At 35.8% G+C, this 72,089-nt stretch overlaps 3 protein-coding genes across 4 annotated transcripts; all 3 read right to left on the bottom strand.

Moving 5' to 3' along the window:
• Positions 1-632: 632 nt before the first annotated feature.
• Positions 633-890, bottom strand: LOC109148593 (probable non-specific lipid-transfer protein 2). The gene has a single exon (XM_019296327.1). It carries the CDS (start codon positions 888-890, stop codon positions 633-635), a length of 258 nt encoding a protein of 85 aa, XP_019151872.1.
• A 17,434-nt stretch (positions 891-18,324) lies between these two features.
• On the bottom strand, positions 18,325-18,708 carry LOC109148592. Its single transcript, XM_019296326.1, has one exon. It carries the CDS (start codon positions 18,706-18,708, stop codon positions 18,325-18,327), a length of 384 nt encoding a protein of 127 aa, XP_019151871.1.
• Positions 18,709-36,283: 17,575 nt separating this feature from the next.
• LOC109148702 (pentatricopeptide repeat-containing protein At2g36730-like) lies at positions 36,284-48,223 on the bottom strand. Of its 2 annotated transcripts, XM_019296439.1 has the most exons (4): positions 47,682-48,223; positions 46,710-47,590; positions 46,621-46,623; positions 36,284-36,295 (listed from the first exon to the last, which is right to left on the bottom strand). In XM_019296439.1, the coding sequence occupies exons 1-2, from the start codon at positions 48,221-48,223 to the stop codon at positions 46,729-46,731; spliced, it is 1,404 nt and encodes a 467-aa protein (XP_019151984.1). In that variant the 3' UTR covers positions 36,284-36,295; positions 46,621-46,623; positions 46,710-46,728. The 2 variants fall into 2 exon arrangements, with proteins under 2 accessions (XP_019151984.1, XP_019151983.1); XM_019296438.1 differs by lacking the exons at positions 36,284-36,295; positions 46,621-46,623 and having other exon boundaries at positions 46,692-47,590.
• Positions 48,224-72,089: the final 23,866 nt, after the last annotated feature.

Genomic DNA, 72,089 nt, shown 5'->3' with positions numbered 1-72,089 from the left:
TTTAGTGGTGTTGTAATTAAAATTATATTGTGTATAAAATGCAATTGAATAGCATGTCTTATATATATCGAGTGTATTTTGCCCAAAAAAATTATAATTTAATTAGAATGATATAGTGACGTTGTAATGAAACTAACTAGGGTGTGTATAAAATGAAATTGAATAATAATAAAGATTGTTTAGTTTCACCGACCATATATAACGGAATTTACAGTCTACTATTATTAACCGACTGAAAAACTTAAAACGGCATTGTTTTGACCTTGGTTTATGTGGACCAAAGTCCAGGGTAAAATTTGCCCTGGTAGTTTGGGAGCCATATATTATTTTATTAATAATGGATAATTTGTTTTTCATTGATCGATTATTTCCCAATAAAGATGGAGTAACCAGTTTATTGAGAATGAAAATGAAAATAAAAAAGTTGCCATAATATAATTATGATGATATACATAGCTAGTAATAACACCAAGTAATACTTATAGATAGATGCCATGACTGCAATTAAGATGGGTAGGCTTTATATGCCTTTATTTATTTAATAACGTAACTCAAGTAGAATATTATTATATTATATAATGGTGGATAGGATAGGATATGATAGAGCTGATCTGATCTGAGGCATATATATTTTAACAGCGAGGTTCAGGCACACCACAAGCCCTAAAAGCTTTTCTAGCATTAGCAGCATACCCTGGATACTTGCGAAGGTACTCGCAAAGGCACTTGGGGGTCTGCTGCCTCAGGATACGGCAACATTCAGTCGACGGCGCCGTCCCAAACAGGATCGCCGGCCCGCATGGGGTCAGAGCCCTCTCGTTGCATCCCGGTGGTGGAGGCGGCGGCTGAGCCATAGTCAGCTCCAGTTCGCCGATGAGCATGGCCGTCATGATTATTGCAGACGGCAATTAGTGTCGTCGTAGACCCCTTTCTCATCGTCAGCATCTTCAAGCTTCTTTGTTAAGTTGTGTGTTTGTGTGTGCAGTGGTGGTGGAATGCAAGTTTTGGGTGATGATAATAATAGGGATTTTATAGTTGGAGGGGTACGGTAATTTTGACTTTTTTACTTTTTCTTTTATGATTGATATGACATTTTTATTGATTAAGAAATTAATTTACATCTCGATTTCGTGGTGCAGTGGACCACGTTTTCTAAAATCACCAATTAAGAGGCAAATGGAATTCAATTGGCCTCTAAAATCACCCCTTCATAGGCACGTGTAAAGTCAATGACATGAACTAATTAGGAAGTTGTTTAGGCAACTTGCGATTTACCTTATCTATTGATATTGATGAAGTAGACATAAATTAGCTCAAGGGCTTTCTTGTATTTTCATTTCGGTTTTGTTTGGTAGCATAGTTACTTTATCAGTCAATTTTAATTTATTTGTCCATTATTAGTTATTTGACTTGGTTAAACAATCAATATGAGTGTTTGATTAATTAGTTTTTTGTGACAATGAGCTTATTGCTAAGGGTGGCAATAACTGTTTTTTGTTCTAGAGACTCCACTTGCAATAAACCATTTTCCAGTTCTTCCATTATATATGAACTCTCTGCATAGTCATTGTGATGGGTTCTGAGCTTCTGATCCATCAAACACTTGAGTAAGGGTTTTAGGGGTTTAAGATTAAAAAGAAAAAAAGGAAAATGACTGACACAATCTAAATATGTGAAAGAAATTTTATTGATTAACGGTTGAAAGGATACTAATTTGCTTAGGAATAGTGAGCTGAGACCTTTAATTTGTAAGATTTTGATAAACTTCATTTACAACGAAGAGATAGTTTAATTAGTGATGTATACTTGCCAAATGCCATATACAAAATAATTTGGCTACACGTCGCTTAACTTGACTTATAGTTTGAGTGGACGATGCATGGAAAATTTTTGAAAAATAAAAACAACTTTAAATAAATTAAAACTTAATTAAGTACATTTTATTATTAATTTTAAAAATTGTATAGTATATTTACAGATGTGGTAGAATATGCAATCATAAAATTATATATATATATATATATATATATATATATATATATATATATATATATAAAATTTTCATCTAGTAGATTTAACGGTTGAAAAATAATTTTTTTTTTTTTTTTCATTTTAGGATGTGTTGATCCTAAATACCTAGGAGAAATTTGGTGGTAATAAGTTAATTTCACAGTAAAGATGAATCTCACAAAGATGAAATTGTCTCGTTACTTGTTTGTTTAATTTCCATAGTTACTTATGATTGCATACTACTTGTCATAACACTCAATTCGAGATATCAACATATATCAACAATAAAACTCTTTTTATTCATTTGTTATCATGTATTGGCAGGCTCGTTCTAGTCTATGTTAAAAAGAAATCTATTTATATTGCCACATAAAATGGTAAATCATTTTGATGAAAATTTTTAGTTCCTTAGTAGGATCTTTTATATATATATATATATATATATATATATATATATATATATATATATATATATATATATAGGGCGATCAAGTGCAACCATGTTGTTAGGTGTGGTCATATGGTCAATTACAGGTTATTAGATTAGATAGATCCAATGAATCACATTAATCAATATTCTTCCAATATTTTCACGCACGTTCTCCTACCCAACGAATTGCAAGGGTAAACTTGTCATAAGGCACCGGAATAAGGGAAATCACATTGTTGTGTGTTTTATTTGTGTAATTGGTGCATTATTAGCCTTACTCTGGTGTATTTGTGGATTCTATTTGGTGCCAAGTGTTGGTCCCGGTAGGGTCAGAGAGAGTCTAGAGGGGGGGGGGGGTAAATAGACTCTAATCGATTCTTTTTCGATTATTCTTCTTTCGGAGATATATGCAGCGGAAATATTGTTTTTAGTTAAGTTTTCTTTGCACTTTTTCGTGTTTATAAAGATAACACGTTTGGTCGATATGATATGATATGCACATCACGAAAGTAAAAGCGATAAGTAAAAAGAGAGAGACAGAGAGATTTTTATAGTGGTTCGGCCAACTGTGCCTACTCTACTCTTCTTTCACAATTCGTGAAAGGGTTTGCACTATCACTCCTAGTACAAACTACTTCAAGCTGGCTTCCTTGATCACTAAGCCGGACAGCCACTTGAAAGGTTTTTCAACTCCTAGAGTTTACTCCGCCTCTATCAACTACTTCCTGAGTTGAGATGTTGGAAAAGAGATTTGGTGTTTCTCCAACGGGTTGAGGCTTGTCTTGATGTCTGAGTAGATCTTCACATGAGAAAAGAACAAGACAACTTCAGGTTGTGAAGTATGAGGATGGATATGCCTTTGAAAAACTTCACAACACACACTGGTTATGAAAAGCTAAGAAGATGGAACTGCTTTGAAATGCTTTTCTTAGATAGAGAGAGTGAGTTAACCAGCACCTTCTTCAATGGCGAAGAGAGGTATTTATAGGTGGAAAAATCCATCCGCTGGAGGGAGATGAAAATTTCAAACCTATTAACCAGTGTGTATTACTCAATAGGCATTGGGCATTAAATGCGCTTGTACTGCATAGCCGTTGGAGCAGAAAGCATTATGGCTTTTGTCCTTGTTTTCTGACAAAATAGTACAGGTCTTTTAATGCTCCTTGTCTTAAGTGAAAATCATTCCTAGGACATCTTTTGTCCGAATGATTTGCCCAACTGATTGATAGACAACATTCTCATTGTTTCCTTTTAAAGAGAGTTGTCTTTAACAAGTCTGTCCTTGACTTGGTTGTTTAGGGCCGAAAGATTGTCCTAATCTTTCGTCCTTTCTTCTTGAACAAAAGTTCCTTTTTTTCGAAGTAATCCATCTGAGACTTTCTTTAATCCTTCTTTTGTTTTGCAAGCATCTTTCGTTCATCTTCAAATCTTCATGTAGACCTATTCTACTAGTCTCGTGCATGGTTTAACATTTCATGCCTATGTCATACGAGACTTTCTAATAAACGAAAAATAGGGGTCTACATCCTAAGACAGTTTGGTATCATCAAAATCTAAATACACTTGTTCTTAACACCAAGTTCAGGTGCGGCAACGCCTTCTCGTGTGGTTAGTGCGGCCGCACCAGTTGTTATACACCATCCATGTTATGAAATGCACAGCAAAAAACATACACAAATTAGGTATGCATCACTAAAAACGCGCCCATTAGATATGAATAAATACACCAAACAGTGTTCGGGAATACACTATTGGTGTGTTTCACTGTGGTGTATTTTATTACACTATTGGTGCACGTTGTCGACACTGTTGGTGTATTCTGGACCCCAGCCGTTATAAATGGCCACTATAATTACCATAACACCCCCACTTACCAAAACCGCAAAACGCGTGAAAATCCTCAGAATTAGCCACTACTGTTAGATTAAACTGATTCAACGACATAGATATGACCACACTGCCACACCTAATGACATGACCACATATATATATATATATATATATATATATATATATATATATATATATATATATATATATATATATTAGTGCTATCTTAAGCATAAATTTTGCAACACAAACCCCTATTAATTGGCATGATACATGCTTCATCTTGTTGCCACTTCCGCTAGAAATGATTTCTTGATTTGATCTAGTCTCTTGGTGTGCTTCACAGCAATTTTAGTGTCTTTGCGCATTGCACCTTAAAAAATATAACCAAATCCTCCTTTCTCAAAAAGACAGTGATAAACTGATAATAGGCATATTTTCTCACATGGGTTGAGTATATATTGTAAGGTGCATGTACCGTTTCATCAATGTGCAATGCGTGATTCTAATTAATTGACCAAAGTTTTTTTTTGGGTATACCTAGGGTTTTCACCGTAGAACACAAAGACTAATCCCCTTGCTGGATTGTATGCACCTCTTTTGGGTGAGACAGCTGGCCTGGATATTTAAGGCAGCTCAATTCCCAAAGCTAAAGATCGAACCATTGACCTTTGGTTAAGGATGGATGAGTCCCTTCCACTCAACAACACCCTCCAGGTTAAAGCGAACTATTATTGTTAAATTAAATCACGAATACAATGAGGGATATCCACGTCTCACACCTCCCGACCAATATACAAGCAAGAAGCTCTGGCTAAAGAGTGAGCAATCACATTGGTTGTTATATTATATTTTTTAAATACACTCTAACATATTCATAGTATATGTTTAACAATTATGTCAATTTTGATTGGGATGGAGTTCGAATCTAAGACCTTCCATATGAAAAATCAATGAGTAAATTAAGAATAATAAATAGTTAACGAAATATTTCGTTACTAAAGTTTATACTAACGGAATGCATGGTATTTAGAAAAAGTAAATAATATAAAAGAGGGTAAAGTAGTAAAAATAATGAAAAAAATACTAAAATCAAAATAATATGAACCATTCATTTCAATAAACAATTAGACCAACATTTTTAATTCTCATTAGGGGTCTAACTTTATTGGCTCTTATTAGGTTTGTAGATGTAGATTTAATACACTCTAACATATTCTAGTATATGTTTAACAGTTATGTCAATTTTGATTTTGGGATGGGGTTCGAACTTAAGACCTTCCTTATGAAAATCAATGAGTAAGCTAAGAATGATAAATAGTTAACGAAATATTTCGTTACTAAAATTTACACTAACGGAATACAGGGTATTTAAGAAAAGTAAATGATATAATAGAGGATAAAGTAGTATAAATAATAATATAAAAATTACTAAAATCGAAATAATATGAACCATTCATTTCAACAAACAATTAGATTAACATTTTTTAATTTTCATTAGAGATCTAACTTTATTGGTTCTTATTAGACTTGTAGATGTAGATATGGATTGTTTGAATTTAACTTTATAGGGATTTTATTCTACCTTTTTTAATACCTTTAATATATTTGTGATTAATATCAAACAGAAACACTTCTCTTTATTTTAGTTTTTTTTACCCCTTAACAAGTGGGGAGGGGCTTTATTCTAGTTTTTTTAACGTTAATATTTGTGATTGATATTAAATTTTCATGTTTTATCACAGACATATTTTAAGGGACTTCAATTTAGTTTTTATTTTTAACTTTAATTTATTTATGATTTATATCAAAATTTGATATTTTGTCATATAGACATTTTGATTTTATTTAAACTACGCCCTCACTTAAGAAAACTTTCTGAATCTGCGTGCCTCTATTTATAAGTAGGGAGAACATGATAGGTGATATTTGTATATATATATATATATATATATATATATATATAGAAGAGCGCTCATATGCGGCGGGGTCTTACGGTGCGACGGTGCGGTCAAATTTCAGAATACACCAACAGTGTTAACAATATGCACCAACAGTGTAATAAAAACACACCCCAATGAAATGTAATAAATCATCACAAAATACACCACAGACTCAAAAAAACACACCATATAACTCACCACCCCAATGGTGTATTTCTGAACAGTGTATGGTGTTTTTACTCACACCTAATGGTGTGTGTTTGGTGATGCAGGGCTCTGTTTACTCTGTTTTGTGTGGTGTATTTCCTAACGTTGATGGTGCATATTTGGTGAACTATTGGTGTTGCCGCACCGTAAGAAATAACCGCACCGTAAGACACTGCCGCACCTGAACCCGCCTCTATATATATATATATATATATATATATATATATATATATATATATATATATATATATTGTTAGGAACATTGTATTAGGATTTTGATGATACCAATGTAATGTAGAAAAAGTAGACCCCTAACCATTAGCTGTTTTGTTTCACTGCTTTCGTCTTAGACGAAAGTTGCCATAACTCCCTTGTAATTCGTGTTAAGCTAGACAAACACACGAAAATGAGTTATGACTAGATGTCAGGGTCTCCAAGGCGAAAGAAGACACAAGACATGAAGATCAACAACAAGAGTCAAGCAGGAGTTGTCAACAAGCACGAAAGGGCAGTGTTTGTGAAAGACGATCTTTATCAAGCATTACTTCTCTTCAACAACGAGAAGAATGTTTCACCTGTCTGATTTGACAACATCCTAGGACAATAAGGACTTCATCTTATGGGACACACTTTTCAAGGAGCATTAAATGAAGATGTACTATCTCTTGGAGCTAAAGGACAAAACCCTAATGCTTTCCATATCTTCAACGGCTACATGGTACAACTTCATTAATGGAGCATTTAATGCATGAAGCTCCCCGGTCCTTGTCCAATGGTTAAAAGGTTCGAAAATTTCATCTCCCTCCAACGGATGAATTTTCATCACCTATATAAACGCACCTTCATCAACTAAGAAGGTGCTGGTTCATTATCACTCGACTTACTCACGTACAAAAGCTCTTGAAACATCTACAATTTACAAAAAGCTTTTGTGAACCAGTTTTTGAGGTGTTAAGTTATTTGGAGAATCACTTGTCTTATACCTCAAGGAAGTCTTGACATCAGTTTGTAGCTATCATATCTCAGAGTCAAGATCTCTTCGTTGGAGAACTCAAGAAATCTTTTTCTACCAACCTCAACTCATGAGAAGAAGTTGATAGAGGCGGAGTAAACTCAAGGAGTTGAAAAACCTACGAAGGCTGTCAGGCTTAGTGATCAAGGAAGTCTTTGTGTAATTGTACTAAGAAGTGATAGTGCAATCCTTCCAACAATTGTGGAAGAAGAGTGGAGTAGGCAACATTGGCCGAACCACTATAAAATTTCGTGTCCTCTCTATCTCTTTACTTACGTTATTTCTTTTTACTTTCATATCACCTCTTCATTATCCTTACCGAAAGTTTATCTAAGTACGCAAACTCGTGCAAGTATTTAAAACAAATCTATCTTATCCGCTGCGCCAAGACACCGAAAGGTGACGTTTAGGGCCTCTAACGAAGAGAGTCTATTCACCCCCCCCCCTCTAGACTCTCATCTCACTCTATCGGGACCAACATATATATATATATATATATATATATATATATATATATTAGGGTATGTGGAAATCACAAAATGAGACTTTTTTTTCTTTGAGGAGAGGAGGGGGTGGGGTTGGAGTATTAGGACTCTATGTATATGAGTCTGTTTAGAACTTCTTATCCTTGTCACACTGTGACTCTCTACTTCTTATCATTGTCACACTGTGACTCTCTATTCTATATATTCACATCATCTGATCTCATTGTAATTAAGTTCAGAAAATATAATACAATCAGTTCTCATCTGGTATCAGTTAGCTAGGGTTTTGTGATTCATAAAATTAAGAAGATGCAGCGCTGCGATGGCAACCTTAATTACCGTGGAGGTCAGCAACGTGGCTTCGATGATCCGTGTCAAATCTGTAAAGGTTTCGGCCACACAGGAGTCAATTGTTTTTGGCGCTATGATGATCCGTGTCAAATTTGTAAACGTTTTGGTCACACGGGAGCCAATTGTTTTTGGCGCTATGATGATCCGTGTCAAATTTGTAAACGTTTTGGTCACACGGGAGCCAATTGTTTTTGGCGCTATAATGATCCGTGTCAAATTTGCAAAAGTTTCGGTCACACGGGAGTCAACTGTTTTCGGCGATATTCAGGGGCTCCGGGTTCTCAGGCTAATTTGGTGTTTCAGAATGGTTTAGTTGCTAAAACCTCGTCAAATTCTCATACTTGGGTTCCGGACACTGGAGCCACAAATCATGCAACTCCGAACATCGCTGCCCTTTCTACATCGGAGAAGTACACTGGTAATGACACTTTACGTGTCGGTGACGGTATGGGTTTATCTATTAGTCATGTTGGTCATGCCTCTTTTAATACCCCTTCTAGATCATTTACATTGTCTGATATACTTCACGTTCCGCGTTTGTCTAATTCTTTATTATCTGTTCAGAAGTTTGCATCCGATAATAAAGTCTTTTTTGAGTTTCACCCCTCCTTTTTTGTTGTAAAAGATATCAATACCAAGGAAATACTTCTTCGGGGCAATAGTTCGGGGGGACTATACACACTTTCATTACCTAGTTCGTCTCCGTCAGCGTTTATTTCCGCTCGTGCCTCGGCTTCCACTTGGCACAATCGTCTAGGTCATCCTCATAACCGTGTTCTTAGCCATATACTTCGTTCTTGTTTGGTTAGTGGGTCTCGTGATAATATTCGTTGTCATAATTCTTTATGCAATGCGTGTCAATTAGGCAAATCTGCCCGTTTTCCCCTCCCCCGTGTTGCTTCATCTAGTTCTCAAGTCCTAGATCTTATTTACACAGACATTTGGGGTTCTGCGCCCACTTTATCTACTTCTGGCTTCCGTTATTTTGTGATCTTTGTGGATGACTATTCCCGTTATACATGGTTCTTTCCTATGAAATTAAAGTCTGATCTTTATGTCATCTTTGATAAATTTCGTACTCTTGTTGAACGGTCCTTTAATTGCAAAATAAAGGCCATTCAGTCTGACTTAGGTGCTGAGTACAAAAAGTTGCATTCTTTGTTTGTTCAATTAGGAATTCAACATAGACAATCCTGTGCCTATACACATGAACAGAATGGTCGTGTTGAACGAAAACATCGTCACATTGTTGAAACTGGTCTGGCTCTTCTAGCTCATGCCTCTGTTCCTTTGAAATTTTGGGATTTTGCCTTTGAGACTGCTGTCTATTTAATTAACAGAATGCCATCTTCTGTATTAAATAACTCCAGTCCTCATCTCCTGTTACATAAATCCCCTCCTTCCTATCTTTTTCTTCGTGTCTTTGGGTGTTTATGCTACCCTCATCTTCGACCATATAATCGTCATAAGATGTCATACAGGTCTTCTCCGTGTGTCTTCCTAGGTTATCCTGAGTCCTTTAGGGGGTACAGATGCATGGACTTACATACTAATAAGATTTACACATGCAGGCATGTCAGATTTGATGAAGAAGTTTTCCCCTTTGCTACTAAAACTTCTTTGCAGGATCTATCTACTCCGTTTTCTGGACCTTGGGCGGAATCTGTTCTCAGTCACAGCACACCTATTCCTGCCGTGTCCAATGATGAGCTGCCAGAACCGCCGCTACCTGCTTCATTCGAACCAGCCGTGGTTCCTGGACAGGCTGCCTCGTCGGGTGATCCTGTGGAGCCTGTTGCTCGCCGGCGAGGCCGTCCACGTGGGCGGTCCATCAGGCCCAATGTCCGTACTCACTCTATGGTCACTCGCAGCAACGCAGATGCTCCTCTTTTTGCTCTACCAGCTCAAGTGCATCCCACGGAACCCACATGTTACTCTCAAGCTGTCAAATATCCTAAGTGGCGTGAAGCCATGGACCAAGAATTCAATGCTCTCCTGCATAACCACACATGGTCTCTAGTTCCACCCACTGCAGGTATGAATATTATTGGCTGTAAATGGGTGTTTCATACGAAGAGAAAGGCTGATGGTGCTATTGAAAGGCATAAAGCCAGGCTGGTTGCGGAAGGTTTTAATCAGGTTCCAGGTCAGGACTTCTTCGACACTTTTAGTCCAGTGGTAAAGCCTACGACTGTAAGACTCCTTCTATCTCTAGCTTTATCATCTGGGTGGTCTATCAAACAGCTAGATGTTCATAATGCTTTTCTGAATGGTAATCTGGCTGAAACAGTTTATATGAAGCAACCCCCTGGTTATATTGATGCTAACTTCCCGAATCATGTTTGTTTGTTAAAAAGATCTCTGTATGGGTTAAAACAAGCTCCCAGAGCTTGGTTTAATCGACTACATACGTTCTTACTATCGGTTGGCTTTCAAGCATCCAAGACAGATGTCTCTCTGTTCTATTACTCTAAAGACTCTGCTTTGGTTTATCTATTGGTGTACGTGGATGACATTCTTGTAATGGGAAGTGATCAAGGTATTATGTCTCAGCTCTTGTCCAAACTGTCTGCTACATTCAAAATCAGAGATCTTGGTGAACCAAATTTTTTTCTGGGTATTGAAACAGTTAAGAGTGACAATGGGATTATTTTATCTCAACAATGGTATATGAATGATATTTTAAAACGGGCTGGAATGTCTGAATGCAAACCCCTTTCTACACCTATCTCTGTCTCGAAAACTGTCCCCTTCAATTCAGATCTATATGATGATCCCACACAGTACAGGAGTCTAGCTGGAGCACTGCAATATCTCACTGTCACACGACCTGACCTATCATTTGCAGTTAATCAGTTATGCCAGCATATGCATGCCCCCACCATATCACACTGGGAGCAGCTCAAACGGGTACTCAGGTATGTTAAGGGAACAGTTGATCATGGTTTACGCATACGACGGTGCTCATCTAGAGACATTCATGCTTTCTCTGATTCTGATTGGGCTTGTTGTCCTGACGATCGAAAATCCACAAGTGGTTTTGCTGTTTTCTTGGGGAGTAATCTTATATCATGGGTTTGCAAGAAACAGAGAACTGTTGCCAGGTCATCCACTGAGGCTGAATACAAAGCTCTTGCAGATGTTTGTGCTGAGGTTCTATGGATTATGTCATTATTGCGTGAGATACAGATTCCGGGTATTTCCATTCCAAAATTATGGTGTGATAATCTAGGAGCTACATATATGAGTGCCAATCCAATCTTTCATGCGCGCACCAAGCATGTGGAGATTGATTATCATTTTGTTCGTGATCGAGTAGCTTCGGGCGATATCCAAGTCAACTTCATCTCCACAAAGGATCAACTTGCTGATATCTTCACCAAAGCTCTGCCTGGACCTAGATTTTCTTCCTTAAGGGACAAGCTACAGGTTACTAGTATACACTGTGCTTGAGGGGGAGTATTAGGACTCTATGTATATGAGTCTGTTTAGAACTTCTTATCCTTGTCACACTGTGACTCTCTACTTCTTATCATTGTCACACTGTGACTCTCTATTCTATATATTCACATCATCTGATCTCATTGTAATTAAGTTCAGAAAATATAATACAATCAGTTCTTATCCCAGTAAATAAGGTTTGGCAGGCAAATTAAAACATTTGGGAGAGAATGCTTGCTATCTAATTTGAGTATAGTTTGTAATTGTATATTATATTCGGGAATTCTCTATTACCTTAAGAAAGCGTTTGGTTGAAGTCATCTAAGATTACTTAGGTAATGTGAGTATGATAATATAATGCTATATTACATTATTGTTTGATTCAAGTGATTATATTACTTTGGTAATTTTGTGAGGTAATATGATTACCTCCCTCTTCTTAGGTAATCTGATATTACTTTTTAATATTTCAAATTTTTCTTGTAATCTAACTTTATGTAATAACATATATAAAATAAATAAATATATGTTAATATAATAAAATATACATACATATATTTATGTATAATTATACACACACACACACACACACACACACACACACACACACACACATATATATATATATATATATATATATATATATATAGAGAGAGAGAGAGAGAGAGAGAGAGAGAGAGAGGTAATTTTTGTTGCATGGTTTTTTTTTATGTAAACCACGAGATGGTCCGGGTCTTTCATCCCTTGAATCAAAGTAATACGGAGTATAATGTAAACCACCCGACTAATCCTCGTTCGTTCTGGGAGGCACGGGAGCTTGTCCAAGGGGAATCGTCACTTGTGGAAATCAAACCCGAGTTATCCCAGAATTCTCCTTACAAAGAAAGCTCATTTGGTAATTGCTACTTGAGCTACTCCATTTGGGTTATTCTCGTTGCATGTTATTATACATATTACAATGTTTTTTTATTTTTTTTTTTTTTTGTTGCATGTCACATTCTTTCCATGAAGTTCACTAAACTCCGATGCTAAAGTCTAGGCCTTCAACAGGCACTTAGCATCGGTCATAACTTCCGCTAAGTGCCTAGCTTGCATTTATTTCGTTAAAATTAATATATTAAATGTTAATTATTAAATTTTATTAAAAATAAATAAATAAGAGGTTTGACTTTTCCATATTAATTTAATTTATTAAAATCACAACTATTATTTCAATGAAAATGTTATTTGCACTTTTAACATATGTTACTTGCATTTTAAAGTTTGAGTTATTTATAAAAATACCACTATATTTAAAAAATAAAATAAAATATGTTTGATCCGTTAGATCCTTTCAGATAAACGACTGTGATTGGTTCTTATTTCTCTCCCGCGCATCCGTTCTCACCAAAGCGATGTCATATATATATATATATATATATATATATATATATATATATATATATATATATATATATATATATATATATATATATATATAAGGGTTCATGTGCGGTTGAGGGTGTCAGGTGTGGTTGTGCGGTTAAATTTGAGCCATTGATCTTGCTTAAATCAACGTTTAGATTACCAAAATTAAATTAAAAAACGCGGTGACATTTTTGTAATTTTTGCATCTAGGTAAATTTAAGGTGTTTGGGTTTGGACTTAATGTGCGTGAGTTTTGTGGTTAATATGCGTGTGGTTTGTGCTTAAGGTGCATGTGGTTTGTGCTTAAGGTGCGTGGGGTTAGTGATTAATGTCAATAGTTGTTGAAACTTAAGGTGCGTGAGGTTTGTGCTTAAGGTGCGTGGGGTTTGTGCTTAATGTGCGTGGGGTTTGTGCTTAAGGTGCGTGGGGTTAGTGATTAATGTCAGTAATTGTTGAAACTTAAGGTGTGTGAGTTAATACTTAAAGTGTGTCAATTTAATGCTTAATGTGCGTGAGGTTTGTGCTTAATGTGCATGGATTTTATGCTTAATGTGTGTGAGTTTGTGCTTAATGTGAGCCATTTCAAAATCTTAAGTGTGTGGATTTTGTGCTTAATGTGCTTTGTTCTGTGATTAAGGTGCGTGGTTTATGTACTTAATGTGAGTGATTTGTGTTCTCAATGTGCTTTGTTTGTGTGCTTAAGATGTGTGGTAATTTGTATACTTAAAGTGCCATGTTAATGTTTAAGGTGCGTCCAATCGCACGGGAAGCATCACCCGCACCTAAACCCTTCCCTATATATATAAATTAAGTATTACTATAATTAAAAAAAAAAAAAAAAAAAAAAAAAAGGTCTTCAAGAGAGCTCGGAATAATTTAATACCACGTCTCCCTCTGAATAACTATCGCTTCATAAGGGGAATAGCTCATTCTTGATAATATTATCCATAAAATAAAATGGCATACCAAAAATATGGAATAATTAAATAACCAAACTTGCTTTGGGGATTTTAACAAATTAAATAAGCACGAGGGATCCCTTGTCTATACTATGCAGTTTTAGCGAATTGGTTTTCGTAATTTATCCTTTTCCACACTTCTTTGAACCCTTTATTAATTAATATTTTCATTTATAATCAGAAAAGAAAAGAAAATTATATTTTTATATGTAGTCCTTTTTATAATAAATAAATAAATAAATGAGTATTTATTATATATTCTATTCAAAAATATTAAGAAAACTGGAATATTCCATTTATTAAATAAAATTAATGTTCATTTGATAATGAAATACAACATGCAATATATTTGATTAACAATTAATTATTCCAAAATAAACTAATCATAATAAATTTATAGTACTATTTTTTATTTATATAAATTTATTTATATAATATAATGAATTGTATTTATATAGACATGTATGGAAATATTCAAAAAAAGGACATGTACGGAAATACTCTTTGGCAACACTGATGTTATAGATATATTATAGATTATAGATTGTTTGAATTTAACTTTATAGGTAGGGAGAACTCTATGATAGGTGATATTTATATATTATAGATTATAGATTATTTGAATTTAACTTTATAGGTAGGGAGAACTCTGATAGGTGATATTTGTATAGCATGTTTTATGGCATGTGGAAGGTTGAGCATTTAAGGTAATTAGTCGTTCGCAAGTGGAATAATGCTAATCTCTTCTCCTTAATTATGTGGATTATATTTATTGGATATAAATTGGTTAATTTTTTTTTTTTTTTTTTGAAATACTCATGATTTTTTACAAAGTAGTATCTGTTCTATACTATCTCAAATAATTTCAGCTCAAAGAATCTAAATTCCACCACTAGAGTTCGAACCTATAACCACTCATTTAGAATGATAACCGGGATGCTATCACAGTACATGGTAGTTGGTAAAATTGGTTAACTTTAATACAAGTTAAAATATTTTTTTTTTTGAAGGTCAACCAATGAGTTGTATTCATAGATAAGCTGAAATAGCGTCCGGTGGGATAGTATCCCAATACATAGCTGTGTCATACTGGAAAGCTGTAGTAGCTAAACTATGTGCTAAAATATTCTGCGATCTAGGTATGAAGTTAACATAACAATAATTAAAAGTAGATAAATGATTCCTGCATCCATCAATTGCGTAGCCAACATACGATCTTGTCAGCAGCTGTGGTGTCGTTAAGTAAGTCTGCAGTACCTGGCAATCTGTATAAAGCTCCATATTTTGCTCTCCACGCTCGCGTAGCCAAGAAAGAGCCTCCTTAAAAGCATAAGCCTCCGCCATGAGTGGTGAAAAACAATGTGGCAAAGGTGCGGAGTATGCTGAGATAAATTGACCACCCGGTCCCAGTATTACCACTCCAACCGTTGCTGTGTTGTCCGTGTGTCGATATCCAGCATCGACATAGCACTTGGATGGTGGTGGCTGCGTCGGAGTGTGACTGGGTTCGGCATGCTGCGGTGTTCCGGTTTCGGTTCTGCAGGCAGTGGGCTGCGCTGCCGTGGCTGGCATCACGGGACTCGGGTCCGTTCTTGGTGCATAGGCATGACGCCATGCCGTAACTTCGGCCTGGGCTGCGGCGAGCACTCGTCGTGGTCTGGGCAAACATGCATCCCAAACCGCACCATTCCGAGCTCTCCATACATGATAAATAATTGCAGCTGCGTAGGCAATACCATCAGAATCTAGAACATTTAACATTTCACTAAACCATTCATAAAAAATATTTGTCACAATATTTGTAGATGGAAGGTTAGATAGTGCCCAAATGGTCTTTGTATAGTCACACGAAACCAATGTATGCATAATATCTTCATTTACAACTCCACACATGGCACACACCGGATCAATCTCCACTCTCCTTATAAGCAAGTTTTGGGTAGTAGGAAGAATATCACTCAAAGCCCTCCATAGCAAGGTTTTCCATTTGGGTGGTATTTTCTGTTTCCACAATGTGAGCCACTTTGCAAATCCCACATTTGCAATATTTTCATAATTTCCCACCATACACCTATACCCATGTTTAACCGTGTAATTGCCTTTGGGGTCTCCATGCCAATACCACATCTCATCATAGCTTGGGGATACTGGTATTTTTAGAATCCTACTCACATCACCAGGCTCAAAAATATCAGTAAGTAAATCATAATCCCAAGTGCCTGTATCTTGGTTAATTAAGTTGATTACTCTGGCATTACTCAGTTGAGGTGGCATTTCTGTCTGGATCATGGGGTCATCTTTATCTTGCAACCACGGGTGTCCCCACACAAAGGTAGAATCTCCGTTCCCAATTCGTCTTCTCACCCCACTGCAAATTAAACTCTTCGCCGTCATAATGCTCCGCCAACAGTGACTTGGATTGTTTCCTAGAATTGCATCAGTAAAAGACTGGTTAGGATAATATCTGGCCTTATAAACTTTAGAAACCAAAGAGTCTGTATTGGTCAATAGCCTCCAAGCTTGCTTTCCCAACAGTGCCACATTGAACGCTCTTAGGTCTTTAAAACCCAATCCACCATATTTCTTGGGTATACATAACTTATCCCAGGCTTTCCAATGGATTTTCTGGTCAGTCCCTGAGCCCCACCAATATCGATTCATCAACCGCTCAATAGCCATACAGATATTAGTAGGTAACAAGAAAACACTCATTGAGAAGGTAGGCATAGCCTGAGCCACACTTTTCAATAAGATTTCTTTTCCTGCCTGCGATAATAGTTTCTTGTTCCAAGATCCTATTCTCTGTCTGATTTTGTCCTCTATATAAGCAAATGCAGCTTTCTTATTCCTTCCAATGAATGATGGCAATCCAAGGTACTTTCCAAAGTTAGGAGCCTGAACCACACCCAAAACTTGTGCCACATTTTCCTTGATCTCCTCTGTTGTATTCTTACTGTAGCATATACTGGATTTATGGTAATTAACAGCTTGCCCAGACATACTTTCATATAGAGCCAGACATCCTTTAATTTCATTTGCCTCCTGCATAGTTGCTTTAAAAAATAATAAGCTATCATCAGCAAAGAAAAGATGGGAGATAGGCGGAGCACCCCTTGCTACTCTGCATCCATGTATTAAACTCCTTTCTTGTGCCTGTTGTAATAACATAGAGAGACCTTCAGCACAGATTATAAACAAGTAGGGCGATAATGGATCCCCCTGTCTTAAACCCTTGGTTGGTATTAGTGAGTCACTCCGTGTCCCATTTACCAGGAAATTATAGGACACCGTCGTAACACACGTCATAATAAGTTCAATCCACTTGTCATTAAACCCGAGTGCCATCATCATGCCTTTTAAAAATGGCCATTCCATCCGATCATAAGCTTTTGCCATATCTAATTTTAAGGCACGCCAACCAACCACACCACACTGTTTCCTGTTCAAATAATGGCCTACCTCTGAGGCAATCAAAATATTATCCGTTATCAACCTGCCTGGTATAAAAGCACTCTGGGATTCAGATATAATACTATCCATTAGGGGTTTCATCCTCCGGGTTATCATTTTGGCCATAATTCTATAAATGACATTACTAAGCGCTATTGGTCTCAAATCAGTGACCTGTTCAGGGACATCTTTCTTAGGAATTAATACAACATCGGTATTATTCAAACCTGGTGGCAATGAGTTTGTATTCAGACAGTCTACAACAAAAGCCGAGATATCCCCTCCTACAATATCCCAAAAACTTTGATAAAAGCCCGGGTTCATCCCATCCGGCCCAGGCGCCTTATCGGGATACATTTCAAACAGAGCATCTTTCACCTCACCAACCTCAAAGGGTCGCATTAATACCTCATTCTGTGCCCGAGTGACTCGTGGCGTAACATTGTTATAGATCAGATCACCGCTTACAGGATTATTAGTTGTAAAAATGCGTTTAAAATAATCCAGAACTACACCCGCCATATCATCCCCTTCCATCCATTCACCACTATCATTCATAATTTTAACTAGAGTATTCTTATTCCTTCGGTTCGAGGCATACCTGTGATAAAACTTCGTGTTGGCATCCGCATCCTTGAGCCAGTGCTGTTTGGCTCTCTGCTTCCAGTATGCATCCTCCTGCATCTCCACTCGGCATAGATCCGCTTCCAATCGTTTATACTCCTCCAGGGATGCATGATCAATACATCCCTTGAGTTGATCCTGCCTCCTCCGGAGTTGCTCAATCTTTTCCCCGAACTTATGGTACCGGTCCCCCCCATCGGGTTAACCGGTTCCCACAATGTGCAATACAGCCTTGTGCTCCCCTATCTCTTCCCTCCTCCCATGACTCAGCCACTACCGCTCTACATCCCTCATCATAGAGCCATGCCATCTCAAAACGAAACCTTCGGCCCCCAGCCCTCCTACCCCCATATTGTCGAATCCCCATGAAGATAGCTGAGTGGTCAGACCGTCTAGTCCATTGATTTGCAACTGTGGCCCCATTCACAATATCTCTCCAGCGGTTAGTGACTAGTACCTTATCCAATTTTTCCTGAATCCATCCAGGAGTGCCTTTGCCCGTTTGCCATGTGAACTGATTACCACTCATTGGTAACTGTGCCAAACCACACTGATCCATAATCTCTCCAAAGCCACGTAACAGACTGTTCGGGTGTGGATTTCCTCCCCTCTTCTCATACTGGTACAAGAGATCATTAAAGTCGCCAATCACAACCCAGGGTAGCTCAGATTGTGTTGCCAACTGTTTCAATAGATCCCATGACTCAGTCCTCCGTGTTCGTTATGGATAGCCGTAGTAACAAGTCATTCTCCAGTTTGGAAAACCACTGGACAAGTTAAAATATTAATTTATTTGTAACCAAATATTACAAAAATTATGTAATTTGTGACACACACACAAATACATACGTACATACATACATACATACATACATACATACATACATACATACATACATACATATATATATATATATATATATATATATATATATATATAGAGAGAGAGAGAGAGAGAGAGAGAAAAGTTCAAATGTGGCGAGACCCTCCCGTGCGGTCGTGCGACAGGTTTCAGAATACACCAACAGTGTTAACAATATGCACCAATAGTGTAAAAGAAACACACAACAATAAAATGCAAAAATACACAACACACCCAAAAAAAATACATCATATACCTCCCTACCACTAATGGTGTATTTTCGAACACTGTGTGGTGCTTATCGTCATACCTAATGGTGTGTTGTTGGTGATGCGTACCTAATTTGTGTGTGCTTTTGTAGTGCATTTCATAACGTTGATGGTGTATATTTTGCTTAACTATTGGTGTATTCTGAAAGCCGCCACATGACCGCACGGGAGGATCTCGCCGCACCGAAACTCGACTCTCTCTCTCTCTCTCTCTCTCTCTCTATATATATATATATATATATATATATATATATATATATATATATATATATATATATATATAGCTTGGTTTTGGTGTGTCAGGCTTCCTAGATACGGCCGTGTGGATGACTACTGGCCAATGGATGAGCTCAAATCAACTGCATATAACGGGTAAACATGGCGGACGAGTGCACTTGCATATACTTGATCGTACATTTATACTTACGTGGTGGTCACCGCAGACCATCACTTAGTGCATTAAAAACGCATGACAGTGCATTTGGATTCACCTGTTAGTGCAATTCTAAATACTTGGTGGTGCGCCCTATCAAACAACAAGCACACCAAACTCATGTGCATTTTTAAATATAATAGCAAAACCACTATTGTGCACCCAAGAACTGAACTTAATGCACTAACACCCCAACGACAGATCATTAACATGCATTTAATGCATTCAAAAACCCATGACATTGCATTTAGATAAAGAGAAAATTACCAAAATGGTCCCTCAACTATGTCGATTTCACCAATTTGGTCCTACTCATTTTGACTTTGTTAATTGCATCCTTCGACTATCAAAATTTTAACCGTTTTAGTCCTCTGGTGACTTAGACGGCAATTTTTTAGGGGTATTATTGGAAGTTCACCATGCATTCACCATTTTCATCCTTCGACGACGGCGTAGAAGCAAAAGATGATTATACTGCATTCGCAGCTGCCATAGCCGGAGGCGCCAGCGGGAGTGGCTGCACCGGTGTCGCCTAGGGACTTGGAACAGTCTAAGTCGATGCCGGAGAGTTTCGACGTGCCGGCGATTGGGAAGTTCTTTCGGGAGAAGAGTTACAGCTCATCGAAAGCCATCACTAGGCGGATATCGTCATTGAGGGAATCGCCTAAGGACGAGAAGGCGAAGTCCGATTCGGAATTCAACCCCTCCGGCCTCAAAGTGATCGTCAACTTGAAGCCGGAGGATGAATAAGGGACGCGGCTCCTCGGAAGAGTGGCCTTCTCCTCGTGATCCAATTGCCGAGACTGCACTGCTGTCCGGTTGTTCATGCGCGAGAGAAGGCTCAATTTTGCGAAAATCAACGTCGACGTGTATTCTGAGAGAGAGAGAATGAATTAGTATAGAGGGCGGGGAGTGAAACTATACCGCAGATTTTCCTCAACGAGAAGTTGCTGCGAGGACTCGTCGCTTTGAATTCGCTACGGAACAGTGGAATGCTGGAGAAGAAACTGGCTGAAATGTTGTCCGGAATGTGTCCGCATAACCTAATGTAGTCGTGTGTCATAGTTTGTATGTCGTGTGCATAGGTTTGTTAATTAATAGAGCCTGGGTTCGAAACCTTATATTTACATGCATTCTTGTGTGCCATTGTGTATTAAATTGTGTGCATAATACTAATTTGTTGTGTGCCCGTAATCAGTCTGCACAGTCCTCTATATATTGTGGTCCTCATGTGAACTCAACTATATATATATATATATATATATATATATATAGGGTCAGGTTCCTGTGAGAACAGGTCTTCCCGTGCGACATACACCATTAGGTATGCATAAATGCACCACACAGTGTTCGAAAATACACCATTATGTGTGGTGTATTTTTTTTTTGTGGTTCATTTTTTGGCATTTCATTCTGTTGTATTCTCGAACACTGTATGGTGCATTTATGCATACCTAATGGTGTATGTCGCACCGACCACACGGGAAGATCTGTTCTCACAGGAACCAATATATATATATATATATATATATATGTGTGTGTGTGTGTGTGTGTGTGTGTGTGTGTGTGTGTGTGTGTGTGTGTGTGTGTGTGTGTTTAAGTTCCAGTGCAGGTGAATGCTTCCCATGCGGTTGTGCGGGTGATTATGTGCGTGAGTTTTGTACTTAATGTGCATGAGTCTTATGCTTATGGTGTGTGAGGTTTGTGCTTAATGTGCGTGAGTGTGTAGTGCTTAATGTGCGTGAGTTTTGTACTTAAGGTGCATGAGTCTTGTGCATAAGGTGCGTGAGTTGTGTGCTTAATGTGCATGAGTGTGTACTTAATGTGAGTTGTTGTTGAAACTTTAAAGTGCATGAGTTTTGTGCTTAATGGGTGAGTTTTGTGCTTAAGGTGGGTGAGTCTTGTGGTTAAGTTGCGTGAGTTTTGTACTTAATGTGCATGAGTGTGTACTTAATGTGAGTTGTTGTTAAAACTTAATGTGCGTGTGTTTTTGTGCTTAATGTGAGTTGTTGTTAAAACTTAAGGTGCGTGTGTTTTTGTGCTTAATGTGAGTGAGTTTTGTGCTTAAGGTGCGTGAGGGTTGTACTTAAGATGCGTGAGTTTTGTGCTTAAGGTGTGTGAGTTTATGTTCTGGATGTATTTTGTTTGTGTGTTTAATGTGCGTCTGTTGTGTACTTAAAGTGCACCAGTGTAATGTTTAATGTGAATCCGCCCACACAACCGCACGGGAAGCACCACCCGCACCTGATCCCTTCCCTATGTGTGTGTGTGTGTGTGTGTGTTAATCTTTGCTTGAAACCGATGTGCTGGCTTGATAAGAACTAAATATTTTTGGGTTAGGATCAAAATATTTTAGCACGATAACAAATAAGCTTAATAAACTTGAAATCAATAAGCCTGATAGCCTTAATGGTCTTGTCTGAAATTTAGTGGGCTAGTCTGATAGCCTGAACCAATTAACTATTCTTTATTTCAAAAGTGATGTGGTACAAAATATACATGGAGTTTTAATGTAAGATCATATTTAGTATATTTTATTAAATTTGTAAATAAAATTGTAGTCAATATATTAATAAATTTATTTCAAAATAAAATATTTTTTATTAAAATAAATAATGAAAATTTAAAAAAAAAATTATAATTTATCGATTATATTGAGTCGGGTCGTCCTACTCAAATAACACAATAATAAATTATAAATAATAGGAAATAAAGACAAATGTAGTAGTATGAAAAGACAATGAATTGTTGATTACAAAGACAAGATTTGTATTGATGAATTGTGTAATGCTATTACAAAGATTGAAATTTTATGTTCTCACAAGACAAAGTGGGATATTTTTATACTAATCAACCTTTAATCGCTCCGCGAGAAAAGGGCAAGAGGTTTGTAACCACCCAAGACCACAACCCGCGTCGTATGCACCGCACTAGCTGAAGACCAGACACATGGTCGAGTAGGGCTCGGCCAGGCAGCGAACGCTGACCTCGGGTGAGATTAGCTCAACCACGCTTCGAGGTCACCTTCCTACTCCAACCTCCTCTTGAGGTGCGGCAACTCCGGGTTCTCAACCCCGTAACCGTCGCCGACTCCTCCCTCCACCACTGCTTCATCGAGCTCGACCACACCATCCCGCGCACCACGAGCGTCGAGCTCGACGAATTTGACCTCATTCTCGCGCAGTCTCTTGTGGGGCCGACCGCGGAGGTGCAAGCTCCTCTTCGGAACATATTGGAGCCTCCTAGAGTCCTAGTCCAAACTTCTTTGGGGTCCACCTCCTCTTTCTTTCTTTGGGATTCCGTTTTCCTCTCCACCCATTCGTTGTTGAAGTGCTAAACCACTACGATATTGGCCTTGGTAAACTAGTTCCTAACTTTCACCGAATACTTATTTCTTTCATCTTTAGGTGTAGGGAGGTAGGAATAGCCCCTTCCTTAGACCTCTTCAACTTCTTGTTTAATGAGGGTAGTTCTTCGGCTATCAAGAGTAAGGGATTTGTCTCCATCTCAGCTCGAGCTGGGATGAAAATCCTTGATGATATAAGTACTTTCAATAAGTATTGAAGCCCAAGTTTTTCTTTATCTCCTCCGACCCTTCCCTTCTTTCCAAATTGTTTTGGGGTGGGTGTTTTCGCAAGCATAAAGTCCCTAGAAACAAAAAAAAAAAAAAAAAAAAGAGCTCGCGGCCGACTCTCACTTATTTGCGGGCTCAGGTGCACAGTTCAATGATTAGCACCAAAGCCTTGACAACCAAGGAGGCGCTATGCGAGCTCGGATTTATACGGGGACCTCCTCCCTCCGCAGTCCCCACGAGCCACGAGCCATAGTGACCAAGATCTCATCCTGGGAGGAGGATGACTCCAGAGACGAAGACGCACATGCCATCGCTGCCGAGTCGCCACATTCTGACCACGTCGTCGCGACCGAACCCTCTCCAGATGCCAAGCTCCCGGGTTTGAACCTTATTAATAATTGGCTTTGTGACAACCCAAAATTAATTTTTCTAAATTTTATTTTACAAAATTCCAAAATAGCCATTTTCACTCTTCCGAAATTTTATTTCGAAAATGGTGTTTGAATTAAATATTTTAAATTGAGTTTTCAAATAAATTCAACACCAAGATTTATCTTATTTCAAAAATCCTAAATTTTGGGTACATTTATGTACCAAGTTTTGACCCAAACAGTCAATCTGAGTGAAATCGAAAAGGAACCTGAGAAACCTGAACCAAGTGTTTTAACGATAAACTATTTTTAGAAAATCTATTTTTGACCCCAAGTTATCCAAAATTCACTTTTTAGACCTTGGTCCATGATGCAAGGTGAACCAAGAGCTTTCTACCACTTTGTCTGATCTTTGCTAGAAACAAGCCAAATTATAAGTTTGCCCTCCACCAATCATTGACTTCTCACCTAGGGTTTTGCACCCTTTATATTCAACACTATTTCATTGTTTCTCCTGATTCCATCCTTGCCTCTCCAAGCTCTGGTAGAAGAAGAAAACTTACAGTAAGTCTTCCAAGCTCCATTCCCATCCATTCATTCATCCCTCCTCCTAGATTTTCTTCCCTTGCTTCCAATCTCTGTGGTTTCTATCCTTAGGCTTGGTTTGTATTGTTTGTTTGAGGTGTTAGGTAGAGAAAGTGGTGGAAGATGAGTAGAGAGGAAGGGTAAATTCACACAAGAAGAAGAACAAGCTAAGGTATAAACCATGGACTCCCAAACTACATTTTTTTTTTTTATCTTTGTTGAATGCTAGATTGTGGTTAGATGTGTAGAAATGCTGGATAGATGTTGTGGTTGAGCTATTTGTGTGTTGTTAGTTGTTGATCTATGAATGATTTATTGAGGTTTGAAAGTGTTTGGTTTGCATCTGGTTTGATTTCAGGTGAAGAAGAAGACACTGGTGCACACTGTCTGTGCACTAGGTGGTCTCACGGGGCTAGCCAACGGACCCTGGCGAGGTCCACTGGCTAGACCCGTGAAGGAATGGAACCAAGCAACGGATCCCTGTTGGATCCGTTGCTAGGACCGTTGTTTGGCGGAGCCAAGAAGCCCCGCCACCAAGCTCCGCCAGGCCAATCTCAGTTTTGGTCTGGCCCTTTGTGGCTCAACTACGAGTTGTTCGGACCGGGACTCGTGGGCTCTTGAGGCTCGGACACTCGGGCTCGTTGCGACGCACTAGTAGAAGTTAGATTCGTTGAATTTGGAGTTAGAAAGCATGATTTATAGTTGAAATTGTGAGAGTTGAGTACTCTGTTGATGTTATTGTCTGTGAATTATATCAGCATATGAAATTTTAGCTTCTGAGTATTAATTTTTGATTGGAAAGCATGCCTAAGTACATGTTATTATTTGTTGAGAAGATTTGCTAAGTTTTGAGAAATTGACATAAACAGTGCATACTTTCATAAGTTTACAGAGAATGAGATTTTGAGTAATGCCCAGTAAAGACCATGCTTAGCTTTTCATTTGAGTAAAGTGCATCATTGGCTCTATGTAAGCCTAAGTTCTATTAAAAAAAAAAAAAACCTATATCTATTTTGGAAAATCATTATCTATTTGCATTGAGAAGTTGTATGATATTTGATTTCCAAAGTTGTGAGAAAGAGAAGTTGATTGAGAATATTTGTGCATGAGCTTGCATAAGAAGAGTTTGTTGCATGAGATATATCTATATATTATCTATTGTGAGGAAAATAGTATTTTGGCGGACTGTTAGGACTCTGTCCTTTTGGAAGAAAAGAGAAAGAAAGAAAGTTTGAGAAAAGAAACGGACATTGCGAGCCGACAGATATTTTAGAAGTAACAAGGTCGATATTCCCGCGTTAGTAGGTTGGAGACTACCCGCCTAGCTTGGAATCCTAGTTAGGGCGTGTGCACACTGAAAGTACGATACCTGATTCCACAGAGAAAGAAAGATTGATTAAAGAACCACCAGTATCGGTTCTGTGGGCGAGTTGAGTATGTCGCCTGCTAGATTGCTGAGCCGGTTAGGTTCATTCACGATTCATGAAGTCTTACCTCCCCCACGAGTTAGAGGTTTCGTTGATACGGATGTGGCGGCTGCATGAGATTGCACCGTTCGCTAGGGCTTCATTGTGGCGGAGTACCTGCCTCGCCCAAGAAGAAAAAAGAGAATCATGTGAAAGTTTGATAAAGAGGAAGGAAAACAAGTAAGAAAGAAAGAAGAGAAAGTGAGTCAAGAGACTCAAAGAGAAAGAAGAGGAAAGCGAGTATGTGTGACTCAACAGAAACCTCCACAGAAAAAGAAATCCTTTTTATATGAGAGAGAGAGTATATTTATATACTTACAACATCTTGTCATTTATTGTTACATGTCTTGCATTATGAATTTGACGAGTTGATAGCATGAGATTTCTTATTGTTTGGCATGACAGCATGAGAATGTTTGTTGAGTTATTTGGTATCTCTTTATCTATCAGTTGAGCATGAGATTGTAAATTGGGCTATGTCTTGAGATATTTGTTGAAGCTTGAGATTTGTGATTTAGTTGAGTACTAGAGAAAGCATGATTATGTGTTGATTAGGCTGCAAGCATATAGAGAAGTTTATAAGTTTGTTTGAGTATGTTGTTTAAGTGTTGAAAGTACTTGAGCTTATGTGTGCTCGCCAAATGTTTTCCAAAAGTATATCTATAGTACTTTACAGGGTTGAGTGGCTTTATACTTAGCATTCGTGCTAACAGGTTTATTTTCTACTTATTTTTATAACCACTTTCAGGTGGGCCAGTGTTTGAGCGCGCACGAGTTAGTTGTAGTGCGTAGTTGTTTTATGGTAGATTCTAGATTAGTTTCTAGTTTAGATTCTATCCTGAACTTGATGATTAGTTGATAGTTTGATTTTTTGTTGGTGCTGGACACTGGGGCTGTTCCCCAAGTTTTTAAAAGGTTGTTGTTAACGAGTTGTGACTCTAGTTAGTTTCCTTTTTGTAGCCTGTGCAGTCACCGTGGGTGGTGACTGTGGCGGTAACACACGTTGGATGGTTTTTTTATGGAATTTAAGTTATCTAATCTTATGTTTAATCTCATTTAGTTTATCTTTTGAAGTTAAGTATTTGGGATTTAGTTTATAGAAAAGTGGGGTGTTACAGGCTTGCCTTTCTTCTTATACATTGTGATCTCATTCTTTGCTATTTGCTGCAGATATGGTTGTACCCCGTGTGTCCAGTGGGGAACTTATGCGCCTACTAAAGGCCCGTGCTCCTATTGCAAAGAGGCAAAAGACAGGTGAGAGTGGCCGGGCACCTCCTCAGCCACCACTGGGCCCACAGACTCAAACTCTAAAGAGTTGTGACTTAAGGCCAAGCTCGGCCTCCACTACCGCCGACCCCTCCACTTGGGTTGCCAAGCCCATGGGGCATGCCTCTGCCCCGATTCCTCCTACGCCGACCCCTTCAACGCGTTGGGCCGTTGACCTCCCCCCTACGGCGCCCCTTATGCAAGGTGACATTTCCAATCGATGCATTGGTGCAGAGCCTCCTCCTCACCCGTGACTCGGAGTTATATGAGGGCAGCCCTTACTTTTGCCCTGTACTTGAGGTACAACCTTTTCCCTTGCACTTTCCCATTGCTACTTGATTCATTTCTCACTTTCATTCATCCTGCAGAGTCTTCTTCCCCAAGTCGCCATGGATGATACTTTGAGGGCTACTCGGGCTCGTCTAGAGACCGAGAGGAAGGCTAGATCTGAGCTGGAAGTGAACTGCGCGATGTTAGAGAGCCGACTTCGGCTGCTAGATGTGAAGCATGTGGCCTTGTGCACCAAATATTCTGAGCTAGAAGTGCGGCACGCCAATGAGACCAAAGAGCACAAGGAGGCTCTTACTCTGGTCGTGTCTCGTTATAGGAGCTCTGAGGCCTTCAACTAAGACACAGACGCTTATTCCACCACCCATATGGAGGAGCTTGTCACTAGTTGGATCACTACTGATGTCGATAGAGAGTGCATAGCGGCTGAGGGAGAGCTCTTGTATGATCACTACTACAAAAATAGCATATAACGTCGCATATATAACGTCGGTTTTATAAAAACCGACGTTGTTAACAGTTATATATTTTTTTAAATTTTAAAAATAATACAATGTCATTTTTTTACCGAACAAATCGGATTGATTTTCTATCGAACCGTTCGGTATACAAGAATCCTATACCGTTCGATTGTTCGGTATATTACCGAACCAAACTAGTTCGGTTCGGTTCGATTCGAGAAAACTAAACCGAATTGTCCACCCCTAAAGTTAATTACCAAAATGGTCCCTTGACTATAGCGAAATTACCAATTTGGTTTATTATCTCATTATTTTAGTAAAAGAAAATATGGGAGCGGTTAATACTAACTGAGTTCTTTTGACTGTTGCTATTTACTTTTGAGTAATAAAATATTACGTAAGTAGGCCTCTATTATGTACCATTTTCGTCCGTGGACCGTTAAACCCTTGCAAATAGTCTCCATGGAGTTGATGATCCCAGCAGCTGCACCCAATTACTGTCAAGATATACTTCAACAACGTACGGTATTTTCACCATACTTGGCTTGTCTTTGAAAACGACCCCATTTTTTTATGAATGATTTATGACTTCCAGATTACTTGCACTTCAAAATTTAAGTTATTTATAAAAATATTATTAACATTTTTTTAAAATTACTTGGGATCCATTAAATCTTTTCAGATGAACACTTATGATTGATTCCTAATTCTCTTATGCGAGCCAATACTCATTGACATCTGATAAGATCATTACTGATAGCCACTGACATTATAAATTTTATCTATAATATTTAATTTTGACCCTAACATGACTTTTCTGCCTTAGCCCCTGCCTTAAATTATAAACTTTCAACCACTATAAAATCCCAATTGCCCAAAACTTTCATTCCACCACCAAACCCAAACACACAAGATCAGAAAGAAACATCTCATCTCCTCTAATCTCCAACTCCTCTGCCCTACTTGAAGATGACGAGAAAGGGGTCTACACTAGTTGGCGTCTGCATAATCGTGGCGGCGGCCATGCTTATCGGCACCCTGGAGGTGAGCGAGGCCGTGACGTGCAACGCGATGGAGCTGAGCCCATTCACTATGGCGATCATGCTCGGGCAGCCGCCCTCGGATGCATGTTGCAATAAACTGAGGGAGCAGAAGCCCTGCCTTTGTGGCTACCTCAAAGATCCAAACCTTAGCCAGTATGTTAACTCTCCTAATGCTAAAAGAGTTTCTAACTCTTGTGGTGTGTCTACTCCCAACTGTTGAAATATTGTTGTACTTGAGTTTTTACATAAATTAAGCCATCTTGAATTGGCATCTATAAGTAGAAATTAAACTACTGGGTGTAATGTTGTAGCCCGCACGAGTTTAGTTCACTGGTTCAATAGACAGTATTTGGGAGAAGATATGTGTATTGTTGTATTACTAGCTAGCTATATCAATCATCATTATGGCAACTTTTTCATTTTCATATTCAATAAAGTGTTTAATTTACTACTCTTTGTTTAGAAATCAAGAAAACAAAGTATCCATTAATAATACTGCTTCTTAACTATCAAGATCTGGGTTCTTTCTGCTCCGATCCCCTCAAACCATGCCCTTCAGCCCTTGTTGGGGTATGTGTACTTGTTTTGCAAGTGAAAGTTTTGTTCAAGAAATTATATATGCTTACAATAACGCTAATGTAAGGCCAAAATCTTTTAAGAAATGCAGTGACTCGATTAGCAAATAAAGTAGAATACTGCTATTTTCTCATTCTAATTTTCTCTGTGATCCCCTTTGGTGGACCTGATCCAAAATGACGTCATTTTATATTAAGTTGCTAATAGCATCAAGGGGTGCATCATGCTTAATAACGTGTACTCATTTACGATCTTTATAATATTTGTTCTATGTCTTCTTTTTAAAAAAAAAAAAAAAAAAAAAAAAAAAAAAAAACTTAAAACTTAATATGCTTAAACCTTAATGTACATAAACATAAAACATCAGTTAATTCATCATCATTAGACTACATACGCATCATATATAATAAAATTATCATATACTATGTTCATAATATTTGTTCTATATTATCATAAATCTAAACATTAATGTACATAAACAATAAACTGCAGATACGTCATATCTATTTATACAATTCATTTTACAGTAGGTTCATAGTATTCATTCTATATGTTAATAAATAAAATAATAATAATAATAATGTTGAACAGATACTACACTGTAATAGAGTCGATAGTACTAAAAAAAATTAATGTACATAAATATTATACTAAAGTAATAATTATATATATATATATATATATATATATATATATAATCAAACCGAGTCGAGTTAGTAGGAAAATTTTGAGAAGGGTGTCGCATTATTTGATAAAGTAAATAGTAATGTAACATTTTCTTACCAAAATCACCCTTAAATATATATTTTTTTTTGAAATAATCATTATTCTTTACAAGATAATATTTATTTTATACTTTCTCAAACATTTTCAACCCAAAGAGTCTAAGTCCCACTACCGGAGTACCGATTTGAAATGGTAATCGAAATGTCGTCACACTACATGTTAGTTGGCCCCACACCCTTTAATATTTATTAAAGGGAAAGTTGCATTTTTAATCCTTTAATTATTAATATACTCATTTTAGTCCTACACTTTTGTTGTTGCAATATACCACTTTAACTTTTCAATTAAGTTGCAATTTTAGTCCTTGGAACAACATCATTAAATTAAGTGAGAGTTAAATTTAGTACTTAGGCATTTTAATGATTTCTTATTTTTCTTCTAAATATCCTCTTCAGTTTCAATATTTTATCTATAAAATAAAGAATTGATAACCACTTTCCTTAAAATTTTCCTCTTCAATTGCAGTGCATCGTCCATATTTCCCCACTACATAAATAAACCTACTAAAATCAAGTTCACTATTTTGCAAACAAAATACTAAAACTGAAAAATCCTACAAATAATTTTTTTTTAAAATTAATTACTAAAGTACTCATGTACGTAAAATCTTAAGGGAGTTTAATAGTTATGTTACTCTGATCTAGTCTAGAGATTAAAATTACAACTTATTTGAAAAAGTTAGGGATATAGTGGAACTGTAAAAAAAAAAATAATAATAATAAAAATAAAATAAAATAAAATAAAAAATAAAAAAAAATTAAGACTAAAATGACTAGTATGAAATAATTAAATGACTAAAAGAACATTTTCAACTTTATTAAATTACATAATGTGTCATTTATTCTTATCCTTTATATAATAAAGCTATATGGTTTGGGAAATAATTAATGTTACAATTAATGCCACAACATCTTTTATTATTAAAAAAAAAAAAAAAAGCACAACATTTAAAAAATAAAATAGCTATATATTATATAATCATATAAAAAATATACTTTTGAAAAATAAAATAGCTATATATTATATAATCATATAAAAAATATGTTCAATTAGAGTTTAAATTTACACATACAAAATTTGAAATTTGCTTTCCAAATGTAATTATCTTAGTTATTATTCGTATTGTGAAAATTATAATATAGATGAAATACAATTAAGAATAAATCAATGTAATTATGTAAATTCTCTCTGTAAGTTTATTTGAATATGCATATAATTAGAGATTATATTAACCGTACAAAATTATAATTTTAATATTAATTTTAATTTTAATTGTAATTTTGTATTTTATAAAAATAATAAATACTTGACCAATGGAAGCTCAAAAATATTATTATATTAAATAATTTAAAATATTTTAGTTTTTTTATTTTTTATTTATATTTATAATAACATAATTTTTTTCCGTGCATCGCGCGGGTGAATTACTAGTATTTAATTATAGCGTAAATTATTTTTTAAGTCGTACGGAGTAATAGATTTATAGATTAGCATATTCACATTTACTAAAATAATTTTTATTAATGTCACATTTGAGAAGTGAAAAGTGATTTCAATCGGAATTTTTTTTTCCTTTTGCCGCATCCAGTTGATATTCACAACTTGTCCACCTGCAAAAATTAAATAACTAAGTCTACATGGACAGCTCAGTTGGTCATATGGTGAAATTTAGGAATAATGACCCTGGATCGAATCTCACCCCGGTATTATGGAAGCAACATCTCAAAATAAGACATATGTGTTTAGCTAAGTTACCAAGATCCTCCTAGATGCTATGAGGATTCAACCTTTTTGGGAACAAAAATTAAATAACTAATGCATTAATATTAGACCCCACTTTCATTATGTCCCAATTTATATTCAACTACCACTGCCCACCAGCCCCTTAAATACGCAATTTAATACGTACAGTACGCAAAGCACTGATCAAATAAACTGACATTTTTTTTTTGAGAAGATAAAACTGACATATTTATTTAATCAGACAAAATTTCATCGCCCTAATCGGCTAATCCTCATACCTCAATCTAACAAGATAGTAGAGGAATAAATCACACTTACTCAATGGCCTATTAAATGGAACAACCAGTGCTTGGTGCTCCTAAGAAGTCTATTACATCGAGTGTAACTCCCACACGGTTGATATATTTATTTAATAAGTTAATCAAAAGATGAAAAGTTAAAATTTTAAAATAAAAAAAATTATTAATTTAGATGATTATTACCTATATCAATTTACTCGTTAATTTTATCAAACACTATTAAATTAATTGCAAAATTAACAAGTTGATATATTTACAAAAAAATAAAATAAAATAAAAAATCTTTGTATATATTTACTTTCTTTTTAGCAATGAAGTGGAATGAACAAATGCATTGATAAAACTTATGAGTGAAAGTGTAATACTTATGGAAAACCTTATCCGACTCACCGACTTTCATGGGAGGTTTTGCCAACCTTTTATTGCTTCAATAACTCCTTGCAATCCGGCCAGAAGGAGGGTTTATTTTCACTCCCCTCTTGACCGCTTATACTAAAGTACCTCTTCAATAATTAAAGATCTCGTTTTACAAATATTAGTAAGCGAATTTTATTAATGGTTAGTTATTAGTTGATTTGACGAGTTGATAATAGTACTAACTAGTTGTGGATAAATGAATGATCAAATTAATTATTTCGTATTAATTATTAAATGATACAATGTAAAATTACTTTAAACCATATATATTGGTAAATTTTATAATTTAAATTTATTAATTATGTAATAATTACATTTAATAAATAATAATAATTTAGAAAGTATTATTTGATAAATACTCTTTATAAAAAATAAGTAATAAAGAACCGTTAATAATAAAAAAAAATTAATAAATATTTTATTTTCAAGCTTGCCAACCATATATAATAAGAGAAAATGGTCAAATAAGCTCATAAACTTTACCTAAAAGTCAATTAGGTACCTAAACTTTTAAAAAGTGTAATTACTCCCTTTAACATATCAAATTGAGGCAATCAAGCCCGATAATCGGTATATGACCTGTTATTACAGGTCATTTCAGTTCAAGCATCATTCCGGCAAAAATCCGACGAACGGCGACGACTCGCCGGTCGCCATCTACTAGAGAAGCTGGTCGCCTCCTTCCGGAAAAGGCGACCTTTCTAGTCGCCTTTTCAGGTCGCTTCTTCGGCGAAGGTGACCTTTTAGTCGATGGTGACTTTTTTCGGTAAGATTTTTTTAATCAACGATAAAAATAAAAAAAAAAATATACTCAACGATGTAATTTTACCAATAACCTGTAATAATAATAACCTAGCTACCACCCAATTTATGTAGGAATTCATAATCAATTCACTTATACAAGCTTGCCAACCATGCATTTATTGCATTAATTAGCTACCTTTCTTAAGTCTATATTAAGATGGAAAATGATATAACGAACGCTCCACGAATGACACCCAATACACTATACACCTACTTGCCTCTAGACTCGATCGAGAGCCTAGAACTTAGCCCGCCAAGCCACTTCTACCAAAGTTATGACTTCCTGGTCCATCCTCCTTCCAAAAAACACGCGTTACGATGTGTTTGGTTGGGAGAAATGAAGACTTCCTTCCAAAAAATACGCGTTACGAGGTGTTTGGTTGAGAGAAAAGAATTAGAGCATCTTCATCAGATATTAGTTGGGGAAATTTGGGGAGAATGTAAGACTGATTAGGAAAGAGAATGTGAGAAGGGGAGGGAAAAAAAATTAATTTAAAAAAAAAAAAAAAAAAAAAAAGTATGTCAGGCACGCATGACGCGCAACTGGGCGCGTGCAGTTGTGATGCGCCATGTTGTGCGCCAAATGCGCACAGCATGTGATCCCTCTTTTTTTTTTCATGCTCCCCATACTTGCAGGCCTATTATTCCCTCCATTCTTGGATAGTTATGTTGTCCATCCATATGCACCATGCATGGTGCATACGGATGCAAAAACAACGTCGTTTCATTAAAAACGCGCAATCTACTTTAAAAAAATTCAATTTCGATTCCCCTCAATAGTATTATGTTGTTCATTCATTTTGGAATTTTAGTTCATAGATTCTGGAATTTTAGTTAATAGATTTTGGATTTTTAGTTAATTGATTCTGGATTTTTAGTTCATCGATTTTGGAATTTTAGTTCATCGATTCTGGAATTTTAGTTCATAGATTCTGGAATTTTAGTTCATTCATTCTGGAATTTTAGTTCATAGATTCTGGAATTTTAGTTCATCGATTCTGGAATTTTAGTTCATTGGTTCTGGATATATAGTTAAAATTATGCACAATATAATGTTGTTGTTGGGAATCCAAACTGAATTTTTTTTTTTAAAGTGAGACGCACGTTTTTAATAAAACGACGTCGTTTTTGCATCTGTATGCACCATGCATGGTGCATACGGATGCACAACATAATTTGCCCCCATTCTTTCTTCACCACACTAGTTATTCACCCATCCAAAAGAAAGCATCTGACATTATCTCCACATTATTCTCTTAGTGTGGATGCTCTTATGTAGGAAAACATTATAATCCGATGGAAAAGAATAAGATAGAAATTCAAATTACATTGCTTGGTAGGTAGTAATAGAATTTTGAGAATAAGAAAAAAAAAAGTGATACAAAGACTAAAATGCTCTTATGTAATAATAATAATAATAATAATAATAATAATAATAATAATAATAATAATAATAATAATAATAATAATAATAATAATAATAATAACAACAACAACAACAACAACAACAACAATAATAATAATGTTGTTGTTGTTGTTGTTGTTGTTATTATTATCATCAAGGGAATTTTTTATTTTTTTTTTATTTTTCCATTGCAATCCACAGCTGAATTATTGGAATTCTTTGGGGGTGTATGAATTGTAATTCAATGGTTTGAGGAAATTGCAATTCCATTGAATTGCAATTCCCTCCAACAAAACAATGTAATTGGCATAGATGATGAATTTAATTACAAAGGAATTGAAATTCATGCCAACAAAACACCTAGTAACAGGAGATATAAATCATTTTTCAATTAGGGAAATTTAAAAAAAAAAAAAAATTGACTTGTTTATTGAAATTATTTTTTCAAATTAAAAAATAGATAATTATTTTTTATTTTTCTAGAATTTGGAAAATTCATTTATACCCGTTTAAAAATTCGAAAATTGACTTCCACAAGTTATTTTTTGGATTTTTCGTGTATGAGTTTTCAAAAAAATATATATTCATTCTAGTCAAATGAAAAAAAGAAAAAATTAATTTGGTGAAAAATGTCTTCCTAAATTTTTAGTCAGATGACAATTTCCCGATTCTTTATTTTTATGTATCTCTCCTCTCTCTCTCTCATCTCTTTTTAGGCTAGTTTCTGGACTATTATTACTACCATCACACCACCACCATTACCATACCACCACCACAGCCCACCAACATCACCACCTCACCACCACCACCACACCACACCACACCATTTATTATTATTATTATTATTATTATTATTATTATTATTATTTTCAAAGAAACAAACCAAATGCAATAAGAACCAATCAAGTCAGAAATACAAGTCGATGGGGTAGACACCAACAACCCAACTACCCAAGGACAAACGAGGAACCAGTTGGCCGTGCCAGTGCATGAGTTACCTAATTCACTGACCTCTTGACATGGTGAATAGACACGTTCCCAATATCCCTAGCAATCATACGGCATTGCTTAACAACAAAACCAACATACAAGTGGTCCAAAAAAAAAAAAAGTGAATTATAACTAATACAAAAATTTACACAATCAGACTCCAACTATGATATTGTTGTTAGCGCGATCTTTTTGACAAGCTAATGCTTCCTTAATCGCCATTGATTTTGCTAGATACGGATCCCGACCATACTCTAACTGACCGCTCTGGACAACTACAAATTGGCCACCCTGGTCACGCAATACCGCACTATAGCCTGCCAAGACCGTTGCATCAACATTACACTTCAAGGTATTAACCAGCGGAGGCATCCAGGTTGCACTACTATCTGCATTACACACATGACCAACAAATGTTGGAGTCAACACCTCTTGCCACGTAGTACTCAGCACCTCAACATGTTTGCACATCCCTCCAACCGAACCACGTGATATTGTTCCAAACCCACTCATTCCTTGCTAACCAAAGAACCCACAATATGGCAGCCATTTGTATTGGTTCTTTCATATTGGGAGAGCGCAAAACATTGTCCATAAATTCAGCCAAACTTCTTCCTTGTAGCACACTAGCACAGCCCCAAACTTGGCACGCAACCGAGCACTCACAAAAAATGTGCTCTACTGTCTCGATACCAGAGTCACAATACGGGCAGCCACCGCCAACCTAAACTCTTTTAGACTTGAGAGTTTTCCATACATGAAGTATATTGTGCGCACACCTCTACGACAAGTTCCTTACCTTTGGATTGGCAACTTCCATAGCTTCCCCAAAGTAGTGAACAAAATCTGGGGATCCAAAACTGAAGTGTTGTGGGTGAGTAAAAGATAACAGTACTATCTCTCACCGAGTACATACCCCTTATGTCCACCTTCCACCTCCATGTATCCCTTAAGTGAGGAGATATCAGCGTTGAGAGAATGCGGACTACGTTATTTTCCAAAAGGAGGTCCCAAAGAATGTCCACTTCCCACCTGCCTATTACCTCAGTTAATAGCCCACTCACTTTAGCTTCCCTCAACCGTACCCCTCCACGCACATGGTATGAAGAGCTGGATCGTCACTATCAACAAGCCACTGCCATACCCAAATCTTAGTGTCAACACCATTCCCTATCATCTTCACAGCACCATCCTTAAGTAGGGATTGTCCTGACAGTATGCTCCTCCAAATGTAGCTTGGGTTACTCCCTTGGGCCTCCAAAAACTCACGTCTTCAAAAATATCTCGCCTTCAGAAGTCTGCTAACCAGTGAATCTAGATTTATCTAAAATTCTCCACCCCTGTTTAGCCAAGAGGGTTATATTGAATTCATGCAACTTCTTGAATCCCAGACCACCACAGTCCTTAGGGGAGCTCAACCAGACCAGCTCAACCAATGAATCCCTCTACTATATATTCCTTCCACCACTATCCCACCAATACCGATTCATAATCCTCTCTACATCTTCACAAACATGCATCAGTAAAATAAAGATAGACATTGTAAAGATTGGCAATGCTTGTGCAATACTTTCAATCAAAATTTCCTTACCCGCTCTAGAGATGAACTTTTGTCGCCATGCCCGAAACCTCTCTCTAATTCTCTGATATGTTCTATAAGACAGAAGGTAGCTGACTTGTTATGCCCCGAAACCAATGGTAGACCAAGGTACTTTTCGAGGTCATTTGTCAAGCGTACCACAAAGCAAGCTGCCACATGTTCTCTTATACCCGTAGTGGTATTTATACTTAGGGGTGGGCGTTGGTTCGGTTCGGGTGATACCCGAATTTTATTTCGGGTATTTGAAAATTTCGGGTGATGTTTTTGACACCCGATATCCGAACCAAATTTAATTCGGATGTGTTCGATTCGAGTGAAGTTATTTTGGGTTTACTTCGGGTTAGTTTGGATATACCCAAAATATTATTTTTATCAATTTTGAGTTTTTTTTTTTAATGAATTTATTATTTTATTATTTATATTTTTTCATATACTATCAAACTAAAAATAAGACAAATACTAATAATTAGAGTTAATGCCACATGAAGTCCTCCGAGTATAGTCGTTTTGACATGTTTAGTCCTAAATTTTCAAATTGACCATATGTGGTCCTTCGACTTTCAAATTTACCCATTCGTGGTCCAAGTTAACCACTCATGGTCCTTCAACTTTCAAAATTTAACCAGTCGCGATCCTCTTGAAATGACCATGGTTGGTTAAAATTTAATAGTTGAAGGACCATGAGTGGTTAACTTGGACCACGAATGGTTAAATTTGAAAGTCGAAGGACCACAGATGGTCAATTTGAAGGTTTAAGAATAAACGTGGCAAAACTACTATACTCGGAGGACCTCAGATGGAATTAACTCCTAATAATTAACTAATAGACTTTTAAAAATTAATGTATTATTAATTATGAAATACATTTAAAACTAAATATATAAATTATATTATTATATTTATAATAAAATTTCGGTTAGTTCTGGTTTCGGGTCGGGTGTGGATAAATTTTTAACACCCGATATCCGAACCCCGAATTTATATTCGGGTATACCAAAATTTAAAATATTCGAACCGATAACTAGTTGGGTTCACCCAAAATTTAAAAGTCGATTCGGGTTTCGGGTGTTGGTTCGGATAATCCGAATTACGCCCACTCCTATTTATACTAAACATAAAGCTAGACTTATCAAAATTTACCACCTGCCCTGAAGCTTCGTTGTATTCCACCAAATAGCCCTTCACCTTCTGCGCTTCCGATTGGTTAGCTCTAAAGAGGAGAAGATTGTCATCACCAATAAAGAGGTGCGAGATAGGAGGAACACCCATAACCACCCTTATACCATGAATATCTCCCCTTGCCTCTGCCTGCTGTAACAAAATAGATAGCCCCTCCACACTGATGATAAAGAGATATGGAGATAGCGGATCATCTTGCCGAATTCCTCTCGTTGGCATGACCGTTCCCACTGCCTCCCCCATTGACCATCAGATTATAGCGTACTGTAGTAACACATAACAACACAAGGTCAACCCTGTTGGAAATTATTTAAAGATGAATCAACTCTCCATTTCAATTGTGTAGCCAGTGTTGCTCTCTTCATTGTGTGGATTGCGCCTTTTGCGCTCACCTCTGCAGACAGTGCCTTTTGCGCCATTTTGTGGGCAGCACATTTCATGCTTTTTATGGCTAGGATGGTGGAGCTACTTATTATATAAGTAGTTCCCACCATCTTTTTCAAAACACACATCAAACAACAGCTATTCTCTTTTACCTTCTCCTGTCTGAGCGTTCAAATTAATTATGAGTTTTGCGTTTGCAAGTCGAAAGCACACGATACCCTGGTCGTAAAATACTTTTAATGCATTGTTAATTATAACACGTCGCAAGAACGTTCTTTTTCCTTTTCCCGGGTTTATTCCAGCCTAAATTCATAGTAGCCGTATATTATCGATACATGTACGACATTGTTATTATACCAGGTTCAACCCTACTTATACAACAGTTAAAAGCATTTCACGAGTTAACAATGTCTCACCCTGCGAAGCCTGCTTCTGATGTCGCTGCTATCGAACCACTATCTGTTGGCCTCAACTACAGATGCTAGGCTGCGAAGATCATCATGCTACTGGAGTCCCAGGATGTCGATTATGTTATCTATGAAGATCCTGTGAAGTTCGTGTTTCCTGTTGACACTCCAGCTACGGAGACTACGACAACAGATTTGAACAAAGAGCCTGAGATCATCACATCTGCATCAAAGAAGGTGGATGTGACCCCGGAGGTTTGTGCTAAATACGAAAAAGCCAATAAAACAGCCTGTGCATCGATTCTTCAACGCATGACAAATTCTCTATTTGACATGTTATTTGGGCAAAGGTCTACCAAAGTCATTTGGGACTTGTTGAAAGAAAAATATGGCACGTATGATGCCGGTAGAAGAAAGTATGATGTGGGACGGTGGTTGCATTTTCAAGTGCCCGACTCCAAGTCCATTGTGGAACAGGTACACGACTTTGAGAATTTGGTTTCAGATATGCGGGCTGAGGGAGCTGTCGTAAATGATGTGGTTTTAACCGATGCACTCATTGACAAGTTGCCTGAGCCGTGGGTGGATTTCAAGAACAAAATGAAGCATGACCACCGCAATTACGCACTCCAGCAACTAATCAACAGCCTAAACATAGAGGAGGAAAATCGCCTAGTACAAAGGTCAACAACACTTACTGATAATATAAAAACTAACGTTGTTGAAACTACTGTTGGCTATGACAAGCCCAAAGCAGGTGACCATAATAAAAACAAAAAGAGGAACGCGAAAAGTAACAACAACAACCGCATCAAAAATGGGAAAATTCAGAAAAGGGGTAAAGGCGGAGAGTGCTTCGTTTGTGAAAAACGGGGACACCGAGCTGCACAACGCTATCATCGGAAAGGTGGTGCAAGTCAAAATGCCGGCAATGAAGGGCCCAAGAACCAAGCCAACCTAACGGAGAACACAGACAATGAAGTGGTTGCAGCCGTGATAACTGAAGTGAACACAATGGAAAACCCAGATGAGTGGGTGGTAGACACGGGAGCTTCCCGCCACTTCTACAACGATAAGAGCATGTTCATGGTGTTCGAACCTATTTCTGAAGGAGAACGAGTCTTCATAGGAAACTCAAGCTTCTCCTAGGTAAGTGGTAGAGGGGTAGTAGAGCTCATGTTATATTCAGGGAAACAGTTATTGCTGAAAAATGTGTTATATGTCCCTTCCCTACGGAGAAACTTAATCTCTGGAGCTTTGCTGAATAAGGCTGGGATTAAGATGGTGTTTGAGTCTGATCGTTTGGTCATGACTCGCTGTCTAAAATTCCTTGGGAAGGAATATCTACGTGGTGGCTTATTTGTGCTAGACATAACTGTAATTTAGACCTGAACCCCCGTTGTTGAGGGCCCTAGTCGTCGTCTAACTATTCATGATTTTGTTCGAAACTGGCTTGGTCCAGACCCACTTAATAAGAATGATGATTCCCCTTCTGCTTATATTGGTGTCTCTGTTAATGTTTGGCATGATAGACTATGTCATGTTGGTTTAAATTGTTTAAACAGACTGGAAAATATGTGTTTATTGCCAAACTTATCGAATGAATCATATTCTCAATGTGAAACGTGTGCTGAAGCTAAATTTGCTAGAAAATATTTTTCCTCTGTAAATCATCGCACATCGTCTAGAACATATTCACTCAGACTTAGCAGATTTCAAAAGTACTGAAAGTAGAGGTGGAAAACGCTATTACATTACGTTTATAGATTATTTCACTCGTTTCACCAAAATATGTCTTTTGAGAACAAAAGACGAAGCTGAACAAAAATTTTTGGTTTTCAAATCAGAAGTAGAAAATCAGTTAGAGAAAAACATTAAAAGGCTTCGTTCTGATAGAGGAGGAGAATATGAATCAAACTTTCTCAAAAGCTTGTGTGAATCTTCTGGTATTATTCATGAAGTAACTGCTCCTTATACACCCCAACAACATGGCATAGCTGAAAGGAAAAATCACACACTCAAAGAAATGACTAACGTTATGTTAATCAGTGCTGGTGAGCCAGATTCCTTGTGGGGAGAAGTTGTGCTAACAGCAAACCACATACTTAACAGAGTACCCCATAAAGGGTTTGAAAAAAACCACATATGAGTTGTGGAAAGGGCATGACCCTAACCTCAAATACTTTAAGGTGTGGGAGTGTGTAGCAAAGGTGGGACTCCCATCTTTCAAAAGGCCCAACATAGGGCCCAAAACCTTAGATGTTATATTTGTTGGCTATGCTGAGAATAGTGGCGCTTATAGATTTTTGTGCTTAGAAAGTCGATCAATATGTGAATCTAGAGATTTTATCTTCTTTGAGCATATCTTTCTGTTAAAGTCTTCTCACAGGTCATCGAGTGACAGTGTTCAAAGGATTGAACATGCACTAGATCCCGTCGCTAGTGTTGAATACAATCCTGATGAACCGAGAAGAAACAAAAGACCGAGAATAGAGAAAAGCTTTGGTTCTGACTTCATAACCTACTTCACTGAACTGGAAGATGTAAATGAATTATGTGATCAATTCATCTATCAGTTAGTGTTAGAAGAAGAACCAAAGACCTTTGCAGATGTTATGCACTTTGTAGACTCTACATTGTGGAAAGAAGCACTCAAGAGTGAACTAGACTCCATACAGTCTAATCACACGTAGGAATCAACTGCAAATGGATCTTCAAAAGGAAGTTGAGACCAGATGGGTCCATAGAAAGGTTCAAGGACAGGCTTGTAGCCAAAGGCTACATTCAGAGATTTGGTGAAGATTATTTTTATACATATTCACCTGTAACAAAAATCTCAATTGTCCGTGTCTTGTTTGCTTTAGCATCCTTGCATAGGTTGATAGTACAACAAATGGATGTGAAAACAACATTCCTGAATGGTGATCTAGATGAAGAGATCTACATGCAACAACTTCCTGGGTGTGTTGCTTCTGGTCGGGAAGAAAAGGTTTGTAGACTCAAAAAATCTTTGTATGGTTTAAAACAAGCCCCTAAGAAGTGGTATGAAAAGTTTCATAAAACTTTAATAGACCTAGGTTGCACTGCTAGCCGGTCTGATGCTTGCTTGTATACCAAACAAATTGAGTCCAAATTTGTGATTCTATGCCTCTATGTAGATGACATGCTGATTTTCAACTCTAGCATAGAAGCTATCAATGAGACCAAAAGGATCCTATGTACTAAATTTGACATGAAGGATCTTGGCGAAGTTGATGTCATACTAGGGGTGAAAGTGTTAAAAACCAACAAAGGATACCTTTTGTCGCAAAGCCACTACACAGAGAAACTGTTAAAGAAATTTGATAGTTTTGATGTGACTCCAGCAAAAACCACTTATGACCCAAGTGTAAAGTTATCAAAAACTTGGGGGGGAGGGGGGGGGGGGATGGAGTGTATCCCAAGGGGAATACGCAAAAATAATTGGGAGTCTAATATTTTTGATGAACTATACTAAACCCGATATTGCTTTTGCAGTAAACAAACTCAGTCGCTATACTCACAACCCAAATGATACTCACTGGAGTGCACTGAGACGAGTGATTCGGTACCTAATAAGCACCATAGACTAGGGACTAGACTATGTAGAGTTCCCAACAGTGATAGAAGGATTTTGTGATGCAGCTATTCTCTTTTACCTTCTCCCATCTGAGCGTTCAAATTAATTCTGAGTTCTGCGTTTGCAAGTCGAAAGCACACAATACCCTGGTCGTGAAATGCTTTTAATGCAGTGTTAATTATAACACGTCGCAAAAATGTTCTTTTTTCTTTTCCCGTGTTTTATCCAGCCTAAATTCATAGTACCCGTATATTATCGATACGTGTACGACATAATTATTATACCAGGTCCAACCCTACTTATACAACACCCACGAGCGAACCCAAGAACTGTTAACATACCCTGAGGTCTTATTCCATCCTATTGTACGTCTTGGCCATATCTAGCTTCAGAATGGCCCATCCCGCAGCGCCTCCCCTTATAAGATTTATGATATATTTTTTTTCATTTACTCCAATCATAAAATTTTACTATCATTTTTTATTTATTGAATATTTTTTAATTAAATACCGTGTGTGTTTACAACTAGTTACTTTATAAACTCTTTACGTTGAAGTTCATCTTACTCTTTACGTCGAAGGTCCTATTAATTATCTACTACTAGTTTCATTAGAAAAAAAAAAAAAAGTATAACACTAATAAATAAAAGAGTTAATACCTCCAATGGTCCTCTGAGCATTAGCGATTTACTAGCTATGGTCATCCGAGTTTTAAATGACCTCCAATAGTTTCCCATGTTTTAAAATCCGTGGTCCTTTTAGAACGTCTCGTGGTCATTTTAAACTCGAGTTTTTTTTTAAGAATTAAGACCATGAGAGGTTATTTTTTAAAATATGGAGGACCATTGGAGGTCATTTAAAACTCGGATGACCGCAACTAGTAAATCGCTAATACTCAGAAGACCATTGGAGGTATTAACTCTAAATAAAATTTTAAAATGTAATACAGTAAATTAGTAAATAAATAGTTAAAATCACGTCTAATTGAAATAATAACATAATATAAATTATTCGAAATATACAATATTATTTTAATTAGAAAGTTAGAATGTATCAAACTATCTACACACACAAAAAAAAATCGCAGCCCACGAGCCTTGAAGGTGGTGGAGCAGGGCAACCACCTTTAGCAATCGTTATACCCTACATCACGGCGCACGTAGCACTGTGCATCGCGCGCGTCTCAAAACGACGTCATTTTGGAAGGCGCGGTAGGAAGTTGCTGTGATTATATGTATTTGTTCACACAATTATGTGTATTTGTTCACACAATTATGTGTATTTGTTCATACAGTTATGTACATTTTTTATACAATTATGTACATTCTTTTTATACAATTATGTACATCCGAATCAGAAAATTTGTGTGTATTATGTTAAAAGTTGATGTGTATTATGTTAAAAGTTTATGTTTATTATGTATTATGTTAGATTATGTGTATTATCTTTTAAAAAGAGTATGTATATTTTGTTATATAATTATGTACATTCATGTATACAATTATGTGTATTCTAGAATAACATTATGTACATTTTTGAACAGCGGGTTTTTTTTAAAGAAAAAATTATTGCCATTCACTGGGGCGGGAAATTTCAAAAAAAAAAAATTAAAATTAAAACGACGTCGTTTTGCATCTGGGCGCACAGTGCAACACGCGCCGTGGTGTAGGATATAAATTGCCCACCTTTAGCATGGCCGAATTTTGGGCTGTGCAAGCTGGGCTATCGCACAAGGTCCCTAAATTTTAGAAGGCTCCAAATTTTAAATGGCCCAATATTTAATTTTTAACTAGCTAGTTTAGGAATAAAGAATAAAAGTTTTCAATTATATGTAAAATGTTTCATGGAAAAATGGTAGAAACATGTGTTTATTGTGTTTCAATTTGGAAGTCAAAAGTTCAAAACTTGCATTTAGCATTAGATATCTTCCTTTGCTTTTAATCCTTTTGGAATTGCACACACACCATTATTATTGTGTATTGATTTTAAAGATTGTGATTTTGATAGGGCATTATTTATTTATGAAGTCACAAAAATCTAAAAATTGGCCCTGACCTTTAGGCCAGTCCCACCGGCTTACATTCCCGTAAATTTGTCATTTAATATTTCACATTTTTTATTTGTCATCGTAATATTCTTTTGGATTCCTTGAATCCTTGATATAATATTCTACATTTTTTATTTGTCTCATTTTTTATTTTTTTTTAGTACATTTGTCTCATTTAATATTCAACATTTTTTATTTGTCATCATAATATTCTTTGGTATTCCTTAATCCTTGATATAAGACGAAGAGAAGCAATGTTGGAGAATTTTGGTCGGCAATCGCACTATGTCTTTAAAGAAATTCTTTAAGATTTAAAATTTGGCTCAAAAATATTTTTAAATGGTCTAGAAATGGGATTTCCTAACCCCGAGAGGCATTTCCGAACTTTTTTCTTAATTAGAAAACAATCCAATTTTTTCTAAAAGCTTCTGACTTATTAAGAAACCACCCGGAAATTTTTCTTAATAATGGGGCGTTTGGTTGTAGGAAGGAAATTACATGAGAAAATAATTACAATTTTATATGGGGATGAATTATTGGGAATAAAGTAGGAATTTAAATTTTACTATTTGATTTACAGGAATAGAATTATTAAGAATTCCAATTTCAATGTTTGGTATCCATAAAAATTGAAAGGGAATAAGTAATATAAAGTCCAAAATATCTATTGTTGTTGTGGACATCAATTTTAAGTTTAAAAAAGGGAGGAGTAATTTTGTTTCATGATTATCTTTTTTTCTTTCTAAAATTCATTGAATTAAAATACCAGGGGGACATGCGATTTTAATTCCATGAAAATGAGGGATTTATTCCTTCCAACCAAACTAAGGAATTTAGTGGCCTTTAGAATTAGGTGAGAATTAAGTGGGAATGGAATTTAAATTCTCTCCAACCAAACGCCTTGTAAGTTTTTTTTTTTTAGTTTTGGCCTGTTTGGTAACATAGTTAGCTTGACAGTCAATTCTGACTTATTTGACCACCATTAGTTGTTTGACTTGGTTAAACAACTAAGTGCATTTGGTTCATGAAAAATGTTTTTCAAAGAAAATATTTTCCTTGAATTTGAGGAAAACTAGATTTTCCTTTGTTTACTTTCAAAAAAAAAAAAGATTTTCCTTTGTTTGGTTCATAGAAAACATTTTCCATGGTCCCCCTTGATATTTTGTTTTCCATGAAAAATATTTTCCATAGAAAACAAGTAAGACAATTATGTCCTCACCAACTTTTTTTAATTACCATTATTATTGTTGTTGTTATTATGTATAGGTATAATGGTCTTTATACTCATATTCCTTACAATTCCAAACTCAACCAAACAATGGAATTGATATTCAGAGTAATTTATTTTCTACCAACCAAACAATATAATTAATCTTCCCGATAATTTATTTTTCATAGAATTTCAATTCTATTTCCTCTCAAATATTTTTCGCGACCAAATGGGTTCTAAGTGTTTAATTAATTAGCTTTTTCTAGCTGCTTTTATGATCAACTTTTTGAAAAAAATCATTTTGCATGTAATCAGCTATCAGCTAACAATCATTTATCAAACATCTTTCTACAATAAGCTAATGCTATAACTCACTAACCCAATCAACTAACAACTATTTACCAAACACCCCCTCTTGTTTTTTAAATAAGAAAGCGTTATTCTTTTGGAGGTCTCGTGCATCATAGCTTCGTAGTAATGGGTAAGTTAAACTCAAACTTAGATAATAAACTTGAGTTTAAATACAACTTACACTATCTCCCTTTACATTCTGAGAGTAGCCACTACGAAGCTGCACCCAACTGCAACCTGGAGTTTTCTTTATGCCTTTTTCTTTGATAGCAGATTGCAGGCCATCTGCATCATCCCAATACCCGCAGAGGGAAGATAAATTTGCAGCAAGAACATAGTTGGCTGCAATGTCAGGCTCGATTTTAAGCAGCAATTCCTTAAGGTGTTCATCAAGACGAAGAGTAATGCTGTGGCCGTGCTGTTTGCAGGCGCTAATAAAGCTCCTTAATATGACAGAGTTGGGTTCCATTGGCATGCTCGTGATAACCTCGTAAGCTTGTTCTATCTTCCCAGCGCGCCCGAGCAAATCCACCATGCATCCATAGTGTTCCATCGTTGGCCTGATATCGTAAAGATTCACCATTCTGTTGAAATACCCGTGGCCTTCTTCCACGAGACCTAAGTGGCTGCAAGCGGATAAAATTGCAGAAAATGATAAGCTGTCGGGCCTCAGGCCGGCTTCTTCCATTCTGGGAAATAAGGATATTGCTTCTTCCCCTCGGCCGTTATCTGCAAGTGCAGATATCATGATAGTCCAGGACTGCAGATTTTTGGTGCTCATTGAGTTGAAGATTCGGAAGGCTTCTTCCACGCGACCGCATTTTGCATACATTTGAAGCAGAGATGTAGCAAGGCCGACATGGAATTCGATACCATTAGTCAGGATTTGGGAATGGATGGACTGTCCTAGTCTGACATTAAGGAGACTGGTACAAGCAGCAACCAAGCTCACCAAAGTGATTGAATTTTCCTTTTCATTTGCCAGCTTCATCTTCTTGAACGCCATAATAGCATATGAAGGGAGGTTACTACAAGCATTCAAAAAGAAAGCATATAGAAACGCTCAAACCTAAAGGGAATAAAAGCAAAAAATCCACAGAAACAAAAAGAATAGCGCACCAATCAACGTAGCTAGCAATCATACAACTCCAAGAAACCATGTCCCTCTGATGCATTTCATCGAACACCTTCCGTGCGAACTCAACCACGCCACAAGCAGCGTACATTTTCAAAAGGGTGTTATTCACATGCACGTCGAAAACAAATCCCGTCTTCATAGCCATTGAATGGACCGACCCACCAGCTCCAACCATGGAGCAACACCCGCAAGATTTTAGCACGGATGGGAACACAAACTTATCAGGTCGGATTCCGGCTCTTAGAAGCCGGATAAACAGCTTCACGGACTCGATTTCGCTGGAGCTTTTCGAGTATTCTCTGATCATCGTGTTCCACGTGAAGGACGAGGGAGTGATCGGAGATTTCTCGAAGACTGATCGCGCGAAATGGAGCGATATGGAGCACGCGGATAACACGAATTGGGAGAGTAGAAAGTGGTGGTGATCGAGACCGGTTTTGATGTTGAGCGAGTGGAGTTGAAGAAGATGGGGGATAGTTTTTGCCCGTTGGAACAGCATCTCATCAATTTGCCGCCAAATCATAACCCGTCTGCTCAATCTTTATACCAATATAGCCAGGAGATTTGGCTCTCTTTTTCCCGCTAAGTTGAAGGAGGTATTTTAGACTTTTCATTTTTTTTTTTTTTTTGGTTTCCAAAATCCTGATCAAAATATTAAAAGAAACATGTAAGTTTAAACTTGGTTTCCAAGTTTTGAATCAATTTCCAATGTTTCTTCTCTTGGTTTTATATATTGCAATTAATAGTGAGTAAAAACACTTAGGTTATTGTGTATAGTTGTGTATTTTTTGATTTCCAAATTCGTGATCAAAAGATTAAAAGAAACATGTCAGTTTAAACTTGGTTTCCAAGTTTTGAATCAATTCCCAATGTTTCTTCTCTTGGTTTTAAATATTGCAATTAATAGTGAGTAAAAACACTTAGGTTATTGTATATAGTTGTGTTTTCCAAATATTTCTCGGCCCATGTGTGAAAATGAAATCATGAGTTTTTTAATTTACATCTAATCTAATTTACATTTGCCCTATATAAATAGGCAGTGGTTGTAGTCCTCCTTCAGTATTCGCATTATCTTGCATCTCTTCATCTACATTGTTCTCTTCTTTTTCACCATGGTTGGGCAGTTCATACTTGGTTCTGAAATTCGTCAAGGGCAAACAAACAAGGCTATGTGTGTAAGGCTGGTTCGTAGTTACCTGGTGAATCAAGGAAAACATAATGAGATTGTTAGCAGCTATGAATCTTATGAAAGTTTGAGTATTCAATTTCTCTGGTGTAAGACATGTCTTTCACATCATTGCTCAAAGAAGTTTGTTTCTTATTGGAGAAGGTATATCTCTCTTTATATTTGTTGTGTTTCCTATTGTTGTTTGTTATTTTTACTGATGTTCTTCTTTTCCAGTGTTGTTACTGAGCATACACCTCAAACGTCTATAGATCTTGCTTTAAGACTTGGTGTAGGTTGTTTTGTGCCTAGACAACTTAGTGATGTGTTGAGTATAAGTAAGGTGGAGGAAGTGCTTACACAATATTGTGATGCTTTAGTTAATCATATTCATTTGACTATGCTTTCACCGGGTTTTGATTCCCAGGTAGAAGACAACCCACCTACAGAGGTATTTATATCTACTATTCTCACTTACTGTTCTCTTTTTGGGACTTTAACTGCTACTTTTTTTTTTCCTTTGATTCTTATAGGATTTGTTTGGGTGTAATGATGGTGGTTGTATTGGGCTGGATGGAATTTTTAAAGAGGATGTTCAGCATTGCGATGCATCTTTTGAAGCAGCACCTGTGGAGAGGAATCATAGTCCTTTGACTATGTTTTCACCAGGTTTTGATTCCCAGGTAGAAGACAACCCACCTACAGAGGTATTTATATCTACTACTCTCACTTACTGTTCTCTTTTTGGGACTTCAACTGCTACTTTTTTTTTTCTTTGATTCTTATAGGATTTGTTTGGGTATAATGATGGTGGTTGTATTGGGCTGGATGGGATTGTTAGACTAAAATATCACATGCATCAAAGAATATGTGATCATAGGATCGACTAACCTCCAGCCATAGTTTCTGTTACGGTTGAGCGATCCGGACTGCTGTAGAGATAACGAGTATTTTGTCTCTCACTTTACTCAGCTCTCTCTAGATGGTGTATGAGATATGTAATGTGAGAAGTGAGAGGACTAGTGACCTTATATAACCACTGGCCATCATTGTGGTTGATTGTCTTTAGGTCTCCTAAACCCTAACCAGACTCCTAATCATAATGGTAGTCTAGTTATTAGGTTATTAGTGTTGCACCACATATCAAATACTGAATATTATCATAACTTATCCTAATGTTATAATAATAGTAACGGATAAACGTTACATTCTCCCACTTGGTGCAAGCACTACCACTCAATAACAGAAAACACCAACCATAATGATATGTTCTCATTAGCACGAGTAGTATCCATTATGATCAAATGCAAACTGTCATTGGGCACTTAATTAGGAAACAAAACCCAACGAAATAAACCTTATGTTTATTCCAAGTCCCTGAAGTACATTTTCTCATCAATATGAAGCAAATGAAGGTGTACACACTTAATTGAGAAAATGTCTGAATGCCAAAGAATTTTATTGAAACTGAATGTATATACAAATCACAAAGTGGATGAAAGTCTCATTTTCTGAACCAGATCCTTGAATTTAACTGAAGGCATGCATTTAGTCAAGGGATCTGCTAACACCAACCCAGTATTAATGTGTTCAAAGAATACAACTTTATTTTTGACACACTTCCTAATTGCTAAGAACTTGATGTCGATGTACTTAATTCGACTCCCACTTTTGTGGTCTTAGCTAGGAAGACTGCAGCTGAGTTGTCACAGTAGACTTTCAATGGCTTAGATATAGAATCCATAATTCTAAGCCCAGAGATAAAATTCTTTAGCCAAACACCCTATGAAGTTGCCTCGAAACTGGAAACGAACTCGGCTTCCATGGTAGAAGTAGCTATTAAGGACTGTTTAACACTTCTCCATGAGATAGCCCCACTGGCCATAATAAAGACGCACCCTAAAGTTGATTTTTGAGAATCAACACAGCCAGCAAAGTCCGCGTCTGAATAACCGACAAGATCTAAATTGTCCGTCTGCCTAAACCCAAGCTTGTAAAATTTGGTTCATCTTAGATACCTTAGAACCCTCTTTATAGCTCTCCAAAAGTCTAACCCTTAGCTATGGGAGCAACATTAGATGAACAATTTTGCACATGAAATCTCTCTAAAACTTTGTTTATATAGGTTTCTTGAGATAAACCCAGTATACCCCGGGACCTATCTCTACGAATTTTAATGCCGATAACATAAGAGGCATCACCCATATCCTTCATATCAAAGTTCTTAGAAAGAAATTGTTTCACATCACGAAGCATCCCCTTATCATTGGTGGCAAGTAAAATGTCATCCACATATAAAACAAGAAAGCAAATTTTACTCCCACTCACCTTCTGGTATATACAGTTATCTGAGGGATTTTCAACAAAACCAAATGAAGAAATTACCCCATCGAACTTGATGTACCATTGACGGGAGGCTTGTTTTAAACCGCATATGAATTTCTTAAGCTTACATACTAAATGCTCACTACCCCTAGAAGAGAAACCTTCAGGTTGTTTCATAAAAACCTCCTCTTCTAGATCACCATTTAGGAAAGCGGTTTTCACATCCATTTGTTGCAACTCAAGATTAAAATGTGCAACTAATGCCAGAATGATCCGAAGTGAATCTTTCTTTGATACAGGAGAAAAAGTCTCCTTGTAATCGATTCCTTCTTTTTGAGTAAATCCCTTGGCAACAAGCTAAGCCGGGCCTTGTATCTCTCAATGTTGCCTAATGAGTTTCTTTTAGTCTTAAAAACCCATTTACAGCCAATGGCCTTGGCCCCATTAGGCAACTCAACAAGATCCCAAACTCCATTGTCCTTCATGGAATTCATTTCATCTTTCATGGCTTCTAACCATAAGTCAGACTGTGCACAATTTGTGGCTTGAGAGAATGTTTCAGGATCATCTTCAGCCCCTATGTCAGATTCTTGTAGATACGAAACATAATAACTAGGAACTGCCGATCGCCTTATCCGAGTAGATCGTCTTAAAGTTGGACCCTCATCACCTTGTACAGGTTGCGGGGCAACTACCTCTTCAGGAACTGGTGGCAGTTCTTGAATCGGTTCAGTCTGCATCGGCTCAGAATCTTGCTGTATATCCTGAGTTGGTTCAACCATTGGTCGAAATCTAGTTCAGGCGGTTGCTGTAAGTCCTGAACTGGTTCTTCCAAAGGCTGACCCTCAACAGTTTGTGGAATCTGGACGGTAGGTGGTATATCTGCAGGCGGAACTAAAGGAGCACTGCGGATAAGTACAACCCCACCAGATGACATAGAAGGTTGAGAGCCAATATGATCGAAGGAAGGAACTGGTCCTTAAACCGATCACTCCCACTAATCAAGTCATTTTCAAGAAATTTAGCATTCTTTGATTCCACTATCCTAGTAGTATGAGATGGACAATAGAATCTATAACCCTTAGAAGATTGTGCATATCCAATAAAGAAAGCACAAATCGTCATTGGGTCAAGTTTCTTCTCGTGTGGGTTATATATCCTCACCTCAGACGGACATCCCTAAACACGCATATGTTGCAAACTCGATTTCCAACCTTTAAATAACTCAAACGGTGTCTTAGGGACTACCTTGGTTGGAACACGGTTTAATATATACGTTGCCGTCTTAAGCGCTTCATCCCACAACGACTTAGGAAGCTTAGAGTTGCTAAGCATACTCCGCACCATATCCAGAAGGGTCCGATTTCTTCTTTCAGCTACACCATTTTGGTCCGGAGAACCAGGCATGGTGTATTGGGCAACAATCCCATACTCTTGAAGAAACTTAGCAAATAGACCAGGTGCTTGCCCATTCTCATTGTATCTACCATAGTATTCACCACCCCTATCAGACCTAACTATGTGTATTTTCCTGTTACATTGGTTTTCAACTTCAGCTTTAAATGATTTAAAGGCATCCAATGCTTCATGTTTATGATGAAGTAAATACACATAGGAAAATCTTGAAAAGTCATCAATAAAGGTGATGAAATATTTCTGACCAGGTATTGTCATATCAGGACAACATATGTCAGTATGAATAATTTCCAACAACGTTGAACTTCTGTTGGCACCTTTCTTTGACTTGTTTGTCTGCTTACCCTTAATGCAGTCAATGCAAGTCTCAAAGTCAGTATAGTCTAGAGTAGAAAGTACTCCATCCTTTACCAACCTTTTAATACGCTCAAGGGAGATATGACCTAATCTCCGATGCCACAACATTGAGGAATTGTCGTTAATACTACACCGTTTGGTGCCGTTTTGAACATGTAAAGAATTGTAAACTGAATCATTCTTTAATTTAAGACGGAAAAGACCATCAGACAATGTACCAGTACCAACACAAGTAGAATAACGAAATAACTTGATATTATTGGTATTAAATTCAAAAGAATAACCGAAGGGTACAAGTCTAGATACTGAAACTAAGTTCCTAGAAAAACTAGGAACATAAAATGTCTTTTCTAACGTCATTACAAAACCATTGTCCAAAACTAAATTGCAAACTTCGACAGCTTCGACTGGTGATGCAATCTTGTTTCCAGAGAAGATGCTACACTCAGTTCCCGTTGGCTGTCTCAATTTTGTCAAATCCTGCAAAGAGTTTGCAATGTGGATTGTTGAACCAGAGTCAACCCACCAAGAATTAGTATTAACTTCTGACATATTAGATTCGAAACAAACAAAAGAAGATGGAGCATACCCAAGCTTAGCCACAAGCCTTTGTTCCTCCATTGCACACATGGTTATCAACTCATTGATAGACCAGTCCTCTTTATGTGTGATGTAGGAAATCTTAAAAGGATTGTACTCCTGAGGGAGGGTATCAAGTGCAAAAAGCACCAAATAATCATCTGGTAGAATGATTTCCAACTCCTTTAATTGAGCCGTAATATCCCTGAGTTGCATAATGTGTTCACGCGTTCCCTTGACAGTGGAAAGACGCAAATTTCTCAACTTCATGATTAGAGTCATTGCCAAAACTTTCTTTGATTCAATGAAGTTATCATCGATAGCTTTGATCAAGGGCTTAGCTTTCCTAATGTCCTCAAAGCAAAAACGAATTTTTCTGGAAATTCGTGACTTAATGAAGAGCACACATAATCCATTGGATTTCTCCCATTGTGCGCGAAGCTGCTTGGCTTCGCCTGTGCTATCTTCAGTAACCTCAGGGGGTTCCTCATTGAGAACAGCATAATCCAACTCTAATAATCTTAATTGCAAGAGAATAGCATCTTTCCACTCTTTGTGATTATCTTCATTAAGGATTGGAACATTAATTTGTGTTTGGGTGACAGGATGAGTTGCTGTAAAGAATAATTGAAAGCTTGGTTAGAATATTTTCGAGGCACAAAATTAGAGAGAGATACTGAAGTACACAATATTACCAATGTAAAATTATGCAAAAGATAAATTCGGATGCCATAAAAATTGCCTGTGGGCTAAATTTTTACGCATAATGAATTTACCAAAACTGAATGGTGGAAACGGAATGGGTGCGATTTTAATTTTTCCACCCTTAATGACAAAACTACCAAAACTATGTGCCGATACATAATCCCTGTGGGCAAATTATGATCATAGTATGGTATTTCATCCTAATTAACCCTACAAATATAACAAAATTGCCTGTGGGCTAAATTTTGCCATATCACGCAGAGTGAATTACAATATTCTTGCATTAACTTTATGTGAGTAAAACTTAATATGTAATTTTGGAAAAATTAAAGATGTTGTGGCTACTCTTTAATTAACTAAAGAACATAATCACAGTAGCAAGAAAACCTAATAAACAAACAGATTAAACCAAAATATGATAGACAATCCTTAGGTATACTCCCAGGAAAGTTGGTCGAGACGAAGCTCGGTTAAATACCAACTCCTTAGACAGAGTAGCGTCGCAAGGGGACTAGTAGGGGACTAGTAGCAACAAGGCTTTTAAGCCAGGGCCATAGAACTAGTATTCCTCCCCAAGAAACTTCCCTAATTCATGTGTTCTCATTTTTGAAGTAAAATCGTTTGAGAGATCTAAAGAGTAGTTTCGCCTATGGATAAGGCTTTGAATAAGGTAAAACTACGAATTGTTTATGTACTTTATGTGCTTTAGGAACTTTATAAAACACGAGTGGAGTAATGACTGAAGATTGAGTAATAATATGCATAATCTAACCTGAAAGTCACTAATTCACCTAAAGGCACTAAATCATGCATAATCAGCATATAATTCAGACCTAAAAGGCTCTAAATTTTTCTTAATGAACATGCTTTTCTACAGGCATAATTATAACAGTCAAATAATTATTACAATAAGGAGATAAATAGCATGCTCAGATTATGCATATTACTCATAAAATACTCCACAATTAAATTGTAACACTTAATACAATTTAAACTGAAAAACATTATTAAATTAAAATTCAACTGAAGAATTGAAATTGAATAATTATTCAAAGTTGAACAATAATTTAATAATAGACTTAATAAAAAAAAATTTCAATTGGATAATTTAATTAGAAGAAGTCCAAATATGATGAAGATGTTAATCTGAATGAATTGATGTAGTCTAAATATCAATTCAGGTTTGACCCAAAACCATAACAGGCCCAATAAAAATAATAATAATAATAATAATTTTTTTTTTAATTATGAGCCCAGGTTTGGCCCAATTGGGCCAAACCTGGCCCAATAACTAAACCATCATTCATCATCTCCTTCTTTACGCAGGAGTAGCAGCACAGACCATGGAAACCAGCGACGGATAGAGGAGCAGACTTTTGCGTCACCGTCCGTCCGTCCGTCTCCATCACCGGAACGACCGCCGGCTCCATCCATAGCCACCACCGGAATTCCAGAACCAAAAGGAATTCCGGCGAAGCAGCAAAAATCAAAATTAATTATCCAATATATATATATATATATATATATATATATATATATATTTTGTTTCTTAATGCGGAAAAAAATCATAATATTCCAGCAGCCCAGACAATATAATTGCAAACAAATAATTAAATATGTATCTCAATTATACAAAGTATACAACATATTTAAAAAATATATGCAATTAAAAAAAAAACTAGGCAGAGATTATTTATGGCGACTGATACCAACTGTTAGACTAAAATATCACATGCATCAAAGAATATGTGATCATAGGATCGACTAACCTCCAGCCATAGTTTCTGTTACGGTTGAGCGATCCGGACTGCTGCAGAGATAACGAGTATTTTGTCTCTCACTTTACTCAGCTCTCTCTAGATGGTGTATGAGATATGTAATGTGAGCAGTGAGAGGACTAGTGACCTTATATAACCACTGGCTATCATTGTGGTTGATTGTCTTTAGGTCTCCTAAACCCTAACCAGACTCCTAATCATAATGGTAGTCTAGTTATTAGGTTATTAGTGTTGCACCACATATCAAATACTGAATATTATCATAACTTATCCTAATGTTATAATAATAGTAACGGATAAACGTTACAGGGATTGTTAAAGAGGATGTTCAGCATAGCGATGCATCTTTTGAAGCAGCACCTGTGAAGAGGCGGTTTTCTGATGATTTTCCAATTGGTTTCAGTTGCAAAAAATCTAAGATTGTTTGTGTTGATAAGGAAAACTGAAGTGAATCTGTGTGTGGCTTTAAATGTATTTGGACAATGATTTTCCTATTTCTAATATTTCCCTAATGTTTTATGATTTATCAACTATCAGACTATGTTCATGTTTCTGTTATCAATAGAGATCTGGATAAATTTTTACCTGGCATTTGCTTCCTAATACATGTGTTCTTCTTTAACTTTCAGCTTTTCCATTTGGTATGAGTGGGTTTCAATTGTCATTCGTCCTGCTTGGCCAAATTCCTGTAAAGGTGATAAAAATTGGTAATGTTAGTCTAGATTCATACATCTGAATGGAGTGGATGTACAGCAAAACTACATTCTGTAAACAAAAGAAAAAATGAGTGTTTTGTATTTTTGCTGTAAAAAATTAATAACAATGATGGCATGTGCAGTATTGCAGTAGGAAATTCTTCAATGTCAATACTACATCATTGGGAATAAGATATATACAGAAAAAATCACATGGTAGTCCACAAACCAAATGAACATGTTTCAGAGCAACTGTTGGGAAAGAGCAACTCCAAAGTATGCAGTCTCCCTTCACAGTACTTAGTGTTTCTACTGATTAAGAAGTGCTTTCACAGCACTGTTCTAATCTTTTGGGTGACAATCCATTGAGTATGCTTACTCAATTAGTCAACAGATTTCAGTAAGAATATGACAAGAGGTTCCAGATCTAAGCTGAGTGATGACATGGAGTATTCCAGGTTTGACAAAAGGTTCTAAGTTAGTTTTTTAGTACACTAATAAACATGAGTTACAGATCTAAGCTGGAGTGATGAAATTCTAACTTAGTGTTGTATTAAAAGTATCTGTTGAACCTTTGATACTATTTATTCAACCAAGCTTAGTACATGTGTTATACATTCAAACTCAATAATTTATGTAAAAAAAAAAAAGTTTTAATACCAATCATCTGAACTGTCAACATCCATAATCCTAACAGCCAATGTTAGGGATTATATAATTTTTAGGCTCATTTACTCCAAAAAATAGGCTTTGATCAATGTTATCAATGAAGTAAAATTATGAAATTAAAAACTAACACTGTAAATCAATTTGGAAAAAGCTAACAGTGTGTGTGTATATATATATATATATATATATATATATATATATATATATATATATACATAAACATATACAAATAGATGCATCTAAGTGAATGGATACATGTACATATTGTTAGCTAGCTAGAAAAAAAATCTGGGAAAGAGTTTTATTCCTAAGGAAATATAGGTAATGAGTACAATGTAACCTATTGAGTACAACAGATAAAATTTTCAGAGGAATTGTATTTCCAAGAAACTAGCCATTGCTTTTTACTACAAATCTAACTATCACTAATCATTCTATTACGAATACCAATGGTCTTTCTTTTCTATAAATTGGCTTCATTCACTTGTGTTACAAAATCATTCATCAATTTCGCTTTCAGTCTTCAAATGTAGATACTAAGCAGCACATTAAAGAGATATGAGGAAGTTACACAATTCCATGAGGATTTAAACAAAAAGGTATGGATTACTAGCAATCAATTTTTATAATTTCAGAAAAATTTGAATACAAGCTAATTTTTTTTAGTCATAAATCATTAATAAGAGAAATTATAGGACTTATCTTTGTTTTTATTTTACTATTGAACTTCGAAATTCTCTACAATTTGGTGCTCGATGCTATCCAGATGAGTTTAGATCTGACCTGCGAACAAAATAGTTAGGGTTTGTGGTTAATTAGAAGAACACATATTTCAAAATGACATAATTTAAGTACAACTAAGAAAATATGAAGAAAAATACTGGAATATTTAAGTGAGAATTAATTTTTTACAGTTAGAGAAAAACTTATATTTTTTAGAGCTCAAATCATATTTATTTTCGTTTTCCAGATTCGAAATTGATTTGCATGCGTATAAATTGGTTAGGATTTGCGGTCAATTAGAAAAAATATATATACATAAATGACATAAAATAGAGAAAAAATACCGTGTATTGTATAATCTTCCTTCCATAGTGTTCGAACATGATATCTGCAAATCGACCGAGATTTGGGTAGAACAGTGGGTAAAAATATATAAATAACTGAAATTAGTTAGGATTTTTATTTAATTAGATAAAAATATATAGATAACTGAAAGAAATTAGAAATAAATTACCATGTATTGTAGATTCTTGCCTCCATAGTGTCCGAAAATGTATCTGCAAATCGAATCAGATTTGTGTAGAACAGTGTGGGTAAATTCTCTAATGGTTTTGGAATGGTGAAATGAATGATTTTTAAAGTGATTTTGGTAGTATGGAAGTCGGATTGTAGTTTCGAGTTGGTATTTTTGCCTGGTTTCCTTCTTCGTCGACGGAGGTAGGCTTAGGGCAGAGCAGCGAGAGAGACGGCGAGGAAATGGGGCGGTAGTGTTGGAGTGACTCGGGTTTGGGGGGTTTTATATGGTGGGCTATGTTTGGGTCGGGTTTTGGCTGATCTGTTGGGCCATTGTTTTGGGTATAATATATCTATCTAATAATATATATTCAGATAGGTTGGCCCAGTTATACAAAATAATTTTTTATACCTGATATAGTTTTAAATAGAAATTTATATATATTAACTTTTTAATTTGTTTAATTGTGGATATTTATATAATTTGGAGTATAAAATTTGAACCAGTTTATTGAATTTTTTAGCACATTAATCTTGATTGATTTTTTAAATTCTGTGTGTATATAATTTTTTTTATTTTAATCTCATAAGAATATTATAATGTTTCATTTCAATAAATTTTATAACTGTTTGTTATATTATTATTGTAGTTTTTTCTTTATTTGCGTATTCATTAAATTGTGAAATACATATTTAGAATGGATGTATTTCAATAATTACGTGGATATTAAAAACAAAATGTAAATATGACATTATATATACATATGTGTGTGTGTGTGGGGTCAGTAATATAACTTACTACACTAATATGAATTATTCATTTTTTTTATATACTTACATAATTTGGGACTTATGTATTTATTTTTATATATTTTAAAAATTTCAATTGAATATCTAACTGTAGTAATTTTGTTTATAAAGTTCAGCAAAAATTACGAAAAGAGATACGGATTTGTGATCATTCTCTCCATTAGGAAAGGGTGTCGGTGAATTCTACAATAATGTCTTCGTTAAATTCTAGATCGTTTTCTGCATCTTCATCCAAAGTTACTATGCGTAATTTCAATTTGCAATATGAGCCCGCTTTGTATTGCAAATGTGGGTTGAAATCTCCGTTATGCGTCGGTCGTGATAGTGGACGGAAATTCTTTGGTTGTCAACTGTGGAAGGTTAGATTACAAATCTTTATATAAAAATCAGTATGTGGTTAATTTATATGAGTATTTTAATATCACAGGAAAATGGTTGTGGATTTTTGGTATTTATTGATGATATTATGAAGAATGCTCAAGTTCAAGAAATCTCGGGCAATATTGATTATGAGGCAACACTAAATGTACTAAGAGACTTGAGTTCTATTTGTCAACAACTAAGAGATGATATGTCATTTGTGCAAATAGAGTGGTCGAGAGTTAAAATGTCAATGAGTGGTGCCACTCAAGTTGAAAAGGAAAGTTGGTCCAAGATGCTTACTGCTATTGTTGTGGTAGGTGTGGTTTTATTAGCAATGTTGCTCTGCTTTGGTTCAAAAAATAGTAATAATCTTAGTTTGCCTATTTTGTAATGTTGTTTTAAAAAAAATAGTGTTGTAATGGCAAAATTAAGCTAATGAAGGCATACTTTGTTTGTTGTATTTAGTTTGTAGTTCTACATCTTTTAAAGATATACCAACCATTAATAGTTTTCATTACTCATGTTTTCGAAGTGCATGTTATGCTTTTGGTATACTTTAGTATTGTTTTGAAACATTTTGTATTTCATACTACACATTAAATATTTATTTATTTTCTTAAGATGTGTATTATCAATTCAATATTTAATTACAATATAGTTTAATTTTCATCCCGTGCATCGCACGGGTGCAATACTAATTTTAACAAAGACGGGATCGAATAGGGGTTTTGGGTTTGATTTTTTCAGGTTTGGTTTGATTTCCGTTTTTTTTTTTTTTTTTGGATTTTGGAAAAATGAAATTATTTGGTTTCAAATTTTAGTTTGGTTTGATGGGTAGGAAATGAGGTTGAAAAACCCCAATAATAATCCTACGAAAAAGAATTATTATTTTATGGAAAATCTAAGAAGTACGAATGGTTATGGTGGGTACGGTGTAGATGGTTAGCACGAGTCGAATGAATCACTCTTTCCTTAAAACTTTATTTGCTACTTTCCAAAAGTGCTAGGAGCGTTGTAGCGTAGGTTTTCCAAGATAAAACGTGCTATAGTTCAATTGTTTGAACACCCAAACAAAGAACCCGGCGAACTAGAGCAAAGCAAGAACACAAGAAGCAGAATTTCGAGAGAGAAAACAAAGTAATTTTTCTCTGTTTAAAATCTTCTGCACTACCACTGTTTATATAGGGGTTGTGGAGTTCAATAGCTTTCAACATAGCATTTAAAACCAGCCTTGTAACTCCTGAAACAATAGACCACTAACTGAGTTTTAATTCAAAATTTAAAATTGGAGTTAATTCAACATAAATTCCGAAACTGGCGAATTGAAGCTCAACGGTCGCCATAGGAGACGAGAGGACGAATCGTCTCATGCTGTTGATGTTGAGCATATAACCATTAACGTGCAGTCCAACTATCAGCTTAGGCTTTTAGTTGAGATGGAGCACATGCTTCAATTTGGTATCAGAGCCAGACCAAAGGTCATGAGTTCGCATCTCAGCGCCACTCATAAGCGACTATGGTTTACCGGTCCACGTGTTACTTGGAACCCACCGCACACGTGAGGGGGCGTGTTGAGCCCAACCCATCAACTCGTCCTGTTGGCAAGGACGAATCGTCTCATGCTCAAAATTCTGGCAACCAAGGCCGAATCCACCAGTGGCTTCTGTGTTGGAACCGAACCCATCAACTCGTGATGTTGGCGAGGACAAATCGTCTCGTGCTCAAGATTCTAGCACCCAAGTTGGAAAAATTAAGACAAAGTACCTACTAGGTCCCTGTACTATAGCGTTTTGTTCAATTCAGGTCATATACCTTTATTTTGTTCAATTTAATCCCTATACTTTAGATTTAGAACAATTAAGGAAAATACTTAACACCGTTAATTTTTTTTCCGTTAAGTCGGGCTTAGAATTGCCATGTCAAGTTGTGTGAAGTGGCATAAAACAATATAATTCAGAGCAAAAACATGCAAAGATTCAAACTCTAAACCTCTTGTTTAAAGGAAAAGCTCTCCACTACCAAGCTACACACTATACTTGTGTTATGTTAGTTAAAATTATATAATAATAGTTTTTCTTCTAAAGTACTAAAATATAAAAAAGGAAAAGGCATTCACTGATTCACGGATGGTAAGATCTCCTGTAAACGCAAAAATCCTAAATTTATGGATTCAAGAAGAAGAAGCAAGAATTATGGATTCACTGATGCAGTATGGAATTGAAAATATCAGGGAGAGACATGAGATTTTAATTATGTGAAAATGAAGAAATTGCAACCGGAAGCTTGTTCTCACATGAACCCACATATATATATATATATATATATATATATATATATATATATATATATATATTATATATACATATACATATACATATACATATATATATATATATATTATATATACACATATATGTATATACATATATATATATATATATACATATATATATATATATATTATATGTATATATATATATATATATATATATATACATATATATATGTACATATATATATATATACACACACACAAGGGATCAGGTGCGAAAGCTCTTTCATGTGAAACATGCGGATTAATCATAGTCATTTTGTCAAAATTAACAGCCCAGAATAATGAAGATAAATTAAAAAAATGCGGTGGTATTATGGTAATTTTATGTATTGTTGAAAGCTTAAGGTACGTCATTTTAACACTTAAGGTGCGTATTTTCAAAGCTTCGAAGAGTGGTTTGAATGGTTCGGAACGTGAGTAGTTCGAGAGATAACTACTCTGAATGGTACCTTTCGAAAGGTACCCGGAAGGTTACAAGAAATGACCTTTCGGATTGTAAAGTTTAAGGTGCGTCATTTTAACACTTAAGTGCATATTTTCGAAGCTTATTGTGCGTCAGATCATTTTAACACTTAAAGTGCGTTGTTTTAACACTTAAGTGCATATTTTAGAAGCTTATTGTGCGTCAGATCATTTTAACACTTAAAGTGCGTCGTTTTAACACTTAAAGTGCGTTACGTTATTTTAACACTTAAGATGTGTCAATACAACACTTAAGGTGCGTCAATTTGAAACTTAAGGTGCGTCAATACAACATTTAAGGTGCGTCAATTTAAAACTTAAGGTGCGTAAGTTTGAACCTTAAGGTGCATTAGTTCAACAATGGTAGGAGGAGATCATTCGCATCTAGTTTCAGAAAGCACGATTTTTTAAAATTTTCCTTGATTAGAGCAGTTGATCTAGATTAGAGCAAAGACCCATATCTCATCGAATCTTTCACCTGAGAGACTTCCCACTTGAACCATCCCCTATATATATAATATATATAAACCTTTTCTTGGTAGTGGTGATAGTTACTTTTACCAAACAAGTAAAATCTGTGGGCAAGTAATTAAAATCTATTTTCGCCTCATTAAACACATAATTTATTGATCAAAACGTTGGATCACCTGGAAAACAAGTACACATACCCCCAACAAGGCCATGGTTTGAAGGAAGTAGAATTGTAGAAATAGCCCGGCCAGATGTTGATAGTAGTTAGTTTAGGAACAATAATAATATTGAATAAAATAATTTTCTTGATTTCCAAATAAAGAGAAATCACTTTATTGAATATAATATATATGAAAATGAAAAAAGTTCTCATAATGATGATATTGTTATAAATATGTTTTTATTGTGGCCATTATTAGTATTGATTATGATTATGTAACGGTTAAGTGATTAATGACTGCATTATGTCTTCCGTTACATTTGTATATTATATATAGATGTGTTATGGTTGTATGGAAGAGATAGATGGTTGAATAAGAATTCCTTGTCTTGGCTCTCCTTGTCTATTGTTCTACATTCACTTCACTTTTATCTTTACATTGTAATCCAATCCTGCAATCACTGGTTAAGAGCTAAAGACCAACGGGTACAAACATTACAACACGTTATCAGCACTTACTCTACGTGGATAAACCTAAACAGATGGATCGAATCGGAGTCAGATCGGGATCGCTGCGCATTTGATGAGATGAAAATCCAGCCAGAGGCGGAGGTATATCATTGTGGTCCGGCAAGAGACGGAGTCAACCAGTTCCTCGATCCAGCCGGCGATTAGGCCCTTCACAAATCATCGGCGATCAGCCTATTCGTCCGTAGGTCCCAGATCGATTGCTGTAAAAAAATGCAAGAGCTTTGACGCGGTGGAGACACTTCACAAATCATCGCTATCTTCGTCGGAAAAGCAGTTCGTCGATCGTAGCTGTCACCCTCACTCCCACCATTGGAGGTTTGGGTCGGTGCCTGTGCGATGCCGATCGTCGAAGCAGTACAGCGGAGATCCCAACCATTTCATAAGGCCCATGATCAGACCTCCGGATCGCCGCTGCAACCGTCAAGCACACGATCTGTGGACGTTGGCGAATCCTCGCGATTCCCCCGAAGCTTCGTCAATGGCGGCTGGGACGGAGACTCACCTGCCTAATCATGATGTCCAGGCATCGCATTTTTTTTTCTGGGTCGATTCCTCAGCCCTCTCTGTCTGTCGTCCATGCCGTCTGGGCAGAGCTGGCGACACACAGCCTCCACGCCTTTAGCCTCTCGCCATCCTGATTTTGCCGGCGAATCGTCGCGGAGGTGATGCGGCGCCATCCCTGCCCCTTTCTGTTGAAGATCACAGAAGATGAATTGCGGCAGAGGTTGGTGGCAAATGAACCGGATGCTTCTCATTCAAAGGCTGATGTTCAAGATATCCTACAAAGGATGACAAAGCTTCTCACGACAAATTCTTCATTAATACGGTATGAATATATTTCGGCATTTTGATTCTCACTAAGTTATTGGTATATGACTGTGCTAATGTGGTTTGAAGAGAGAAAGGCATAGTCTTTATAACTGTATTAGTATATAAGTGCAAAGAAGAAAGTAAGCTTAATTGTTCTATGTGTTGTTGCATTTTGTGATTATGTGGAAGAAACCAACTACTTGCTGCAATTTCTTTGAGGTGTCGCATTCTGCAATGCCTAAACTCCTGTGATTGCTACATCTGTTTAAGTGGGTGTTTCTTAATTATTAAATTGGAGATAGCCTTATACTGTTGCCTTGGTGTATGCCTGCCTATAATACGCGAACGTTTTGGGACTTCTAAACAATTGAGTGTTTGGTTCCCCATTGGATGATCTATTTAAGTGGATTTTGAGTAGGTACACCTTGTGAAAATGCAAATTGCAACCTGTCTTATTCATGTGTGATCTTTGAACTCTGGAAAATCTGTGCTATTATATTGCCTAATATAAATATAAGAACGTTCAAAGAATGTGAGTACTGCTTGTAATCTTTAATCCTGGAGATATATTTTTTACTGTTTTTGCCCATGCTACTGCTAGTGGGTGCAACTATTTTTGTCTGCCTTTATAATCTGCAATAATACATTTTGCTTAGAACAATGGTGGTACATTAATGGGAGAGGTAGTAACTCTTGGACTCTGGCTAACTCATATGAGGTAATTACGTGGTATTACTCTCTTTTTGAAGTGTGGTTTTGGGCAATTTCTCAGTTTTCTTTGATATAAAAGCTATTTGCTATAGGCCATGTATATGTTGAGATTCATCTCACATTTTATTATAGCTTGAATTTTTAGACATAGCATGCCCAGAAGGCGAATTCATAGCACTAGTCATATGATAATAGTACTAGGACAATTTATATGACTAATGTCAAATTGACTTGATTATGATTTGGAAGTCAATAATTTATTTGTCGAAATCTGTGCATAATGATGGTTCTAGTTTTATCATAAAAGTATATGGCATGAGTCTTGAGTATCAAAACAAAATAATAGTGAATATTTTCAATAAAATTTTGCCCAGAGGTAGACACTTACATCACTAGTTTTTTTTTTGACACCTTTTGGTCTAAACCATCAGTTATGAATATTTGATCTAAAATGATCTATAGACCCTAAGTAAATCCCTAAAGGATATTTGGTGTATGCGGATCTCATTGTCAATTATGATGGCCATATTATTGCCCACATTATTTACGACATTTTTTTTTATATACATTGGCTATTCATGTCAATTTTGAAATTTGTGAGAAGGCAATATTACTCTACTTGTTTCTCTAATTGTCATGAAACAATTATTTAAGATAGACAATATCATTTTTTTAATCAAAGTTCTAAATCTTAATACAACTTTGTTCGGAAAGCAAATTAAGCAATTTTGGAGGAAATATTTTGTTGGGGACCTTCAAAATTGAAAAATCAATATGTTGATCCACTACATATCACATACCCTAGTACATGATGCATTTGCCTATCTGCGTTCAATTTTTTTAGTATGCAACCCTTCTAGCTATATCCCATCATGAGAAATCAACGGTGATGTTGGTTGCATTATAAGATCTTTTCTCGGCATTAGGGGGAGATTTGAAATTTTCTAATTAATTAAATGCCGAGAAATTGATAAAAATCTTATGTACTAGCCTTATAGAACCAGAAGTTCAGACATTGAACAAATTATATGCTAGAAATCCCAAAGGAGTGACTAAGTCCATAGAAAATATCTTAAGAGTTGAAATCCCCAACTAGGACTAAACATCTCTACCATTATGCCAGAAGCATATATTGATTTAAGAATTTACAAAACTAGATCTAGTATAGAAATTTCGTCACTCCAGAAATATAGAAATTTTATCCTGAAGATATTCGTCTAGAAGGCGAAAACCCCCAGTAAAATTGTAGGTGCACCAAATAACTAAAATACTGGGGAAGCGGAACAACCAAATCCAAATACTCTTGGGAAATGCCATATATTTGGTTGATACAAAATTGCCATGTGTATAAAAGATATTTACAAAGCTGTTACAGTTGTCGACAACATATTTTGCCTCTATTGCTCATAAAATCTGGATCCAGAAATGAAAATAGTAGTATAACGCCTGCAGCGTGCTAACTGTTTTCATAGAAAATAGCAATTAAGGCATACAAATCAGAATTCGCTAATAAATTAAGGCGAGTGGAGGGTTTTCGCAGAGACCCAATATTAGTCATGGCTTTATATTCCGCTATTCAATAAAACTAGCAGTAAATAAATTAGATATGTAGCTAATAGTTATAGTTATCACATATTTATATGGGTAATTTGTTACTTATATTTAAAATTCTTGATGGATTTTCTCAAAATGTGATGAATGAAAATCACAAAATAAGAAGTATAAAAGTTAGTAAGTTACTAACTATGATTTTTCTTATAGTCAATAAATTGATTAAAAGTATTTTCTCCCCCATAACAAAGTATGAAAATATATTATCATAAACATGCCTAGTAATGTTATATGTGATTGGGAAACTCAAATATCGTTTCCTATTGAAAATATCCTAAATATATCCTCTAGTTTATCCTAAAAATCCCTAATGGATTTATAATTCCCGAAATGAAGATTTATTTAAGTGCCATTATTTACTTTTTAGAGAGTTGCGAATGGGGTTATTATCCTCATATAGAAGGAATAATATGTACCATTATGTGCTCAATAAAGAGTTGATAAAGGACTTATTTATTATCTCAGTCAATATTTATGGTGTAAACATCAATGAAATATATAAAGAGTTTAATGATGTTAAGTTATGAGATAAGATAACGAATAGCAAATCAAGGTACAAATACTCGTATTGATGCATTTTGGCATGAAGTCATCATACTTGTTACAGATAAAAACGTATATAGTTTTTCATGATATAAAATACCTTGATCCACATGAACTCTAGAAGAGTGATAAAATATTTGTTCAGAAGGTTTGCTCTAGTGACAAGTTAGCAAATGTATACCTACAAATATTCATAAGATTGATATGTGTAGCTAAAGAAAAATTATTATATTTAGGGGGAGCAACAAAATATAAACTATAAATAATTTTACTGGTCCAGATGATCATGAGAAAATATGATAAATTCTAATGACAATCCTGAAAATTGTACCATATCCCTTCTCTACACCCTTTAGAAACAATAATTTTACAGGCAATGTAGAATTTGAAAATTGTTATCTTCAGGGGGAGACATGAAGTACATTCACTCGAGTCAATCCCGTAGATTGGGTCTTAAAAAGACTAATAGTTGCACTTTTTGCAGCGTATATATTCAATTGAGTCAATCCTGTAGATTGGGTCTTAAAAGGACTAATAGTTATACTTTTTGCAGCATATACATACCATATACTCTTTTTCTCACTAGGTTTTTCCCAATGGGTTTTCTAGTGTGGTTTTTAACAAGGCATGAGTATGATATAGTAATGACAATGGGGAAAAGTTGCAAAATAATTGGTTAATAAATGAACAAACTCCAAAATCCTGAAGATTATGCAGATTATGCCCTGAAGGCTGCGCTTATGGTGTACTCTTTTTCCCTTAACTAAGTTTTTCTTACAGGGTTTTCTTAAGTTAAGGTTTTTAATGAGGCAACCAAATACAATATATGTTTTTACATATATCATGTACTCTTTTCTTCAACTAGATTTTTTCCCATGTGGTTTTCATAGTGAAGTTTTTAATGAGGCATGAACATATTTTCTATTGTACTCTCTTATTGTCTAGGTTTTTCCCACAGGGTTTTCCTAGCAAGTTTTTAATGAGGCAAGATCGTAACCAAATAATGTCCAAGGGGGAGTGTTATAAATATGTTTTTATTGTGGCCATTATTAGTATTGATTATGTAACGGTTAAGTGATTAATGGCTGCATTATGTCTTCCGTTACATTTGTATATTATATATAGATGTGTTATGGTTGTATGGAAGAGATAGATGGTTGAATAAGAATTCCTTGTCTTGGCTCTCCTTATCTATTGTTCTACATTCACTTCACTTTTATCTTTACATTGTAATCCAATCCTGCAATCACTGGTTAAGAGCTAAAGACCAACGGGTACAAACATTACAACAGATATATAGTGATATACATCGTAGTATTACATTCACACCCACTAATAATAGATGTCATGCCAGTATGGCTTGATTATTTAAAAACTCAAGTACAATATACTATTAATAATAATAAAAATATATATAAAGGTGGGTGGAGGCATATATATATTTTAACACTTGGGAGTAGGCACACCACAAGAGCTAGCAACTTTTCTAGCATTAGGAGAGTTAACATACTGCTTAAGGTTTGGGTCCTTGACGTAGGTGCAAAGGCAGGGCCTTTGCTCCCTCATTTTGCTGCAGCATTGGGGCGACGGCGGCTGCCCCGACGTGATCACCCCGATGCATGGGCTCAGCTCCATCGCGTTGCACGTCACGGCCTCGCTCACGTCCAGATTGCCGATTAGCATCGCCGCCACGACTATGTACACCGCAACTAGTATACACCGCCGGCCGCCCTTTCTTGTCATCTTCCAATTCAAGTGGGATAATAATGAAGATATGAGGGTTTGGTCTGAATTGAAGTTGAAGATTGGTGGAGCTGAGATGTTTCTTTGTTGTGGGTTCGTGTATGTGTGGTAGTGGAATGAAAGTTTTGGGCGATTGGGATTTTATAGTGGGATGGAGAAAATTTGTAATTGAAGGAGTAATACTAAACTTACTTTCACTTTAAGTGATATATTTTAATTAATTAAAGGTACATTAAAAAAATAATTTCTAGGTTTTCAAACAAACATCATAAATCATAATGTGTGGAAAAGATTGTTTTTTTGGAAGGTTCATCTATTATTTTCTGGTGGGGATTTTGTTTGATTGTTCCATTGACTTGACATGGAAAATTATGCATATGTGTGTGTAAATTCTTCCAGAATTCCTTAAGTCGGAAACAGACTTTTATCTGAGGATAGTTGCGGAGAAAATTAAAAAAAAAAAAAAACAAAACAAAAAAAAAACAAAAAAACAAAAAAAACAAAAACAAAAAAAAACAAAAACAAAAAAAAAAACAAACAAACAAACAAAAACAAACAAAAAAACAAAACAAAACAAAACAAAACAAAACAAAGCTATATTATTTTTAAAAAGTTTTTTTATTATGATTTACAATTAATCTGTCAAATTATATGGATCATGATCCACCTTGCATCATGGACGTTGGTTCATTATAATAATCTGTAGGGTCATTATAAAGTATCATTAACTATATATGGTTCATTATTGTAATATTGTAAGTTCATTATTATAATAATATACTATAGGTTCATTAAAATGACATAAATTTGCCTACTATCATTAACATATATTATTCTTTATTTTTCTTTATAAATAAAATCAATGTTACAAAGTATATATATTTTTAAAAATATCTTATTGATATTTTCTAAATGATACTCATATTAATATATTTTAAATCTTAGTTGTTTATTGATGGACTTGCAATATTGATAAAATGAACATTTAGTATTATCTTAATGAACATATTTTAGGTTCATTTGCATTATATTATAATTCCATTATTATTGTAAAGACTAGTTACCACACACGCATTGCACGAATAGTTCAACGCCCAATGTGTATTTTTAAATTAGTTTCAGAATTTAACAAAATATTCTTCGGTATCCTGGCCTATATCAATGTAGGATTATAAAAATTTTCATAAAAGTAAATATTTCAAGAATACATAAGAATGACTTGTGGTATAATTTTTCATAAAATTAACTAGTGCAATAGCAGTTTTAGAGAGAAACACCCTCACTGGATAGTACCCAAGCATAATTTTGCAACACAAAACCCTATTAATTGGTGTGATCCATGCTTCTTATTGCCACTTCCGCCAGAAATGAATTCTTGATTTAATCTAGTCCTTGGTGTGCTTCAATTCATTGCAGTTTTAGTGCATTGGCGCAGTGCACTTTCAAAAACAGAACCATATCCTCATTCCCCTAAAAAGACAACGACAATAGACATAATTTTCATACGTGTTGAATATGTACTGTAAATTAGGTGAACCGTTTCATCAAAGCCTAATGTGTGATTCTGATTAATTGACTAAAATTCATGTTAAATTTTATATTGTATTTTATAATACACTCTAACGTATTCATAGTATATGTTTAACAATTATGCCAATTTTGATTGGGATGGGTTCGAACTTAAGACGTCATTCCTAATTATTAAATCAATAAGTAAGTTAAGAATAATAAATAGTTAACAGCTTAACGGAATATTCAATTACTAAAATTTGCACAGATAGAATGCATGAGTATTTAAGAAAAGTAAATGATATAACAGAGGGTAAAGTGGGAAAAAAAAACTAAAATCAAAATAATATGAATCAACCAAGTACCTTGTAGTCTAATGGTACCACGTTGCTCTTTATGTGAGAGGTGATAAGTTTGAGCTTCAGTAGAGACATTTGATGTAATAGTGTATCCCCTTCGTATAAATAATAAAAATAATATGAACCATTCATTTATTGGCTCTTATTTTATTAGGTTTGTAGATTAACTTTCAGTATTGTAAAAGTAAATAATTAATTAATATTGTAAAAATAAATTAGATCCGTGAGACAATCTTACGGTCGAGTTCATCCATTTAGAAGTTAAAAGAGGCAGGAAACGTACGCTATAGAAAGTCGTGTATGTGGAAATTGCATCATTGACTTTGAAGATAGACGTACAATTCTTGTGATGAGTAGCTCGGAATATGACATCATTCGTGGAAATTAACAGACAAAATTTGACCAAAATAAGGGCGGAGATGGACGAATGTTATTATTTTCTTATGACATTAATACATTATTCGTCGAAATTTGCAGACAAAATTAGACCAAAATAAGGCCGGACTAATAATGCTATTATTTTCTTATGGGAAGACTGGAAATTGACATTAATTTGTGGAAGAATGTGAAAATAAACTTAAGATTTAAAGGTTTTCTCATCATGTGATTTATGTCTACACTACATAAAATTATCTTTATTTTTTTTTTTTTTTTTACAAAAGAAGTATTTAAAAAAAAACAATAATATAATGCCTTCTTTTATCCAATCAATTAAATTCCTGAGAAAATATTTCCATCATATTTGATATTTTGATGGGAATAACTATGCAGGGAATAATGTTGTAAAAATTACACTTAAGCGTCGGCCGACCGCCGATTAGTTATTATTTTTTATAAAGAGTTATTTCACTCAAAAGGACTTCGTTTTGAGGGAAATGATCCTAAATTATTCAAACCCTAGATGTTTTTAGGTTAATATTTAATATTTTAGTATTAATTATTAAAATAGTAAATAATTTATAATTATCAAGTCTTTAAAAAAAATTAAAAAATAAAAAATTTTAAACAAATTTTAAAAACATAAAAATAATAATAATAAAAATACA

This window comes from Ipomoea nil, unplaced genomic scaffold, assembly GCF_001879475.1.
Source record: "Ipomoea nil cultivar Tokyo-kokei standard unplaced genomic scaffold, Asagao_1.1 scaffold2144, whole genome shotgun sequence".
Lineage (NCBI taxonomy): Eukaryota > Viridiplantae > Streptophyta > Magnoliopsida > Solanales > Convolvulaceae > Ipomoea > Ipomoea nil.
The sequence above is the reverse complement of the archived record's forward strand: the minus strand, read 5'-3'. Positions and strand labels throughout refer to the sequence as shown.

Excerpts from the sequence above, each read along its gene's own strand:
- LOC109148593 (XM_019296327.1), bottom strand. The coding sequence starts at position 890 with ATGACGGCCATGCTCATCGGCGAACTGGAGCTGACTATGGCTCAGCCG.
- LOC109148702 (XM_019296439.1), bottom strand. The coding sequence starts at position 48,223 with ATGATTTGGCGGCAAATTGATGAGATGCTGTTCCAACGGGCAAAAACT. Across the intron at positions 47,591-47,681 it reads ATTGCTAGCTACGTTGATTG|TAACCTCCCTTCATATGCTA; the intron begins GTGCGCTATTCT and ends GAATGCTTGTAG.
- LOC109148592 (XM_019296326.1), bottom strand. The coding sequence starts at position 18,708 with ATGGATCAGTGTGGTTTGGCACAGTTACCAATGAGTGGTAATCAGTTC.